Genomic DNA, 60,948 nt, shown 5'->3' with positions numbered 1-60,948 from the left:
GGCTCTTTATATAGAGCGGTGAAAGATCTCCTGCACATCCACCGAGGCGCCTACGTGTCTGCAGCCCATACCTCGGTATGTGTTTGTCAGAAAGCTTACTTGACGCCATACTGCTACAGTCCAAGCACGTCTTCGATGGGACAGCAGAACACCTTACCGCCAGATTTGGAGTATGGCCTAGTCATAGGACTTGACAGCTGTCATAAGATGTTCATTGTCCTTCTCTCTCTACTACATGCCAGGGCTTCCGGCCGGCCGGCCCTCATCTCCCGTCCGGCCGGCCTTCATCTCCCGTCCAGCCGGCCAGCCCTCATCTCCCGTCCGGCCGGCCCTCATCCCCCGTCCAGCCGGCCGGCCCTCATCTCCCGTCCGACCGGCCCTCATCTCCCGTCCAGCCGGCCGGCACTCACATCACGTCCGGCCCTCCATATGCATCGGTATGCTGGGGAGATCCTCGGTAAGGTGCTATGTGGGGACTGCTAGCAGTATGTTACTTTTATGTTTACGGTCGAGCATGACTTCCGCTCGGCCCTTCGTTACTGTTCAATCGAGCGCCGGAACTCCAACGTCGGTCGGGCCGCCTTTTCCCATTGGTTATTTACCGGTCGGTCGACCGGGAGGTCGGCCCCTCCTTTTCCGGTCGGCCACGTGGCGTTGACCCCTCAAAATGGGGGTCCCCTGTTCTAACCGCCGGATCAGTACATATGGCTAAGGGGAAGGTATGCTCGAACGCACATGTCTATGTCGGGATCCCCAGTTTACCTTGACTATATTTATATTTGTTTCAATCAAATAGAAAACTAAAATCCCAAAATGTAGGGCTAATAATTTTAAACCCTCTTATATTTTATAGCAGGTTGCATTTTGCCTCCCTCTATTTAAAAAACTACACTTACCCCCCCCCCCCCCCCCCTTGACATAAGTAAAAAAGAGGAAAAAATAAATAAATGACCAAAATAACCCTAACCTAAATCAAACTTTTAGAAGAAAATGAAAAATAAAAATAATTTTGTAAGATCGTTGAAAGTTTAACATTAACCCAACCTGATATATATATAGGTCCAAAATCTCACTTGTTCCTAGAAAAAATATCCTCACAAAATTCACACATACACCAGCATAAATAACAGAAAAATAGGAATTCTGAGAGGGGTAATCAGTCAAAAATTTATTCCACCAAACAAAAAAGAGCCAGAATTTTAAATTGATGAATCAAAATTAAATAATGATAGAATAAAGTTTATCATTAAAAATCAAAATAAAGATCTTTTGATTTTTTTTATAAATCATCAAAGAGTCTTCATTTTGATTTTTAATGATAAACTTTATTCTATCTTTATTTAATTTTGATTTATCAATTTAGAATTCTAGCTCTTTTTTGTTTGGTGGAATGAGTTTTTGACTGATTACCCTATCAGAGTTGTTATTTTTCTATTATTTATGCTAGTGCATGTGTAAATCTTGTGAGAATATTTTTTCTAGGAACAAGTAAGATTTTGGGCCTATATATAAATCAGGTTGGATTAAAGTTAAATTTTCAACGATCTTACGGGATTATTTTTTTTTCATTTTTCATTTTTTCTAAAAGTCTGATTTAGGTTAGGATTATTTTGATCATTTATTTTTTTTTCTCTTTTTTATTTATATCAAAGGAGGGTTAAGTATAATTTTTTAAATAGAGAAGGTAAAATGCAACCTAAAATGTAACCTGTTATAAAATACAAGGAGATTTAAAATTATTAACCCCGAAATGTATCTCCTTTCTAAAGAAGTGAGCACACATGGGATGCAGTTTTATGTCTCCTTTTTTTTAAAAAAAAAAAAAACTTAAAAGCTGATTTAACCTCCCTCCACCCCACTCCGACTCCACCCTACCGAGGACAATGCTCCCTACGTTCCCCGTCGCCGCAGTCTCCCTCGCCGAGGCAAATGTCATTGCGGCGGAGGGCGAAAGAGCAACACGAAGCAAAGCCCGATGGCTGCGTCGGAAGGCCAATGGCGTCCACAAATGAAATGGCTTCTCGCTCAGATCGGAACGCAATCCAAGGATCTAGACGTTGGCCGTCTCTTCTGTGTTATCACTAACACTTGGATTTAGTTTTAACTTACGTTTTAATTATCTTCATAATAAATCAGAAGAAAAGGCTTCTCTTTCCAATGGATCAAATTTTATCTTTTCAATTTATTCATTTAAAGTGAGTCCTTAAAGAGTTTAGACTTTAGAAGGAAGTTTTGAAAGTGGATTGATGGCAAGGCGCCGCTTAATGGAACTTTCCAACACTCTTTTAACAAAGAATCTACGAAGACATTAAACTATATATGACAATTTAACATCGGTTCTTCTACTATGTCCTTTTTCCCCCATTAACAATAAAGGTGCTATCGTGGCTTATCGTAAAGGATAAACTCAATACCATAGTTAGATAAAGGAGGAAGCAAGAGCAACTTCAATGTTACAATTATGTCTCTATTCAGAAGGAAGTGAAGATGATGTTGCTCATCTATTTCTAAAATGTTTGTTTCTACGGCTAGAGACCGGCAGTTCTTCATTTGAATAGAGGCGAGGAATCAGTATTGATCAACTAACTTCTCCAAGCAAGCTCACCACAAGACAGTAGAAGAGTGCTCATCACTCTCTTGCTATCGCCGTTTTTTATTGGATCAATCAATGATGTTCGAAGGTATTTTGATAGGCTGTATCTCAATATAAACCTTGTATACAAGACTTCAGATCAATGAATAGTGACAAATTTTGCCATTCAAATCTTTTTAAACCAAAATAGGAAAATAATTTGATCTATAAAATTTTCAAATAAGAAAAACTCATTACATTGAAATTGGGATAGAAAGTTTATCAAAAAGGAAAAGAATAGAAAAACAGCAACAAGAACACAAGCCACCTTTAAATATTTTACAAAGTTGATTCAATAATGATCTATATTTTACAACTTATCTAAATAGAAAACAAAGTAACAAACCCGTGATGTATTCCCAATAAATCAAACAAACCATAGACAAAAAAATGCAATTAAAACAAATCAATAAATCAAACCCAAATACTAAAATTATGGACTACCAACTGCCTTTTGGTTCTTTCGTGGCCAATTTGACAGAAATAGAATGACGCCATATTTACAAGGAATAGTTGACAAAATGAACTACTCCTTTCTTTGTAGCAGAAACGCAAAGCCCGAGTTCTGGCGAACCAGAGGTGGCGGATCAACATCTGCAATCTCTATCTCAGACATCGACTTTGAAATATCATCGACCGAGAAAGGTATACTGCATTGAGAAATTTTACAAGATAAACACTAGTCGAAATTTTATTTAAATGGGTTTTCCATTCATTTAGTTAAGAAAAGAACAAGAACCTGGAATCATCGTCCAACAAGAATGAACTGCTAGCAGCAGTATTTGAATCCTCTGTCATCATGATTCGCATACTTGAAATGACCTAAAAAAGAAGCGAACGGATGTCGCAACCAAATATCAGGTTCTAGTCTAGATCACAGGAGGCTAGACTTCCTAAATTAGAAAACCATACTTCGAAAGCTTAATTCCTAAATTGTCAAAACTTACATCTGATGATACGCTGTGCGTTCCATATTTGTCATCCCAGTACATTGTACTTATTCTATACAACTGTTGTATGCTGAGAACCTGGAAACAGAATCAAACAATAAATCAAAATGTGAATACTAATGAGCGCTGTTTTTGACATCATAACAGGTCAAGGTAGAGGGCCAAACTGGGCATAGATCATTGGTTATCTCCGCCAAGGTCTTCTTTGGCTTTTGATGTATAACCTAGATTATTAGGTGCACGGTATTAGATCTCGAAAAAAAAAGAAAATTTCATAAAAAGGCAAACTTTTGATAGCTCGTAGATGATGTGTTTAAAATATTACCAAGAAACCAACTGCCTGTCTAATGTGCTTCAACTCATCCCATGCAGAACCAGCATACTGCAAGTAACTGATTTTAGTTCAGGGTCATTGGAAAGTAAAATGAGAACAAAGGAACTCACCTCTTCAGTCGCATCATAGCACCAGTGCTCCAACTCCGTCAAACCTGCTTTGAGATATTCCCCATTGCTAAACGAACAGCATTCTCGCCTCAGTAGAAGACTGAGAGGAAGACTAGCAAATTAGACATTTTCATTGGAAGAACATAATTTAATACAACAATGGAAACTGATGTCCACAAGTGTATTTTATAAGTACCTATTAAAAAGTTGAACATTTACAAATGAAAAAATTTGTGTGAACACCTTGCGAACTAGGAAAGGAGGAACCTGAAATTTGGACAAGTGATTATGAGCTGAAGTTTGCTGACCATATAGAGAGAGATGCATATCACCAAACTTACAAAGTTGGCTTTCATTATTTTCAAGTAGTTAGTCAAACTTTTCACAATGCTGCGCCAATGAGCAATCAATGCCTGCTGGGCCATCGCATTTGCTTGGGATCGCGAGCCTTTCAATAAGCTTGCACGGGAAGTTCTTGGTGCCTTCATGATAGCAATGTCAATGAAGATCCCAGAAAATGTATTTGAAAATTAATTTCTAGTACCTGGATACACAAAGCAAGCAATGGAGATATTTCTTTCTTTAGATTGTCTCTTATCATTCCATAAATCTTTTCGAGGAAAGCAGTAAGCTGCTGCTTGAAAAGCAAAGCAGGATATTTTGCTTCAACTTGTCGCAAATCATTCAATCCACCCATGATGCGACTATTGAAAGAAAAGAGACCCGCACTTTGAGGAGAAGCTCTAATACCCTTAAATAGAGAAGCAGCACGGAATTAAATAAGTAAACTAGGGTAGAACTACATAACAAACAATTATTCTGTTAATTGGACATCAAAGATTTGGTTTTACTTGAGACATTCTCCCGAACAAAGCTGATGTTCTACGCCTCTGTGGAGTCAAACTAGATGCTCCAGTGGCCTTTAATGTTCGTTGAAGGAGCAACAACAAAGTAGAGGAATTGGACAACCAATATGATAATACGTCAGTATTGTCTTGGGCCTACATAGATGAAGATTGAAAATTAGTATGTTTGTAAATAATAGACTACAAATAAAAAAGTCAAGTTCCATCACACACAATATTGTAATATCATCCTAGATTGAATGACAATTTAAATGAAATATATCCCCAGCAAAAAAAAACCTCAATAGCTGAGCCTATTGATTGAATTATGCGGTCAAAGATGCTGGTTCTTTCAACTTCAAACGATCTCCAGTGGAGCAGACATCTGTATATGAGACAAGCAGCAATCGGCCTGCCACCTGAGAAGCCCAAGTCTTTAGAGATGCATTCGACGAGCAAGTCCTGATTTTCCTGGTTAACGGAATTTGGGAAAAGGAGTGCAACATCACTGATCATAAAAGAGGCCATAAAATGCATAGATATAGATACATGCTACAGTCAATTATCAAAAAAATTTTAGATGTAGTTGAACTATGAAGAAACTGATTAAATGCATACCTGCTGCTTCTCATTAAGTGACTTTTGTGGTGTATCGTCATTTGGAAGTTCCCTAGAGTTAGGCGTAGCAGGGTTTGATTCCTACATATTTCAATGTGTGAAACTCCATCCAAGGTCGTTTACTTGTATCTTTTGGGTAATGATCAGATATAAATTGAAGTATGTTAAATGCTCATTAGAAATAAATTCTCATGATTACCACAGATGTTTTTGATTCACCATTCATAACATTTCCATTTTCGGTATTCCTCTGCAACAAAAGCGGGCAACATAATATATCTTGCAAGAGCATTTAGTTTCTTGCTCACACAAAACACGAATGCAATGAAATGTAACAAGCACCTGAATGATGGTTGTTCTTGGGCGTGTAGTTAATGCTCTGGAAGTTGGCGAAATGGCAACAGCCTGTTGACGAAGTACATGGGTCTCTGACTCCAGGTTTGTTAGTTTTTCTTCAAGCCTGTACGTTGGGAGAAATTAGCAGCCCTTAGGCCCCTAACCTTGTGCTATTATTTTAAAAAAGAAAAACAGGAGGGTGTGAAATTGAGACAAATGTTTGAGTTTTCCTAAGAATTTTATTATGTTTTCCATTAACTTAAACTAATGTGCATTAACGTAATTGGCTATGATTATATCTGTATACTAGGGGCATGCAACAGAAATATAATCATGAAACCAACCTTTGAACATTATCCTGAAGCTGATCGGCTCGCATCTCGGCATCTTCCACTCTCTTGGCTAATCCATTATTTTGTTCCTGAGCCTCAGCCAAGGCTATATTAGCTGTTTCTGTCGCCTGATTTGCTGTCAACAGTGACACCTGACAAAGGAAAAAAGAAAAAGTTATTGAATATGTCAATAAAACCAAAAATATTTTGATACTGGTTAGATAGTTTGGCGAATCTTTTGCACTAGTATCAACATGCAATGAAGTAATGTGACAAACATCTAACCACAAGACAGGAACTTTCTCAATGTAAGCTTAGATACTTGTGAAATTTCAGAAGAAACCTAACATTGAGAAAGTTATCTCATCAGCAAATGGTTTGGATCCACAATATTCCATTAACCTTCACAATGATAATTATCTAAAAATAGTTATAGTCGGCTTTCTTTTCTACCTTCAGATTTTCAATTTCAGCAGTGAGTGAATTAATCTTTTCTGTATCTTGAACTATGATCGGAGTTTCCTTTATTACTGGAGGAGCTTCTTCAATTGCCTTGCGTGCAGCCTCACGTTCCTTGATAACCATGGCCTTAGCTTCATCAACCTGAAGATGTGCCTCATGCAACGAGTCTTGTAATTTAGCAATTTCATGTGCTTTCGCTTCTTCTAGATCAGTCTGCATATTTGAATAAAAAAGGTTAGATAGATCAATTACAGTCCTCAAAGCGAGAACATTGAATAAAACACTATAAAGATCAGTATTATATGCCTCTACAGAATTCTAACATAGAACTATTACTCTTAGTCGTCTTTCAAGCTGCAAACGCCATGTCAGTTCTTCCACACGCTTTTCCAATTTGTCTTTAGCTTCCTTCAGGGCTCCTGTTTCCCTGGCAGCCTGCGCTCATTACAATTATAAATCAAGTTAGTAACAAGGTTCAGTTTCTAAGAAAAGTACAGAGACAGATAAGAGGATACCATTCTTAGCTTCCTCAGCTCTTTCCTTGCAAGTCTTTGTCTCCAAGCACATTGATAAGAAAGTGTTGCCTTCTGCAATCTCATGTAATGAGAATAATCTCTGTGACATCGCCACTGAGCCTGCAATCACAGGACAATTTCATCTAAATCTCAGTAAATAAACAAGAAGTGATTATTTACAGAACTAACCATTAACAAATGTATATATATGCGCTAACTATAAACGAAACCTTGCACTAAAAGAATCTCCCAGCAGAACAATATAAAATCATGAAACAACTAAATACAGAATGCATTACCTGAATGTGAATCGAGGCTTTAGTTTGCTTCTTGAATCTAAAGTCATTGCGAGCAGTCATTGCCCTTAATCCTATCTGCAAAGCAATTGCTGATGACCGAAGTAACAAAAATGATTTTCTTGCAAAGTAGCGACGGAGATTCTTCTGGATTTTCACTGCCGCCGCTTCACGTCTCATGTGCTCATAAAGCTTACAAGCCAATCTTCCTATATTTAACAAAATTGAGACCACAGTTGAAGATTCTAGACAAATATAAAAGTGATTACTAAATATCCCAGCAATTTGATAAGGAGGTTCTAAATAAATGTCCAATCATGCATTAGAAGACCACATGCATATCTCAGTAGTAGAGTAACTTGTTCATTTTGAATGTTAGTCAACATGGATGGCCACCTATAACTCTTAGTCTAAAAGAATCATACCTCTCCATCGAGACTGAAGATGAATGGTCGTTTTCCGCAGCATAAGAAATTCTTTACGAGCAATATATGTGCGGATTTGTCTTTGGATTGTCCTGGCTGCTCTTCCAAGTACTTCTGCTCTTCTAGCGTCCAATTCAGCCATCTGGCCAGCTCTCAGAAACACTTTGCTCTTGCCTAGCTGCCCATGGAAAATGCCACAATACATAAATATATATACTCTACTCATCCTATTGTTCACAAACATAAAAAATAATTTACTATTTATGATTCTACCTGATAACCCTTCAATCCCATTTTGTCTAAAATTTTTTGGCATGCAATCTTGTCATCAGAACTGCCAGAATCAGAAAAGACAGAGAGGATGTATTAAATTATCTATCACAACTATACGCCACTTAATGTGTGTGAGAACTTTTCTCTAGTTGATTAACTTAATATTGCAAATGATAAGGTACTTACTTTCCTTCCAGAACTTCTGGGGCAAGAAGACCAAACCGAAGGAGAAATTCGTAAAATGTTCTTCGAGTTGGATATCCAGCACAGCTGATCCTAATTGCTTCAAGAACACCCTACATGAAGCAAATCTTTGAAGAATTACATGAAGCTCAAAAGATATCAAGAGAGATGAGTACATTGTAAACCCACCCCACAGCGCAACTGTTGGATGACATTGGAATTTTCAAAAATAGCAGGTTTGAGAACATTATTTGGCTTCACACATCTGATGTAGAATGGTTCAGTTGAGCTCAAGGTTTCCATCAGCGATTGAAGTTGTAGCTGCGTCAAAAAGAAGGAATTTGGTTAGTTTCAAATAACTAATTATATATCATAAAGATTTATAAAACACATCTTCCTTTGCAAATAATGAAGCCCAAAACATCAATATTGAACTTTTAAGTCGTGTCTTATACCATATAGATGCTTTCTTGTGATAAAGGAAAACATAAGGTTGATAGTACTATTCTCTTGTTGAAGCAAATGTTGCTCAACTAACTCATTGGTGTAGCTTTAATCTAAAAAACTAACAAGAACTGTAATTCCAATAATCATGAACAAAAGGTTAAATCACCAACATCGGCTAATGCTACATGCTATTCAAATAATTAACATCCTAAAATAACATTCTAAGCCTAAATTCATTTTTAATCTGAAATGACATTAGACAAGTACATCATGAGCGCAAGTATTAATTGCAAAGAAGCACAAGGAGTAAGATGCTTGTATACTTGTATACTAAGCTAAAATCAACATCATATATGGAGAAAAAAGACATTACTTTAAAGCGAGATCCGATGGAAGAAAACTTTGAAGATTTAGATGACTCTTCGGGAAGTGGCGGGAATAAACCAGAAACAAATGGGCACTTAGAAGCATTCAGTAAATCCTGGTGCTCTGCTACTACATAATCTTTGTTTTTGTCCAAGAAGTAGTCAGCTTGATACGTTACCTAGATAACAACAATTTGTAAATTTGGATTAAGAGAAGATCAACACATATTTGTGCTTAAACATATAATGAAAAATATACTAACTTCTCCAGCATAGTGGGAAATGGTAAAGTTTGTGCGGGAAAGTTTAGGTTTTATAAACCGCTTATTGTTTTTGAATGTCTGATACAGCTTTTGGGCAAATGTCTCATGAGTTGACCTGGGAAACATACTGAACCCAAGAAGAGTGTGATTAGTCACAAATTCATCTGTAATTACTTATTAGCATATGGTGTTGTTTCAAGTAGGAAAAAAAGAAATGGGTAAAAGAGCACAAGGAAACATACTGAACCCAAGAAGAGTGAGATTAGTCACAAGTTCATTTCAATACTTAAGAGCACAAGCTGTTGTTTCAAGTAGGAAAAGGAGAAGTAAAAGAGCACAAGGAAAGAATCAACACATACCAAGCTTCATCAAGGAGTGCAATAATTCCTCCAGGTTTCTGAAACAACATATAAACTTGTTATCACTTACAACACAAGATGGCATTTACCAGCAATTTTAGAGCTTAATTTGCATGAAACTCTATGTAAAATAAATATATGGAACATATGTTGAAAATTTAAGATAACACCACATGTCAAGGTTTGGGCCCTCGGCCAAAATGAAACAATTTCATTACCCTCAATAATTCATATAGTCCAAGAAGATGAACTTAAATGAGTTTTACTCCTTTAATCTTCTTCCACTTACTTCCAAAGTTAAACTATAGCAATAATTACTCAATTTAATTAAAATTTTATTGTACCATATTTATCTAGTTGACATCTTTCAACATGTGCTTAAACATTCAAAGACAATTTCAAATGATCTTTACTCATTTAACACTCTTCAGCTTAGATTTGATTAGTTCTAAAAAAAATTGAATGAAAAATGGGATTTATTCATTTTCACTTCAATGCATTTCAATGTTGGTGTAATCGTGTCTTAAGTGATAAGCCTCGAACATACATTTTTCGTTGTTTGGGCGAGGCACTTAAGTTAGGATTTGCATATGGATTAAATATGTGTGTTAAGTTGTGCAAAAATTTAACAAGATGCACATGCAGCTTGCAGAACTTGTGACTCAATGAGGTCGAGTGTGGATGATGACTTGGCGTGGCCAAAGTGGCTTGGAAGTATGATGGAGTTCAGAAAAGGATGCATGAGGTATCCGAGGGTCCGTAAAACAAAAAATATTTAGTGATAGCGGAGTAACTTGTGGAGCTTGACTTGGCATGACCAAGTTGATTGCGTTGGTGGCTGATGATGTGCTGGAGAATGGAGAAGGAAGAAATGAGACCTTCAAGGGACCATAGTACAAGAAGCATCAAGGTGCAACATTAACTGTATTTGAAAGAAGGTAAACTCCATAGTTAGAAATGAAAGATGACATATGGAGTGAGCCATGGGCTCGGTGCATCTGATCTGAAGGACATGAGACCTGACAAGAGATAACTTTGATGGCGAAGTAGCTATAGAAGATAAACTCTTGAGTTAGTAGTGAAAGTCAAGCAACCTCTATTTTGGGTTAAGGGTAGTGTTTGACTTAGGGGAAGACTTGATAATCTTAGGATGGTGGAGGCTTTAGTCAACTAGAAGGTGTCACAAGTATTGGTTAGCTGAGTTGACTAGGTAGTAGATTTAGGTTTGGTAGCTTGCAAGTAGAATATTTCTGCTTGGAGCCGATTCAATATGACAGTCAACTGAATGTTAGTCGATTGGTGTGTGAGTCCAGTGACTCATACCTTGACAAAGTTACAGAGAAGATCTTGATTAGGTAGTTCAATGGCGCAAGGAATCCAGGTAGTCAATTAAAATTGACATCAATCAACTCAAGTAGTCGTTGCTAAGGAGGATAATCAATTGTTGCAGAACTAAGTTAACTAAACAATCTATTGGCAGACTGGAGGCTGGAAGCTAGAGGCTGGAGTGACTGATCAACGATAGAATAAAATAGAGAAAACTCGAAGACTGCATAAGGAAGTCCAAGGGGAGCCTTTGAGGGTTGACATAAATTAAGCAACATTCAGATATCCTTAAGCTTCCTTGTTGCATTTCTTAACTTAGTTTATTAGTTGTCATACTTGTCTTTTTGTATGTTCTTATTGTAATAGACTTAATAAGAGATTTTTTCACAAGAGTGACTCACTGAAGAGTCAAGCTGTGGTGTGTAGGAGCGAGAGTTCTGAATCACATCATATGGTTTGTTAGCATTGTCTTGCATTTGTTTTTGTTTCCAGTGTATGATCTTGACTTTGTTAAGGCATTGGCTAGAGTAAGTGCTATTATTTGCAGGTCAAGTGCTATTCACCCCCCTTCCCCTAGCCATTGAATCACTTTTTCTCATAGTCCTAACAATTGAGATAGAATAGAATATTTTTACACTTATAATCTCTTTCGACTTAATTTGTGTACTTTTGAAAATAACATTATAGCAAACAAGTCACAAAAACATAATAAATATTAGAGATATCATTAGTTGAATTTATTTAAGTTTATCCAGACACGCCAATATAAGATTTTGATAATTTGGCGGAATGACAAATTTTAGTCATATTAAGCAACACAACATGAGATTAAAAAGCATGTATATGTCTATTAAGATTTAAAAAATAGGCAGAATATTACATAGTTGAATTTGATACATCTATCTATTATAATGTAGTGCATTGCTTGCACACTTACTCTATATATATTGTTTTAGTAAAACTAATAACAATATCAGATGACCGTTGTTGCATAACTGCTACACACAAACTAGACGGCCTGCTTCTCTTTAAGGAATTGGATGGAATTATAAATACTTAAGAGGAGAGTCATACCCCAATATATTGATCCTACAACTTCATCAATCAACTAGGAGAGCAATGTCTTGAATCTATTCATTTGATTTTCCCTAAGATTCTAAGTAGCATCACAATGACAATATAGAAATTGTTGTTGGGTTAGACCTGTTATATTATATGTAGCTAAATGTTGGGCTATGACTCAAGAACATGAGCCAAAAATGAGAGTTGTAAAGATGAGAATGTTAAGGCGGACGTGCAAACATACAATGATGGACAGAATAAGAAATAACAATATTAAAGAGAAAATCAAGGTTGCACATACTGAGGGAAAACTCCGAGATCCATAATACTTCAGTTAGGCAATGTGAAAGTATGACAAATATGTATATCAAATGAGAAAAAGGAAGACCAAAAAAGACTTGGTTAACAAAGCTAAAATTTATTTAAATATAAATAATGATATAATAGGGGATAGAGCCTAATGGCGTAGAAGCATCCATATAACCAACCCCACCTAGTGGGATAAGACTTGGATGTTGTTGTTGTCGTTATTGGTGGTAATAGAAACTGCACTAGATGGATAAATTATTGCATTAGTGTAAATAATGAATAAATTTTGGCGGCATGGTATCAAAATTGGATTCCATGTTGATTGGTGTATGCCCATCTGTGAGTAGAGAAATTCATCAGGTTACTACTATCCCGTGGCTTTTATATATACCGTAGAGAATTCTTCCAGCAGAATATTGGGAATCTCTTAATATCATACTCTGGCATATTCTTGATGGTATAAATATATATTTGTGAGGCAGCTCTCAGAAGTTCTTGGAAGAAAAAAAGAAGCCATTTGAATGCCAGTAATTCAATAAACATTTTGATATTCAAGAAAAAAAACAAGTGCATCAGCACGTGAGAGAATAATAAATGCAATAATAGTTGCCATACTTGCTTGAGAAAATACACGCACTGTAAAAAGCATGAAAAAAAAATCCTTCAAAGAGAATAAATGAGTAAGCTAATTTACATAAAAACACTGCTATGGAGTTCTTCACCATGTCAATTATTCTCCCAACTCCTCACAGTTTATTGGGTTAACAATAGCACAATAGTTTAATGGATTCATTCATTGAACAATTTATTAGGTTAACAATAACAAAAAAAAAATGGAACAGAACACACTGCTGAAAATTAATAGAATCTTCTGGTACAAGTCAGTATTGGACATTAATGACTGCTACACCACCCAGATTCAGTATCATAATACCATTCTGATACTGAACCCTGGAGTTCCATTGTACTGGAAAAATATTGTGTGCTAGGCCGTACCAACTATACAGACCAATATTGGTCCTTCTTTCTTTAGAAACCAAAGGTGACCTCATGCATACTGAGGATATACTGACCAATATATCCTCAGTATGCAGACCACTAAAATTGGGTGGTCCATCTACTATTCCCTGACAGACCCTGAGTGAACCAGTAAAAATCCAACCGTATCATGCTCCACATTTTTTCAAACCATGACAAATGTCTAGTGGGTGTTTTCTTAATGCATAATATAATATCTCCAGAGAAATGAAAAAGTATAACAGGTACCTTCTCAATCAAATCCAGAACATCCTGATTATCGACGAATTCTATGTAGCTCCAGTTAATCTCCTCCTTGGTGTACTCCTCTTGCTCCATCTTGAAGACATGCTGTACATCAAATCCTGTGTTAAACTTGAACTACTGAAATCTTCCAAATTAAAATTCAAAAATTTGGCTAAACCTGGTTAAAATGCTGTTGGAGCTTTTCATTTGTATAATTGATACAAAGCTGCTCAAAACTTTTTTCACATACAATACATGATTAGACTTAGAAAGTATGGAGTTTAACAATCAATAATTCTTGCAGAAAATGTTCCAGTGTGTTACTGGAGTCATGGATTACCTATTTGATTTGAAACTTTCAAAACCATATATATCAAGAACTCCAATTAGGGATTTTGAATTTGGGTCCTGACCAATTGACACATTAATTTTGTCCACAAGCCTGTATATAATACAATAAACCCAAATTATTAGTTGAACTTATAAGCTCAAAACCAGTATTTCCACAATAGAACATTAGCATCTATACCAATCAAACAGACGGGAATACACAGTCTTTGCAAAACCATCCCTGCTGACAATTGCAGAAGCAGGATCAAGTGTTCTTGTGATAACCTCTTCAGGGGTTACCATGACACGTTTTATAAATGCATCTTCCAAACCCTTGGCATCACACCTGTCATAAGCAGTATTAATGTCATCTTGGTGATCAAAGAACTCCAGTAGCATAAATTAGGAACCTGCTCTCTTTTTTTCTGAAGCAATAAAAAAATCAACTTAGGCATACATCAGAAGCTCAGCTGCTGTGTTAAGATGGAATCTTGACTTCTCATCCTTGATAACAGATGAATCTATCTCTGGCCCTTTAGCAAAATCAATGTTACCAATATGAAGTATAGCAGCTACGACCCTGAATATTGACTCCTGAAATTAAACATTATAATCAAACAACACAGTTCAGGACCCAACATTTGAATTTTAGTATATTGAAACTAGTAAGGTTGGTTTCAGTTGCATACCTGTTCTTGCTCATTCATTCCAACTATATCCATGGCCCTTCTAGTAGCTAGATATTCTTGAGCTTCATCAACCCCATCTAACTTAAAGCATTTGGATTGGTTCAAGTAATGAAATGATTGTGGATTCCCAAGCTTATATTTTGCAACATCCTGTCACAACTCATAAGCATTATAGTTTGTCCACTGTATTCTGGAAATAAGTTACAATGTAGGTTGTGTACATACTTCTTGTGGCGCAGCACAGAGAAGGTAAAAGCAATGGTAATTTCTCTCAGGATCATTAATTTGACAAACACGTGATCTTTCAAGCAAGTATGTTCTAACAGCAGCACCAGATATCCTTCCACTTTTGTCAAATTGAATCTCAACAAACTTGCCAAATCGACTAAGACAAAGATCAGGAAAGAAATTAGATGGCTGAACACAACATAATAAAAAACATCTTTCACAAGTAACAAGAATACACTAACAATTTTGAACAGAAACATCAAATTCATTCACACTGTTAATGCCTAAAATGGATGGAAAATGCTAAAGGGCAGGAATAAGTTAAAGTTACCTTGAGTTATTGTTTCGAACAGTTTTAGCATTTCCAAAAGCTTCAAGAACTGGATTGGACTGAAGAAAAACATGAGGTATTAATCCAAATTACATATATTAACATTCTTTGTAACAATTATAAGGACTAAATATTATTAAATAGTATCAACCGAACATGTTTATCACATGATACCTCTAAAACTTGCTGCTCAACAGTTCGTCCTTCTATACCAGATCGTCCGCCTAAGTATGCAAGATATCTCATAAGCATCTTGGTTGTTTCAGTTTTACCAGCACCACTTTCTCCACTGACCAAGATAGAGTTGTTTTTCCCTTCATTAACCATGGCCCTGTTTCCTTATCCGAGAACAAAACCATTTAAAATTCAGGTATGTCATTATTATATGTTGTGAATATAAAAATTAGGCGATTGAAATGAAGAGGAGATTTTACTATCTTGTGTGATAAGTGTGTACCCCTTAGTCTCTGCACACACATATAGATTTATATATAAATTTTAGTATCTTGTGTGACCAGTGTGTGCCCCTTAATCTAACACATGTGAAAGGTTAATACAGAAAAAATAAAAATATATTAAAATGGATTGGCAGTGTTACTGAAAAGATAAAATCAAAAAGATACTACTGTTGGAACCCCAAGGTTGTTTTGGTGTGATCAACAAGTGAAGTTAGGTCATGTGTTGTTTTGACCTTATGTCTAAGTGTGCAGGAGCTTAGGAGCACAGGTACTCGAGCGGAAGACGCAGCTAGCGAGAAGGACGGCACGCAGTGCGTCCGAGGGACAAGGTGCTGTGGAAGAGTACCCCGGTGGACGAGAAGGAAGCGTGCGGTGGTTCCGAGGGACGAAAGCTGGAGCGGAAGATTGCTCGGGAAGCAAGAGACGCAGCTAGCGAGAAGGTCAGCACAGGGTGCGACCGAGGGACGAAGACTGCGGATGAGTACGCTGGTGGACGAGAAGGAAACACACGGCGATTCCGAGGGACGAGAAGTCGGAGCGGAAGGCTGCTTGAGAAGACCGGAAGTTGGGTTCGGATGAGCCCTTTTCCGGATGACAGAGATCACCCAAGCGAGAGGATCCGGAGTTGAAGACCCGGACCGAGGTGAACCGAACCAGAGCAGTGGTCCCGGATGAAAAAGTCAACACAGGTTTACTTTACTGGTCCGGGGCGCCCGAAACAGTCCGGGGCGCCCGGACCAGCCTAGGGCGCTCGGAACCCCTCCGGGCGCCCGGACCAGCATGTTTGACCAGAACGCGTCTAATGTGTTCTGAACGTTGGAGGATAAAGTTTTATCCCCCCAGGGCGCCCGGAACCCTTCGGGGCGCCCCGACCAAGGCTATAAATATAGCCTTGGTCCAGAAGCTTTTCAACGAACTCCAGTAATTCATTTCCAACGCTTGTGTGCTTTAGAGTTGTATTTAATCTTCTGTTTTCTTTTTGTGCTTCAACATTGTAAAAGGCTTCTCCTCCTGAAGGAGTATTCTAGTGTGCTTAACCTTCTTTGGATTAACAACCACATCTGTTGTAACTAAGTAAATCTTGTGCCTCGTCTTTTTAATGTTTTATTTATCTGCTTTGTTTATTTTACAAGTGTTAGCTTAAAGAGTTCGAGGAAAGGTTGTTCGTTTTTTATTTTGCAGGATATCCAACAACCCCCCTTCCAGCCGGCCGCAACGGTCCTACAAGTGGTATCAGAGCCGAGACACCTCAGAAGGATTAACCGCCGTCTGAAGCAACAAAACGATGGCTGGAGCTAGCGACTACCCACCAGCATTCGAGGGGGAGTTTGCCGTTTGGAAACAAAAAATGGAGGTATATCTAAACTCAGATATTGGTATTTTTCTAATAATGAAATCTGGTTATGAAGCACCAAAGACAACGAATGGAGAAGAACTCGACCTACGCCTCTGGAACAAGAAGCAACGTGACGAGTCAATGGCAAACGGACGGGCAGAATTTCACATTCTAACCGTAATACCAAATGAAGATATCAATAGAGTCGGAGAGTACAAAAGCGCAAAAGAACTTTGGAAAAAGTTCTTGAAGATTCATGAAGAATCAGAAGAAGCCGAATCCGAGACTAAAGAAATTGCCGAAACAGCAATCATAGCAGAAGACCCACCGAAAGATGAAGAAAGCTCAACCGAGACAAGCATCGAGAAAGGGAGAGAGTCTTTAGAAGAAAGCAATTCAACAGGGGGAGAATTAACAGCTGACAAGGTAAGTCAGGTATGGTCTCCACCTTCTAAACACTTAGTTAAATCAATCAAAATGTCGCCGAAAGAATTTTGTAAATTAAAAATTGAATCATCGAAAGAGCTTTTCGGATTAGAAAATCAACTGTCGAACTCTTCTTGCAAATTAGAAATATTATCGAAAGAGTTTCTCGAATTGCAAAAAGTTTTGACGAAAGATTCTTGCGAGTTACAAATTATTTTGTCGAATGAATCTTGCAAAGTAGAGAAATTGTCAAACGAATTTTTATCAAGTATTTTGTCAATACAATTTCTTGCATGTTTAATATTTGTTGCTTTAAAGCTGAAAGAAATAGCCTGTCGATTAAAGTATCTCGACAAACTATTAACAGAAATTAACATGATACAATTCTTCGCATGTTCAAATTTTCTTACTTCAAATTTGAGAAATTGTAATAAGTTAAAATGGAAATTTAAAACTTTCTGATAAAAGCGTAAAAAAAATTAAATTAAATTAAAAATAAATACATAGAATTTTTTTTAATTAATTATTTCTACATGTTCCAAAAAAAAAATTTTATGCATAAAGTTTTCTACTGAGAAAACTCTTAATTTTCATGACGAAAACTTAGAAATTTTCCAAAAGTTATTTTTAAACTTAGAAAGTTTCTCTGATATTTTGAGATTGCTTTTGTGAAAATTTTCTCAAAATTTTCCAAAAGTTCTTAATAACTTAGAAATTATTCTTAACTTAGAAATATTTTCCAGAAAATCAGTGAAATAGATTTGTAATAAATTTTCTAAGTGTCATCCCTTAGATTTTTCTTGCAACCCCAATTTTATATGTGATCAAAGGGGGAGAAGAAAAAGTATAAGTCTAGGGGGAGGTAGAAATTGAAAATTGGAATTTTTGAAATTTTATTTTTTCTATCATGTTGCATGTTATTGCAATTATTTCATTTTCATGTCTATTTTTGACCCTAGCTTAACTTGGGTTGATCGCATCAAAAAGGGGGAGATTGTTGGAACCCCAAGGTTGTTTTGGTGTGATCAACAAGTGAAGTTAGGTCCTGTGTTGTTTTAACCTTGTGTCTAAGTGTGCAAGAGCTTAGGAGCACATATACTCGAGCGGAAGACGCAGCTAACAAGAAGGACGGCACGCGGTGCGTCCAAGGGACGAGGTGCTGCGGAAGAGTACCCCAGTGGACGAGAAGGAAGCGTGCGGTGGTTCCGAGGGACGAAAGCTGGAGCGGAAGATTGCTCGGGGAGCAAGAGACGCAGCTAGCGAGAAGGTCGGCACGGGGTGCGACCGAGGGACAAAGACTGCGGATGAATACGCTGGTGGACGAGAAGGAAACACACGGCGATTCCGAGGGACGAGAAACCGGAGCAGAAGGCTGCTCAAGAAGACCGGAAGTTGGGTTCGGGTGTGCCCTTTTCCGGATGGCAGAGATCACCCAAGCGAGCGGATCCAGAGTTGAAGACCCGGACCGAGGTGAACCGAACCAAAGCAGTGGTCCCGGATGAAAAAGTCAACACAGGTTAACTTTAATGGTCCGGGGCGCCCGGAACAGTCCAGGGCGCCCGGACCAGCATGTTTGACCAGAACGCGTCTCATGCGTTCTGAACGTTGGGGGATAAAGTTTTATCCCCCCGGGCGCCCGGAACCCTTCGGGGCCCCGATCAAGGCTATAAATATAGCCTTGGTCCAGAAGCTTTTCAACGAATTCTAGTAATTCATTTCCAACGCTTGTGTGCTTTAGAGTTGTATTTAAGCTTCTGTTTTCTTTTTGTGTGCTTCAACGTTGTAAGAGGTTTCTCCGCCTGAAGGAGTATTCTAGTACGCTTAACCTTCCTTGAATTAACAACCACATCGGTTGTAACCAAGTAAATCTTGTGCCTCGTCTTTTTAATGTTTTATTTATCTGCTTTATTTATTTTACAAGTGTTAGCTTAAAGAGTTCGAGGAAGGGTTGTTCGTTTTTTATTTTGCAGGATATCCAACAATCCCCCTTCCAGTCGGCCGCAACGATCCTACAACTACTAGTATGGAGCAATCAAGTGTAGCTTCTTACATGGTACAATGAGAGAAAATATGTTAAAATGAGATGCAAGTGTTCAAAGCCAACTATTAAATTTGAGAGTCCAACTTGTTGAACCAATTGAGTTAAAGGTATGAAAGAGCAGAGAGGAAAGCAAATTTTAGCTAACATAATTAAAAGTGATTTAAGTGATGAGATCTCAATATTACTACTGAAGTTAGCTGATCCTAGATAGGAGACTAACATAGCTTGATGATGATGATGTTATGGTGATGATAATGATGTGAATATGAGTAAAATCACCTGTAGGCAACATCAGCAACGGCAAAGACATGAGGGCTTAGTTCCCCAAATGCAGCCCCTTTGTATTGCTCCATCATGTGGGTATCATAAAGATGAGGTAACCTTTGAAATGGGTTGACAGCGATCAGAATATTACCAGTGTATGTCTAGCCAAAAAATCAAAAACTATTTCAGTCACTTATTCTACATAGAAACCTTTTCAAGACTAAATAACCAATAAGAAAATGAAAAATATAAAAAGACTCACATATATTTCATTAAGTTCATAACGTGCAGCAAGGTTTTGCAACACTCCAGGCTCATGCAAGTATGACAATTTTGTCATATCATCCACACCACCAGGTAGCGCTTCTGTATCCTTGGGAAACACTTTTGATATGTTTGCCACAACCTACATTTGGAACAAGTAGCCCAAACTCAGTATTTTCAGTAGAAAATATCAGGTAACAAGACAACTAGATTAGATAAGATGCATAGCAAAGGCAACCAAACATAGAATTTACAAGATTATATAGCCAAGATTTTCCTTAAGCTGTGGGTATCTATTATATCTGTCTCAGGCCATCCAAGCATCCAAATATTCTTGAAAATTGTAAACTGATACTGGTAAAGAGTCTATTCTAGCATCTCTAATTTTTACTCAACCTAGTTGGCCTAATTGTGATTCAATATTATGTTGAATCTTAATCTTAAAATTGAATCAACTTAATATATATCATCTGTTTTCCTGTAAAACTCAAGACCGACCTATTCCAATCCATATTCATAGTCAACCCGAGTAACAAATTTTGCCTTTTGAGATCCAAGAAACTGTCAAGTAACCTTGGCCAACATAGAAACTCATAACCCATTGTTAATGATTTAAACCCCAAATTTGAATGGAGAGAAGGCAATGTTAAATTCAGCATTAAAGAAGACCAATAACCTCCTAAGAAATTATGTAAATGTATATAGTGGCCCTAGAAATAAAGTGACATGGAAAAAAAACATATAGAATGCGAAAATATACATCTTTACTTTGGATAAGAGAGGATCACAGACAAAAAATGAATAGAATAAATAAATAATACAGAAACAGAAAAATGAAAATGCATGCTGAAAAGTTGATTGTAGGGTATGACATAAGGGACAACAACAACAACACCAAGCCTTATCCCACTAGATGAGGTTGGCATGAAATAAGGTAGCACAACTGATAAAAAAAGAGAGAATATCACATAAATATGACATCCTATTCACTAGATAATAGAATTGCAAGAGGAAGTAACATGGATAATAAGCAGACATTCAGCAAGTACTCAAATCTAGTTGAAGTGCGCATCTCAATCGGCACAATAAATTTCTCAGAAGTTTGATATGATGATAAAATAAAAAAAGGTAGTACTTTGCATACTTACTGTTTTCCCATTGGTTGTATGCACATGGATCTCATTGCCATCAACCTTAAAAACCTCCCCATCAATCCAAGCAAGAACAGCATCTTCAACCCAGACATGAGAGCCCACAATAATGTTATCTAGACTTGCCTGGTAAGAGAATGGAGGAAAACGTACAAAAGTAAATCAATAATTGCACAAAGAATGGAAGCAGCCTGCAGCCTAATATCGAAACAGGCAGAATCAATAGTTCAAGTTTATATATATTTCAGACCATACCAAATTTTTCCGACTTTAATCTGTAGACCATTTTAGTCAATCAATACTTAAGATGGTCTAGGAATCACTTCAGAGCTAGTGACTGCTTATCCAGCAGGACTGTGTGCACATGTGCAGGATTTGCAGTTTTGAATCTCACAATAAGCAAATTATACATGCAGCATAAGGATTTTTCTTTATCCAGGAAATTATACATGCAGCATCACTAACAACTTTAGTAGCTTATACTAGAAGATGGCCCCTGGCAAAAGCCAATGTGACAAGAACTTAATGTATTAATTTTGGAGGAAACAAAACAATATCTTTGGAAATGAGTAGGAGCAAACTAGACCGCATAAGCATAAATTGACTGCAAAGAGAGCAAAGATGGACGTTGGAAAATATCCAAGTTAGCAGATATTGAATCCAGAATAGGGTGGCTAGGTGAAAAAAATAAAAGTGTTAAGTCAATAGCTAATTTGAATTAAAAACTTGGATGACTTACGAGAAAAAGGCAAAGGCAAAGCTACTGATGGAATCAGAGACTGCAGGAAGGGCAAAGTTGGAGATATAAAAGCAAAAGAAAGAAAATATATTTGTTTCCTATTCTATTCTAAGTTCTATTATCTTGCCATTTTACTTGGCATTACATATATCTTGTGCAGCATATATGATGATTGCTCCAGTTAAAGTAACATAGGAGCTTCAATTAACATGCTACAATGCCTAGGCCAAGTATGGCATGATTTTGCTTCAACCTGCCTTGGCTCCTCCTTTGCCCCACCTAGCATCACTCTGAATGGACCATCGTGTAAGGCACTACCCACAACAATTGAACCTCAAGGGGTCATGAAATTGGCCTGTGCATTGTCAGGCATGGGTCATGTTTAGGTCGGCATACTAAGGCATTTGATTTAATAATAAAAATTGAAAATTGAAAGACAAAAAAAAAAAAAATATTAAAGGACAATCTGGTGCACGAAGCTCTCGCCAATGCGGGGGCTTGGGAGGGGTCAAACTACATTGGGTCTACTATACACAGTCTTTGCATTGCAAGAGACTATTTTTACGACTCGAACTCATGATAACAAGGTCGCACAACAATAATTTTACCGTTACACTAAAGCTCCCTTTAAAAAAACTAATATTTTAAAAAATGGAGGCATTGGATCATCAAGTCAAAATTAATTAAAAAATATATGATTTATTAAAGGGAATTCACATGAGTTTTAAAAGGAAATAAATTACATGATTTATATAAGGGACGGGTTGGAGGGTGTTTGTAATAACATGTTATGGTTTAACTTGTTGAGTTATAAGGATAGATTATGTTATGGCCAAATTGAACATTTTAATATTATCCCTGATTTTAATATTTTCTTTGTTTTAGTAGTAGAGGTATAATTTTACTAGAGTTATTTTTACCCTTCTTCTCTTAATGCCCCACCTATGGCCCATGTCACATGGCCCAGCAAGGGCCCACCTACCATGGTATTATCCTTACTAATATGCTATGCCAAGGGTGGCATGACACAATTGACATGTCTACTAGGCAATAACCATATACAAAATAGTATCATATGATAGGAATTCATCATAAAATTACATGCAAAAATGCCAAATAGCATTGCTCCTGAATTCATTGTTTTCACATTTTAGAGACATTTACTTGAGACTAATTAACTAAGGCCAGTTAGTGTAAAATGGATTTTACGGTTAAAAGATACAGATATACAACAACAACCAAATCTTGTCCCACTAGATGGAGTTGCTATATGGATCCTTCTATATCATTCAGCTCTATCTCCTACTATATTATCATTTATATTTAAATAAATTTTATTTTGTTTTATGGTTGCTAACCAAGTCTTTGTTCTTCCTCTTCCTCATTTAATATGTGTATTTATCAAAGTGTCACATCGTCTAACCAAAGCATTTATTGATCGTCTAAGTACATATTCATATTATCTTAAATGTGTCTCCTGAAATTTCCCTCAATAGGTACAACTTTCTTTTTAATGTTCTCATTTCTTATCATGTCTATCCTTAAATGATCGCACGTCCACATCTTATCTTCTACTAGTGTGCTCAAATCATAGCCCAATATTTAGTTCCATATAACATAGCAGTACTAATTTTCGTTTTGTAAAACTTCTCTTTAAGTTTTAAAGGTATTTTATGAGCAATTATTTTACATAGCAGTAACAAAATGCTTTCTAATTTATCCAACAACAACAACTAAGCCTTATCCCACTAGGTGGGGTCGGTCTTTCTAAATTATCCAACTTTGATAAATGCATTTACCATCCTGATACAATAAACCAAATTGGATTTATTAATATCATCAAACCTACAAACTCCCTTGGATGCATTCATTCCACGATAGACAGCAAGACATTCTTGGTCATGTAACATACAATCAGAAGAAGATACGGCTTCATTCATAAATGATTTCATAATTAAACTTGGTGAACTTGACAATTTATGGGTTGCACTGTTGGGTCAACTTTAAACCTTCCTATACGTACTCCCATCCGCACAGATTTGACCACAAAAAATTGGGACTTGCATGCGAGGATATCTATGCACAGCTACGATATGGACATGGAAGCTTGGAGATTTAGAAATGGTGCAATCTTTAGCAGAAAGAAGTTTAGTGGATCTTATTCAAAAATGTCTATTTCTATGATCTATATAGGTTGGTTTAGACTAGCATGCCTGAGCTATGAAGTCATGGTAGCAATTTAATAACCTTATGGGATGGACAAAAGTGGGTTTGTCCTTTTTCCCACATTGCTGAAAACACAATCCAATCTGTGTAGGTGTTTCAGCAGTATTCTTTCGTTGCCCCTGCATGGTAGGTGACTTACTAGCATTTCGGCAAGGACCAGGAGCTTACTGGGTCAGTTACCAACGCCTATGGTTGGTAATAAGATGATTCAAGATGTCCAAAAAAAAGTGGACGGTGCAATATTAAATTGCAGATGATGCCACATTAAAGTTCATTGGTACTTGGGATTCCAAAAAAATTTTAAGAAATAGAAGAAAGAAAAACTAGCACTAATCTTGTTAATTAAAAGCCTCCAGGCCTCCATTATCATAACCAATATAAAGAGAATTTCACGTGTGTTTTTTCTAGAGATACAAGTTTCAATATTCTTTAAAAAAAAATCAAGTTGAGAATAATCATAAGACAAATAGAAAATTCTTACCAGCCCACCTTTCATTTTACAGTTAAGGCAATAAAGGAGCTAAAAAAAAATTATCAAAGGTGGATAATCAATCTCAGTGTTCACATATCTATTTGTCCCTAGACTCCCTGCATACATACATTTATAAATTATTCTCATTTTTTTGAGGATATTAAACAAACCAATAAGAAAACTAAAAAATCACATTTGAGGACAATAAAAAGGCCAAGTCTTTGAATCTCTCATCTTATAAAACCCTTCGGTGTTTTTTTTTCCCTTCATTTTTGTACAACAAAGGCAAATAGAAAAGACCAACGCGTTTTTAGTTCATGAGACCCCCATAGAGTTATTTTGTAAGCTTCAATTCACTAAGTAATTAATTGCATAGGATACAACAACAACAACAACAACCACGCATTATCCCACTAGGTGGGATCGGCTAATTGCATAGAATACATGGAGAACAAAAAAATAGCGCCCCAACATATGAATGATAGACATAGCTATTCTTTTTACACTATCACGAACCTTCTTGTTCTAAACAAAAAGTGAATGCTCCACATCAAAGTAGTCCAATCCATGCATTAGTAGAGTCTCTCATCTAAACTGACATTAAATAAGGCCTAGAATCCCGGAGGCCATGTATATTAGTCATGTTTCTTCCAAAACAAAAGCAAAATTGAATTTGAGGATCGTGAACATGATCCAGAAAGATTGACCAAGTCTCAGAATCTCCTATATGGCGAACCCACCCCCTCATATAGCTTTCTCCTATCGTGTTTCTCCAAATGAGTATTTACTAGAAAAGATCATGACTGTTTCAATCCACAACCCGTCCCTGACAGTTACAAATTGACTCCATTAGCGCAAAAAACTGAGAAGAGACAGCTCCCCACAATAGAAAATCGTAGATTTAGGCATTCTTAATGGATGTCTTAAACGACACTACTCTAGACCACGACCAAAAGATATACTACTTCTAATTTGATAAGAAAAAGAGTCCAATCCGCTTATAGGCAGATGAATCTCTGATAAACTCGATACGGGCAGATATTCTGATATCTCGGAGGCCCTAAATTTGCGGAAAAGGAGTACACAGGAAACTGCAGCCTAAAAGGTCTTGCATCCGCCGAACTCTCGTCCAAAATTAGGTAAAGAAAACGAAGACGTCGAAGAGAAGCAGGACAGTTACGATTGATGATCTAATAACGTAAGTAGAATCGAGGGTGGTTTACTACCATGGATCATCCGCCAGGGATCCGGCGATTCAGATCGGAATCTCCTCCTCCTCCTCTTCCTCCTCGTCGTTGAGGAGACGATCTGTGAGATCCCTCGCGATCGATGGCTGGGAAGAGGAGATTCGGCGATCACTTTCCCTTTCCCGCAGTCCCTCCTCTTCCAATTTCCTCTTCCTCGTGGCTTTCTCGCTCACTGTCGGTGTCTTCTTCGTCCTCGTCGGGAGAAACCGAGGTGTGCACACCACCAACAACAACTAAGCAAGTCGAAGCCGCAGCAGAGCCACAACAAAAAAAACAAGCTCCAGCGCAGTCAACTTGGACGACGGCAGGGAGACTGCCACCGCACGGTGAATAATTCTACGCCATTTTCGTATTCCCCACGAGAAAAAACATCCCACTCGATTATTTGTAAATTTTCTCATTTGCACCCTTAAAGTTCGTTATTATCAATATACTTACCAAATATCTTTTATGGGAAAAAAATTCTTTAAAAAACGTTTTTAATTATCAAAATCGAACCCCCTGCATTATTTCAGCTGTCGTGGAGTAAGACTAAAATAAAGAGAAGCTACATCATGATTGTTATGTGTATAAATAAATTATTTTTAAAATTTAATTATTAAAAATATTATTCATAAAATATTTTTATATAAAAATTATTTATCAACTTCATTAATATTATTTAAATTTAACTAGAATCATTCTAGAAAAAAATAAAATTATTGTAGAAATCATTAATTAGATAGTAACCAGTAAATACTGTTATAATTGTAACAACCAATTGCTATGACATTTGTTTAATGATGGCTGTCCTCAAAGCGTAGTGTATGAATGTATATGAGTATAATGGTCCGGATCCATCTTAAAAATTGATGATCTAAGATTTGAGTTTAACACTTGTATATTAAAAAAATATTATAAATATAGTATTTTTTTAGTAAGTTAAACTAATTTATTTTACCATGATGTTGTAGTTACTTGTTAAAATAAAAGAACTTTTAGAAAGAAAAATACATTGAGTGTTACTTTAACATTTTGAAAAACAAAGGGTATTATTTTGATGATTTGATATTTAAAGGTGCTTTGTGATTTTTTTTATTTATCTATCTTTTAGTTTTTTCCCCTAATGATTATTTAAAAAAAAATTGAGAATGAAATTATTTTAACTATGAATAAATGTTTGATTAGGCCGAAACAAATTAGATGAGGAGGGTTGGATAAAGAAATATTTTAAAAAATAAATTTTGCTTTTTGTTATGTCTCTTTGCATATTCAATAAATTTAAATGGGTCGGTCCGTTCATAACTTACGGTCAATTTTATTCCTGAATAATATTGTGATCATGAGAGTTTGTCCCGGGCTACCATGTATTCAGGGTTTAAAATTTAAAGAGGGTTTGTACTGTTATTTGCATTTCTAAATTTATCATCGAGGTAAAGTTAAGATAAATTGGATCGTAAAATTTAAATATTTAAAAATAATCTCTCGTGCTCAACTCATCAATTTAGCTTGCAGTGTTTGAGCTGCAATAGCTCCCTTTATCCCTTCTTCATGTTCTTCTCTAGTGAAATTATTTATATGTTGTTGTAAATTTGAAGTTTTTTAGATGTTTCGGACCAATAGGATTAATATTTATTGCTAATTTTTCCATCCAATAAGTCAAGTTAAAGGGAGAATGTGTATTGATAAAATGCCTTCGTGTCCAGTTTATCCTCCGACTAAACTGCATGGTTCTTGAGCCCTTTGCTATTTCTCATCCTCTCTCATTACTAGCCATCCAAGGAGAACTTTTGTATGTAGTTCATACTCATTGGTAGATCCATCATTTAGTGGGACCATAAGATGTGGATTTGAGTGTAGATTTATCATCTTTTCATTTAAATCATTCATCTTTTGATTATTATTTGTGACACTCTCATTTAGGTCATGTTTCAGTGTCTCATTTATAATTTTCAGCTTCTACAAGAATATTAGGACCTTTAAAAGATTTTGATATTTTTGATTGTAGTAGTTACCTTACCATTTTCTAAAAGTTTCTTTTTCTTCTGATCCATCTGATCTTATCAATTCAAATGTGTGAGGACCCTCTCATATTCCTACAAAACAGGGTCAAGGTATTATGTTTCGTTTATTGATGATTGCACTCATTACTCTTGGGTCTATGTTATGAAACACATAATTATCTTACCATTTTCAACAACTTCAGAGCTCTTGTGAAAACTCAACATTTAGTGTCATAAAGTGTTTTTCTTGTGATTTGGGGGATGGATACACTTCGAATTATTTTTCACATTTATTTGCTTCTAATGACATTATTCATCAAACCACGTGTACAGATACTTTTGAACAAAATGGTATGGTTGAATGAAAATATAGGCATCTTGTTGAAACATCCCGTTCATTTTTATTGTTTGTCAGTGTTCCTAATATCTTTGGGGGGAAGCAATCCTTATCGATGTTCGCATGATTAATAAAATTCCAACCTTACACAGTTCAAGCTTGTCACCTTTTGAAAAATTATATGGTCATGATCCTCTCAATTCCTCTTTGTGTGTTTTTTTTGTACTTGTTTTGTTCTTCGTCTACATGTCGAGCATAAGTAATTAGTTTCTCGGTCTACTCTTTGTGTCTTTTTGAGTTATGGTATTAGTTAAAAAGATATTATTGCTTTTATCCCGTTAGTTAAAATTTATATGTATCTCGTCATGTTATGTTTCTTAAGCATATTCCATTTATTTTTCTATTCCAACTACTTCGCATAATATGACAAAGTCAAATCTGCTTTGCATTGATCCTTGCAATACTGACACTGAGGAAACTTCACTCATAGCTCCTACTGGTAGCTCAACTATATCTGGTACTTTGATTCCTAAGATATCTACTCCACATGCTCCTCCTCATCTCCTGAGATTGTGGATGATCTTCTCTCCACCGTCGTCAATTTACTCGTGTTCGTAAGTCTACTAAATTACCAGATTTTGCTTATTCTTATTATTCTCATTCTTTTGCTTTATTTGTTGTATCTATTCAATATCTTTCTGAGCTCGTATCCTATAGATAATATGTTTGTAATATACTTTGATATAGTGTTATAGCTAAAGAACTAATTGTTTTTGCATCAGACTCATACGTGAGATTTGGCTCCGTTACCATTAGGAAAACACACTATTAGTTCTCATTGGGTATATAAGATCAAACCTAAATATGATAGATCTATCAAATGATACAAAGCTCGTCTTGTCACTAAAGGTTATTCTTAGGAATATGACATGGATTATAAGAAAATATTTACTCTTATTACAAAAATAATGATTGTTCGTACTCTGATTGTTGTTGTTTCTTTTTGTCGATGGAGAATATCTTAAATGGATGTCAAGAATATATTTCTAAATGTTGATCTTCATGAAGAAGTTTATATGACACCTCCTCCTGGTATTTAACGCCAACATGGTGAAGTTTGTAGGCTTCATAAAGCGCTTTATGGTCTCAAACAAGCACCTCATGCTTGGTTTGAGAAGTTCTTTACAATGATTACTTCGCTTGATTTTCATCATAGTAATCATGATTCAGCATTGCTTGTCAGATGTACCAGTGTAGGTCGTATTCTTTTATCATTATATGTTGATGGCGTGATTATTACTAGTGATAATTATGAATAGGGGTGAGCATTCGGTTAATTCGGTTAATTTGATATTAATTTTATATAAATTTTTTATTGTTATTTTAAACAAATTTAGTTAATTCGGTGTTAACTAAAATAACTAATTCAATTTTAGTAAACATTTGATTTGATTCGGTTAGCCAATACTAAATCGATTTTTGGTTAATTCGGTTAATTTATGGACCGAATTAATCGAATGCTCACCCCTAATTATGATGGAATTGCTTCCTTGAAGTTTGAGTTGACTCTTTATTTTGCTATGAAATACTTGGGTATACTATGCTACTTTCTGGGCATTGAGGTTGCTTATTCCTTGAAATGTTATATTTTATCTCAGTTAAAGTATATATCTGACCTGTTTGAGTGTGCTTATCTTACTAATAATAGATTCATTGATACTCCTATTGAGACTAATATTTGATATTCTCCATCTGATGACTCACCTTTGTTGGATCCTAGTTTGTAAATAACTATCGTTGGAAGTTTGATTTATCTCACCGTGACTCGTCTAGATATTGGTTATTTTGTTCACGTGGTTAGTCAATTTATTGTTGCACCAACTACAATTCATTAGGCTATTATTCTTCATATTCTTAGGTATCTTCGAGGCACTAAATTTCAAAGTCTTTAATTTCCTTATACTTCATCTCTTGAGTTGTGTGCATACTCTGATGCGGATTGGGTTAGTGATCTTATGGATTGCAAATCTACCACGGGCTTCTGCCTTTTTCTTGGTGATTCCCTCATTTCTTGGAAAATAAGAAGCAGGATATTAATTTTAGGTCTTCCACAAAAGTTCAGTATCATGCCATGACCTCAACTATTTGTGAGATAGTTTGGTTGTGTTGGTTGCTTGCGGATATGAGTATCTCTCTTCATCAACCTACTCCGTTATATTGTGATAATCATATTGCATTCAAATTACATGCAATTTAGTTTTTTATGAGCGGACAAAACATATTGAAATTGATTGTCATATTACTTGTCACCATTTTGAGATTGACATCATCACATTGTCTTTTGTTCCTTCAAAACTACAAATTGCTGATATGTTTACCAAGGCACATTCTGTTTCATGCTTTTGTTCATTCAAAACTACAAATTGCTGATATGTTTACCAAGGCACATTCTGTTTCATGCTTTCATTTATTTATTAGATTATATATATTTATTTATTTATAAATTCTAAGATAGCTTGGTCTTTTTTTTATATATAAAATTTAGGATTTTATTTATTAGATTGACATCATCACATTGTCTTTTGTTCATTCAAAACTACAAATTGCTGATATGTTTACAAGGCACATTCTGTTTCATGCTTTCATTTATTTATTAGATTATATATATTTATTTATTTATAAATTCTAAGATAATTTGGTCTTTTTTTATATATATAAAATTTAGGATTTTTTAACTTAACTATATACGATTTTATACTTTATAATTTTAAATATCAATTTTAAATTTAATAATCGACTAATTTTTCTTTTTCTTAATTTCTACACTTTTATCTTAATTTTTGATTTGCTTTTATCATTAACACATATATAATTTAAACAACATGAAAATCTCCTATTGCCCAGGGACGAATTTACATTAGGGCCCGAGGGGGTCAGGACCCCTCCAAAATTTTTAAATAATATTATTTTTATATAGAATTTTTATTTTATTAATATATATATTATTTGACCCCACTAGATTTAATTGTGTATGTTGTTCTAATGGTAAGATTATGTTTTCTTAAAACATGCTTCTCAAGTTTGAATCATTGTTGGATTGAATTTTATTTTATTTGTTTTCCTTTATATTCCACATTTTAACTAAATATATATTTCACATTCTAACCAAATATATAGTAAGTTTAGAAAAAACATTATAATATAATATATTTAACTAAATATATAATATTCGTGGAAATTTGAAGAGATCATTATAAAATAATATGTTTAATAATTATTTTTGTTATTTAATATTCGACCTTGCCATTTAATATATGGCCTCCCTAGATCTAAAATCCTGGATCCAACCTTGGAAATATCATTATAATATAATATATTTAACTAAATATATAATATTCATGAAAATTTGAAGAGATCGTTATAAAATAATATGTTTACTAATTATTTTCGTTATTTAATATTCAACCTCGTAATTTAATATACGACTTCCCTAGATCTAAAATCTTTGATCCGCCCTATCACTATCACTTTTATTTTGTATACTTCGAATCAAACTAAGGCAGATGAGAATATAAAAAATATATACTTTGCACAAGTTGTACAAGGTCCTAAGTAACATTGTTAGTGTTCAAGCTAAATAAATTTAAAATAAAAAAAATTAGATGCACACATACGATAGATTTAAAAATTTTATAAAAGACAGGTAAAAAATTAGATATCACAAATACATATATAAAAAATCTGTTGGATATTGGGGTCTAAATGGACCAATACGATTTTGAGGAGGAAAAATCGGAAGCCATCAATTGTTGAAAGTCGTAATTGACTTCAAAATTGAAATCTACGTTTCGCGTAGATAGATTTAGACTATTAATTTGCTCAAAACCGATTAAGGGTGAATGAGAAATTAATGTTCAAAGTCGGCCCAAAATAACGTTGGTTATTCATTAAGGAAATGCAAGGGAGAATAGTCCCACATCGGAAATTTCCGATGTGCATTCCTTACTTATTAATGATGTTGAGTTATTGGAGTTAACTCAGAAAAGTACCAGGTACTCTCTGCTCAGGGGCGAGCAGGTGCGAGCACCTGTGAGCCTGCCACCCGCCACGTGCGCAATGGGCGCTTTGGGCGCTTTGTAGGCGCACTTTGCACTTCGCATCGTCGCGAGGAGCATTGAGGAGCTTAAATTTATGCTCCAGGTGACATTGCAGTGCCTACATGGCACTCGGGTGACGTGTCAGGCTAGTACCTGACATGGCAGTGCCTATGTGGCATCCTCGTGGGCAAAGGGAGATGACTGGACAGTTGGTTGGGCGAACGGATGGCAGCCGTTGATCAACGTTGATCAAAGAAGTATGGTGGATCGCTTGTGATGCGATCTAGAGCGTTGGATCACAATGAGTCACGATCTGACGGCTTGGGATGAGACATGATCTGAAGCATCGGATCAATGGATCCAGATCCGATGGCTGATAGATCTGAGGGTCACAACTCTTAGATCTGATGGATGAGATTAAAGGGGCTATGTGAAGGGTTATAACTCTTCAGTCCGGACGGCCCAGATTAATCCACCCAAAGGTCACACCCCTCCCTAAAGCCTCTTCCTTCTGTATAAATAGAACCCTCCAGATTGGAATCAAATCACTCAACTTAATCTTCTCTTCCTCAAGTATTCACTCACTCATCTTGTGCATTCAAGAGTCCAAGAAGCCTACGAGAAGGTTCGCTGGTCTCGGAAGTCGGAGTGCTACGATTCCGAGACGATTGTCGTCGTTGTATCTTGGGAACGAATTGCAACAATCCGTTAAGCACCGTAGCGGAGCAATATCGTTTACGGAGATAGTGTCGAACACTAGCCTCGACGATCAGTTTGCATACTCGAATTTCCAACAATCGTAAACGATATTCCGTACAAACTGATATGGCTACCAACGACGTTCCAACCGCCATTCCGACCGCTGTTCCGACCGCCGTTCCGACATCCATTCCGCACGGAGAAAAGCCGGAGAAATTCACCGGAGCCGACTTCAAAAGATGGCAGCAGAAGATGCTGTTCTACTTAACAACGCTAAACCTTGTACGATTTTTGCGTGAAGACCCGCCAGTCGCTACGGACGGTAGCAAGGCTGCTTGCGATACGTGGACGCACGGAGATTTTCTGTGTCGCAACTACATTCTCAACGCCTTGGACAACACGTTGTATAACGTGTATTGTTCATTGGAGACAGCGAAATCTTTGTGGGAATCGCTTGAGAAGAAATACAAGACCGAAAATGCCGGACTGAAGAAATTCATCGTCGGCCGGTTTCTGGATTTCAAGATGGTGGACTCAAAGAGCGTCTCATCTCAAGTCCAAGATATGCAATTAATACTGCATGATCTGGACGCCGAAGGAATGAAGCTGAACGAGTCATTCGCAGTTGCTGCGGTAATTGAGAAGCTCCCTCCGTCATGGAAGGATTTCAAGAATTACCTAAAGCACAAGCAAAAGGAGATAGGGCTGCAAGACCTGATCCCGAGGCTACGAATAGAGGAGGATAATCGAAAGTTATCCGATGCAGAGGAACCAAGCGGACTATAGACGATATGTCCAACCTGGTCGAGCCGAACGCTAAAAAGCCAAAGCAGTACAAGCGAAGAAGTTCAAGGGATCCTGCTACAACTGTGGAAAGGCAGGACACCTGTCCAAGGACTGCAGACGCCCGAAGAAGCCAACCAAGGGGCCAAAGGATGCTGCGAACCACGTCGCAACCTCTCTTGAGGACTTGGATCTCACTGCGGTTGTATTTGAAGCCAACTTGGTGGATACCAACCCGAAGCAGTGGTTCATTGATACTGGAGCAACTCGTCATATCTGTTCCGATAAGGCGATGTTCTCCAAGTATACTCCGATAAATGGCAGGAAGCTCTATATGGGTAATTCCACGACGTCGCCAATTGTCGGACTCGGAAAGTTGTTACGAAGATGACGTCCGGAAAGGAGCTAACACTCATTGATGTACTCCATGTTCCCGACATCGGTAAGAACCTAGTTTCCGGAGCGACACTAGTTAAGGCCGGATTTAGGCTAGTGTTCCAGTCAGACAACTTTGTACTTACGAAGAATAATATCTTCGTAGGAAAGGGGTACCTAGAAAAGGGTCTATTCAAAATGGTTGTAATGCCTGTACTCCGAAATATTGATGGTAATAAAATAAATGCTTCCAGCTATGTTGTTGAGTGTTTTAATTTGTGGCATGATCGACTCGGACATGTGCATAATAATACTCTTAAACGCGTCTCGTCAAATTAAATTTATTACCAAACGTCAATGTTGATGGAACACACAAATGTGAAGTGTGCGTGGAAGCAAAATGACGAAACTACCTTTTCATTCGGTGGAAAGGTCAACGACTCCTCTAGAGTTAATACATAGTGATCTATGCGACTTGAAATTTGTGCAAACCAGAGGAGGTAAAAAGTATTTTATTACTTTTATCGATGACTGCACAAAATTCTGTTATGTCTTTCTTTTAAGAAGTAAAGACGAAGCCCTAGAGGCATTTAGAACTTATAAAACAGAAGTTGAAAATCAACTTGACAAACGAATTAAAATAATTCGTAGCGATAGAGGTGGAGAATATGGTGCACCGTTTAATGAATTTTGTTCAGAATCTGGCATTATTCATCAAACAACGGCACCTTACTCACCTCAATCGAACGGTGTTGCCCAACGTAAAAATCGGACACTAAAAGAGATGATGAATGCCTTGTTGATAAATTCATGCTTACCTCAAAACTTGTGGGGGGAAGCAATATTATCGGCAAATCACATTCTCAACAAAATCCCTCATAAGAAAAGTGATAAAACTCCTTATGAACTATGGAAAGGCCGCGAGCCATCGTACAAATACCTGAAAGTGTGGGGGTGCTTGGCAAAGGTCGAAGTACCTAAACCAAAGCAAGTAAAGATCGGACCTAAAACGTTCGATGCGGTATTTGTCGGATATGCCCATAATAGTAGTGTATATCGTTTCCTAGTTCACAAATCAGACATTCCTGATATTCATGTGGGAACAACCATAGAATCTCGGAATGCAATATTCTTTGAAAACGTATTCCCAAATAAGAAGGGAAATGTTGAAAATGATAACAACGAAAGTTCAAACGAGAATGTCGTTACCGAACTTAGCTGTTATAAAAGAACTATTGACGATACTTTCATGTCAGAAATGGAACCAAGAACATTAAGTGAGGCTCTCTCTAGTCCCGATGCTCCAATGTGGAAAGAAGCTGTAAATAGTGAGATTGAGTCTATCATGAATAATCATACTTGGGAATTAGTAGACCTTCCTTCTGGTAATAAACCATTAGGTTGTAAGTGGATACTAAAACGCAAGTATAAAGCTGATGGATCAATTGACAAGTATAAGGCCAGACTTGTAGCCAAAGGGTACAAGCAAGAGGAAGGCCTTAATTACTTCGACACCTACTCACCGGTGACAAGGATTACGTCCATACGAGTGCTAATAGCCATTGCAGCACTGTATGACCTTGAAATACATCAAATGGATGTTAAGACTGCATTCTTAAATGGTGAGTTGGAAGAAGAAATTTATATGGAGCAACCCGAAGGGTTCGTAGCTCCAAGAAATGAGAAAAAGGTGTGTCGACTTGTTAAGTCGTTATACGGACTTAAGCAAGCGCCTAAACAATGGCACGAAAAATTTGACAAAGTAATGCTGTCAAACGAATTCAGAATAAATGAATGTGACAAATGCATTTATGTCAAAGACACACCCAAAGGCTATATAATCGTCTATCTGTACGTAGACGACATGCTAATAATGGGCAGTAATCATGATGTAATCATGACTACAAAGAAAATGTTGACCAAAAATTTCGATATGAAAGATATGGGTCAAACAGATGTTATATTGGGAATTAAAATTCTCAGGACATCGAAAGGGATAGTTCTAACACAATCCCATTATGTAGAATCGGTATTGAAAAGATTCAATGCGTACGATCTTTCTACGTAAAAACACCTATGGATCTAAGTCAACACTTAGCGAAAAACCATGGTGAGACCATATCGCAGTTGGAATATTCTCGGATAATATGCAGTTTGATGTATCTCATAAACTGCACACGTCCGAATATTGCCTGTGCGGTCAACAAGCTGAGTCGTTTCACCAGTAATCCAAACGACGCCCATTGGAAAGCATTGATGCGAGTTCTTAGATATTTGAAATATACTATGAACTATGGATTACATTATGGAAAATATCCCGCTGTTGGAGGGATATTGTGATGCTAATTGGATATCGGATACAAAAGACTCCAAATCCACTAGTGGATATGTATTCACGATCGGTGGGGGAGCAGTATCTTGGAAATCCACTAAGCAGACGTGCATTGCTCGATCAACTATGGAATCCGAGTTATAGCACTAGAGGCAAGGAAAAGAATGGTCAAACTTCTTGGAAGATATGGGAAAGGAATCAAAACCATAACCATCTGATAGTCAACGTGGATAAAACAGAGTAGTATGTATAATGGGAAGTCAAGACATATCGTCGTAGACATAATACCATTAGGCAGTTGATCTCGAATGGAGTGATTGCAATCGACTATGTTAAGTCCAAAGATAATTTGGCAGATCCTCTTACGAAAGGGTTGAGTCGAGATCAAGTATACTGCTCATCGAAAAGAATGGGATTAAAAATCTACAACTGAAAACGACTGTAGTGGAAAACCCAACCTTGTTGACTGGAGATCCCAAGATCTTGGTTCAATGGGACAACGAAGTTACAGAAATTGTGTTACAGCACACGAGATATATTATCATTATCTCTATCCCAATCCTAGGATGAACTTGTGTTGTCCTAGCACATGTAGTGAGGATAAGCTTATGCTTTTAATGACTTCTATACCTTTATAAGGTGGAGTATGGTAGGATACTCTTGATAGAAGTGTCACCTATGTGAGTGTGAAAACTGGCCGTTTTAATGAAACACTCATGAATCCAAGATGGTATCCATGGCCAAAATGGAACCAACCATGAGAACCCAAAGTATGTGAGATAAATCTTTGTGCGGGTATTATTGTCCTAGTATACATAAACAGCTGAGTAGTTCAAGACATCACGTTCACTACGTAGCCTAGTATGCTCGATAACATTCCATTATGGAAGATTCAAAACCACAAGCTACCTCTCCCGATGCATTGACTTATCGATTGAATTCTCCTTAGGTGATAACATTCATTATTTTTCATTTATGTAGGGGATTGTTAGATATTGGGGCCTAAATGGACCAATACGATTTTGAGGAGGAAAAATCGGAAGCCATCAATTGTTGAAAGTCGTAATTGACTTCAAAATTGAAATCTACGTTTCGCGTAGATAGATTTAGACTATTAATTTGCTCAAAACCGATTAAGGGTGAATGAGAAATTAATGTTCAAAGTCGGCCCAAAATAACGTTGGTTATTCATTAAGGAAATGCAAGGGAGAATAGTCCCACATCGGAAATTTCCGATGTGCATTCCTTACTTATTAATAATGTTGAGTTATTGGAGTTAACTCAGAAAAGTACCAGGTACTCTCTGCTCAGGGGCGAGCAGGTGCTCGCACCTGTGAGCCCGCCACCCGCCACGTGCGCAATGGGCGCTTTGTAGGCGCACTTTGCACGAGGAGCATTGAGGAGCTTAAATTTATGCTCCAGGTGACATTGCAGTGCCTACATGGCACTCGGGTGACGTGTCAGGCTAGTACCTGACATGACAGTGCCTATGTGGCATCCTCGTGGGCAAAGGGAGATGACTGGACAGTTGGTTGGGCGAACGGATGGCAGCCGTTGATCAACGTTGATCAAAGAAGTATGGTGGATCGCTTGTGATGCGATCTAGAGCGTTGGATCACAATGAGTCACGATCTGACGGCTTGGGATGAGACATGATCTGAAGCATCGGATCAATGGATCCAGATCCGATGGCTGATAGATCTGAGGGTCACAACTCTTAGATCTAATGGATGAGATTAAAGGGGCTATGTGAAGGGTTATAACTCTTCAGTCCGGACGGCCCAGATTAATCCACCCAAAGGTCACACCCCTCCCTAAAGCCTCTTCCTTCTGTATAAATAGAACCCTCCAGATTGGAATCAAATCACTCAACTTAATCTTCTCTTCCTCAAGTATTCACTCACTCATCTTGTGCATTCAAGAGTCCAAGAAGCCTACGAGAAGGTTCGCTGGTCTCGGAAGTCGGAGTGATACGATTCTGAGACGATTGTCGTCGTTGTATCTTGGGAACGAATTGCAACAATCCGTTAAGCACCGTAGCGGAGCAATATCGTTTACGGAGATAGTGTCGAACACTAGCCTCGACGATCAGTTTGCATACTCCGGAATTTACCGGAAACAACAGAATCATCATGTAACAAAAATTAAAATATAATAATAAAATTTAAATAATAATTTTTAATTTCAAATTAACTTACAATTAACCCTACCTCTTTTGACATATTCTTAAAATAATTAATAATAACTTCATTCCATAGGTTATGATATTATTTTTTTGAAATCATATCTATTGATTTTACTATTGGACTTTCTTTTGAGCATGCATCTTCTTCCCCTTCTATTTTAAAATATTTAAATATATCTTTCAAAATAATTTAAAAAATTCAATCAGTTGAAGAGATAAACAATAAAACTGAATAACTACAGTCAACAAATATGTAACAAAATCCTAAAACAATCAAAAAATTTCCATATTAAAATTCCAATCGATCAGCTCTCAAGGAAATATAACAGCAAGTCCCAAGTCGTGCGTTAGAATTTGGAAGAAAAAAAATTGTTATTGATATAAAGACAACCGATAAAGAATATTTTTGAAAAAAAATCATTTTAATTTAGCCACTTTGAAAGGTAATTTATTAATTATAATTTGTATAAAATTTTTAAAATGTAAGGGTAGTATAGTAATTTTATATCAAAATATTTAAGGGATAGTTGCCCCTTAGTGGAGTCGTTGATGATGGTATATACAATATTTAAGGTATAAAATTTAGGATTTATAATTTAAAGATTTTTTTATAAAAAAAATTAACGTACCTGAATATTGAGACGCCCGGATCATTTTTATGAGCATCTCAAGCACTCACGGTACACAGAGATGCAAAGATGATATATATATATATATATATATATATATATATATATATATATATATATATATATATATATATATATATATATATATATATATATATATATATATATATATATACCTCGTAAGTCCAGCCTTTGTTAAAAATGTTATTGATTCTGTCCGAAAATTGAGTCGGATGAAGACGAGCCTCGATATACTGTTGGTTGACGGGAAAGTCTCCGCGGAGTCCAATATACCTGGCACCCTCCGGAAGGGCTCACACGGGCGGATGACGAAGGATGATGATCGGGATGATGACGCTACGGCTCTGCGCACACTTAGACGAGCCCACGAGTCGTTAGAGACCAGAAACTAGGAAAAAAGTCCCCGGGTCAGGCCCTCCGACGCTCAAGTCAAGTACTTTTTCCCCATAAGCACAGAGAAAAGACGAAAAGTAAAGACGAGTAAGAAATGACGAGTGAGCGTACCTGCGTAAGGGATAAAACATCCATTTTTATACTGCAACGGATGTTTCTGGGGCCTGGCGGGTGTCAGTGAATGTCGACTGTCAGGTTTTGTCGGGCAGTGAATGACACGCGGCGCCTCCTCATAGGCCGGCGACAGAACCAAAGGGGTAAAGAGTCTCGACTGCTAGCATATTCCCTGACACACTGATTATTCTCTGACATTCTTTAACAGACAGTTACGATTTACTGGCTTGTTTGTCATGTAGTGCCTGGACGCTAGGTCTGTACTCCGAGGTCTGTATTCCGACATGTTTCTGTCTGTTGTTATCCATGGTTCGTATGTCCCGACCTGTACACCAGGTCTGTATTCCGACCTGCTTCTATCTGCTGTTATCCATGGTTCATATGTTCCGACCTGTACGTCAGGTCTGTATCCTGACCTACTTCTATCCGTTGTTATCCATGACATGTACGTTCTAACGTAACCTGAACACCAGGTCTATGTCCCGACATGCTGTTATCCATGGTTCGTATGTTCCGACCTGTATGCCAGATCTGTATCCTGACCTGCTTCTGTTCGCTGTTATCCATGGCTCGTATGTTCTAACTTATACACCAGGTATGTATCCTGACATGCTTCTATTCGCTGTTATCCATGACCTGTATGTTCCGACCTGAACACCAGGTCTATTTTCTGACCTGCTGTTATCCATGGTTCGTATGTCCTGACCTGTACCCCAGGTCTATATCCTGACCTGCCTCCGTCCGTTGTTATCCATGGTTCATATGTCCCGACCTGTACGCTAGATCTGTATCCTGACCTGCTTCTGTCCGCTGTTATCCATGGTCTGTACGTTCCGACCTGTACACCAGGTCTATGTCCCGACCTGTTGTTATCCATGGTCGTATGTCCTGACCTGTACGTCAGGTCTGTATCCTGACCTGCTTCTGTCCACTGTTATCTATGACCTGTACTTTCCGACCTGTATGCCAGGTCTGTGTCCCGACCTGCTTCTGAACCTGTACGCCAGGTCTGTATCCTGACCTGCTTCTATCTGTTGTTATCCCTGATCTATACTTCCCGACCTGTAAGCCAGGTCTATATCCTGGCCTTCTGTGCTTTGCTTGAGGCCTTTCCTTCTGCGCATTTACCTGGCATGTGGGCCCTCTCCTTAGTTGTACTTGGCCTGTGGATCCCCGTTCTTGATTGCTATCGAGGCTGGATCTGGTCAAACTTGGAATCCTATCCTTTGACTGCCCTGTCAGCTGGGACTCCGACCACAGCCACGCAAGCTTGACTTCTGACCTCCATGGAGGCTAAACTTCTAACCTCTACGTAAGCTTGACTTCTGACCTCCACGTAAGCTTGACTTTTGACCTCCACGTAAGCTTGACTTCTGACCTTCACGTAAGTTTGACTCCTAATCACATCATCTTACTGACCCTATATATATAGAGGATTGATATCCTGCACGTCCGCACAGTGTGCGACTGTGCGCGCAGGATATCAATCGATTTTTTTTTTGATTTTTTTAATATTTTAAATTAAAAAAATCAATTAAAAAAATAAATATTTCCTTATATAAATTTCTAATACATTAATATATTCCCTCAACATATTACAATACTCAATAAATATTTAAATTTATTTTATTTTATTTTTTTAAACCAAACACTATAATATAATTAGAATGCCTGAACCTATAGATAAAATCTAAAAAAAAAAAAACTTAAAAATTATAATAAAACTTGAATTCTAAAAATAAAATTTTAAAAAAATATTTTATTTATTTTTTTAATTAAAAATTAAAAAAATAAATCGAATGATATCCTACCCACAGTCGTGTACTGTGCTAACACGCATGGTATTAAAATTATATATATATATATATATATATATATATATATATATATATATATATATATAAACCAAGTTCTTTTGCATATTTCTCGAAATCTCTTATAATGGAACAGCGAATTATTTATTGGTTTTCTTTGCTTCAGGTGTGTCGTCTATGGATAGCAACAACCGAGGCGGAAGGCCGGAGCGAGGCGATTGGAGCATTTTTTAATGGCCGAATGCCGAAGAATATCCCGCGCTGTTCCTGTCATTTGCTTCCCAGTTGACGAATTCCATCCAAATGTCCATGGCGATGTCTTTTCGCTTTCCACCGCAAATCCAAAGCAGCAGAAGGTAAAGAAAGAGGCAGCTCTGCGAAACCGGGAAGCTGAGGTTCGTTGCTTTTTATCCCCTTTTGCCCTTGCAAGCTCGCTCTTTTGTTCACAAGTTCGGACAAAAAGCGGCCTTTTGCTCCCGAAAAGCCAGTGTGTCTGTTGATTGGGATGCGCGAACTGAGCTAATCGATTGCGATGGAGAGTGACGAAGCGTGAGGGAAAGAGGGAGCTTGCGATTTGGTGGCCGTGAGATCGGGATCGATGCTGGCCGGAGCTGCTTCGTCGCAGACTGGCCCAAGGGAGATGGAGGACGAGGAGAAGGCGTACGTGGCGGTGGTGAAGCAGGTCAAGGAGGGGAAGGCCAACTTGGCGTGGGTGCTGCAGAACACCAGCAAGTACTGCAAGATAGTTCTCCTGCACGTCCACCAACCGGCGCAGAGGATTCCTACCGGTATGTGTGCCTGCGCAAAACTGTTTGTTAATATGTCTCTTAGAACGATCAAGTTCCAAATTTTGCGACAAGAACTACAAAAAATAAGGTTCCTTTTTGGAGTTCCGGATCCGATTACATGAATTTGAGTTGCAGCATTGGGTTGGTTTCCGGCCAGCAAGCTTGAGAATCAAGAGGTTGCAGCATATAGACGCATGGAAGAAGAAAACATGCATGGAAATTTAGATGAATACGTCAATATGTGTTCCCAAGTAAAGGTGATTTTATTATTATTATTATCCTAAATAGTTTTTTCAGTTTTTCCTTCTTTAGCTGAAGACTAAACTTGATGACTTTGTAAATGTTTTCCACCCTTTTTTTTCTCAATTTTATAGGTGCATAAAGCTGAGAAAGTTGTAATTGAGAGGGATGATATTGCCGAAGGATTAACTGAGTCCATAGTTTCTCACGGAATTACCAAGCTTGTAATGGGAGCAGCTGCAAGCAAAAATTACTCAAGGAATGATTTGCACCCAAAATTTATTGCATTGTATTTTAAAACTCTTACATAGATGATTTTGTGAGTAATGATAGTTTCAAGCTTCTAATAAGAAAACCTTGCTGAGAAAAAAGAAATTAGATCCTTCAATGACTTCATTTAAGGGAGACTTGGAACGTTAAGTTACTGTAAGATATTGGAAAAACCCTAAGATTTAATGGATTGTCGGAGTAAAGGTTCCTTTGTAAAAATTAAGATACTAGATTGACCAGGATACTTCCAAACTTGCTTGCAGAAGGAAGTCAACCCCTCATGATTTAATCGGACTGTTTGGGCCATTCTATTAGAAGATTTAGGATCATAAAGATGGCAAACCATGGGCACTTTCACAATTTAAAATAAGGATACCATTCTCAATGAAGGCTGCAGGGCACTAAGCTATTTCTTTATTGATATTCATTTTAAGAATAGGCTCCAGCAATGGTCAACTTATTGATTAACCAAAGGCTTTAAAATACAGGAAAATGAAGGCTCCACGGTCGAAAACGGCTCTTGCCGTGAAACAGAAGGCTCATCCTTCATGCAAGATTTGGTTTATATGCAAAGGGAATTTGATATGCACCAGGTAAATCATAAGTTTTGAGGTCAAGTTTGATGTGTGTTTTCTTTTTTCTTGAACAACTTTGATGGAATTATCAATTTGGTTGGACTAGATTATGTTTTCTTGACCCCTTAAAAATAACCTTTCAATCTGACAATGTACCATTCGGATTCTAGGCATAAATTAGCAAAGTTTGAGAAGTATAAGCTCAGCTGACTAAAATTAATGGTTTCAATCCTGTTAACTGATCACTTAGATAGTGTCAAGTTATTCAATATTGAATACTTACTTTGCATTTTGCGATATAATCAGGTTATTAAGCCTCATTTGCATAATGGAAAAGAAAATCATGTGCAATGCATTTCCTTGCTATTGAAAAGTTCTTTATCAAGTTCTTAAAACTCCCAACAGAAGCAAGAAAGTGAGTATCTATTGAAAATTGTTTGATTTTTAATAGTATCAAATCTTGCTGAAATCTAATTAGTAGCTATTGATAGCACCAATTTTCCATTATGTCACTTTGATAGATAAGGGGATTATAATCTCGAAGAAGATGAGGGACTTCTGTAATCTTTCAATTTAATATAACCAAAGAGATGAATCCTATAATTTAATTTTGCAAAATGGATATTTTCTCATTTTCTAGGGAGGCTTTGCTTGATGGGTCCATTGTATCTCAGTCATTCACAGCAAGCCCAATTTCAAAAACAAGCCAATCTGAAATCCATAGACCAATATCTGCATCTCTTTCACGAGGAGGGCCAACAAACTGTTCAAGTATTGCACCAGGAAAACAGGACATAGTTACTCAAAGATCTTTGTCTGACGACTTGTCTCCATACCGAGATTTGACGATGAGAACTTCACCTACACCTAGCAAAAAACTAGTCAGATCATCCACAACAGAGAGCAGAGAAAGTAAAGAGCCATCAAGATCAACATCAGAGAGCAAAGGAAGTAGTGTTGTGGATCCCTTGGATGCTGCTTCAAGTATTTCAGACTATTCTGTGTTTGATGAAGAGAAGAGTGATATGGCTTCTTTGTCAACAATGCAAGATGATGCCGATAGAGAAGGTGCATCACTCATTTTACAAGTGAAGCATGAACCTGAAGAGTATAATAAGCTACTATCTCCACATCAAGATCAGGTATTTCCTGTTTGTCTCCCTTTTAACCTTTTCCAAATAATGAATTTGACCATTGGTGATTATGTTGGCTATGCCTTTCCCCTATTGATCCTGAAGAGACTCTAGTTCTCCTTTAAGGATGTTGTGCCTGAAAACCCCACTTATTGTCATTCAAGGCCTACAAAATTCTTCTGGTCATACTTAGCCTTAGATATATTTTGTTTGAGTTCACTCAGAAGTCATACTAAGAATTCAATAGGCATACAGGTCAAGTACAACTACTACATCCCACTGATGACCAATAAAATAGCCAATCAGTTAAGAGGCTAAGACAAGACATTATGGCTAGTTTAAATGATTTCTGTTTTATAAGAAGGAAACTTTAATTCAGGTTTTTCCAGGTAAATCTAGGTGTTGATGATGTCCTGTGTGAAAAGCTGCAAACTGCTCTAGATGAAGCAGAAAGCTTCACACGTGAAGCATATGAAGAGTTTTACAAGCGTCAGAAAGCTGAAAAAGATCTAAACGAGGCCATACAGAAGGTAAATCACAGTGAAGAATCATCAATCAAAGTTTTTTTTTTGATGATTTGTTCAGATACAATTTTTTTTTTGAACTCACATAAATAAATTCTTCAAGCTGCATGCAAATATTAGTATATTACTTTCCCTAGAAGCTAGTGAATACCATGTTCCTATTAGTTCATGTTTTCTAAAGATGTAAGAATCTAGATTAAAAAAAGAACTATCCGAAGGAGAATAAGAAACAAGGTTTATTATCTTAGAAGAAAAGACCAATTTCGCAGGTCAAAATAGTTCAAAATTTGTACAACCAAGAGTTCAAACAGAGGATAGGTATTGAAGAAGCATTAGCAAAAGAAAAGTCAGCACTGTTAGCATTAAAGAAACATCAAGATGAGGTCTACGAAGAACTCAAAAAGGCATACCAAAAGATGGAAGCTCTGCAACTTCAGAATTCTGATTCAGACCATATTCTCAAAGATATTAAAAAGAAATTGTCTGAGGCATATAGTCATCTTGATTCAATCCGACAAGAGCATGATGTGTTGCAGCAGGAGCGAGACAAAGCAATGAGAGAAAATCAAGAGCTGAAACGAATGAAAGAGGAAGCGACATCCAGCATTCATGAAGCTGATAACTTCTCAATATTCTCCCTTTCAGAATTGGAGCAAGCAACTGAAAACTTTAAGGAAGAATCAAAGATTGGTGAAGGTGGATATGGATGTGTATACAAAGGTTTTCTTCGCCATACAACAGTAGCTATAAAGAGATTGAATCCACAAGGCATGCAAGGAAAAGCAGAATTTCAGAGAGAGGTAATTACTAAGACGAATGCCTCTTATATTGTTCACATAGATTTGACAAGACGAAGTATATTCCTTAATCAACACATCTATTTATGCAGATGAATGTTTTGAGTAAAGTAAGGCATCCCAACCTTGTCACTCTAATAGGAGCATGTCCAGAAGCTTGGGCTCTTGTTTATGAGTTTCTTCCCAATGGAAGCTTGGAAGACCACCTTAATTGTAAGAAAAATGCACCTCCACTTATGTGGCAGACACGCACTTGTATTGCTGCTGAGATATGTTCAGCTCTTATCTTCCTCCATTCCTGTAAACCCTTCAGTGTGGTCCATGGTGATCTTAAGCCTGGAAACATTCTTCTAGATTCAAACCTTGTGAGCAAACTAGGAGACTTTGGTATCTGTCGTCTTCTAGTCCAATCTATGAACAGCACTGCCCTCTATCACTGCACACGCCAGCCAAAAGGCACATTTGCATATATGGATCCTGAATTGCTCACATCTGGGGAAATTACTATAAAATCTGATATGTACTCCTTTGGAGTTATCCTGCTACGTCTTCTTACCGGACGGCCAGCATTTGGAGTTAGCAAAGTAGTTCAAGAGGCATTGGATAAAAATTGTCTGCATAAGATACTTGATGGTTCCGCAGGGGACTGGCCTTATTTGCATGCTGAGAAGTTGGCAAAAGTGGGTTTGAAATGTTGTCAGATGAAAAGGAGGAACCGTCCAGATGCCACAGAAGCATGGAGAATTCTCGATCCCTTGACAAAGTCCTCATTTTCAGGGCCACTATTATCATATAGATTAACGGCAAAAGACAGCCCCTACATCCCGTCCTACTTCATCTGCCCAATATTGAAGGTAAAGATATATGCCAACTTCTATGTGTATCTTATGGCATAGGAAGTTTGATCATATCAAATTGAAACCATTAAAACATTTCTGCACTTTTATACAGAATAGGCCTTGAGCAGAGTAGACTTTGACATAAAAACTTGACCAATTCAAGTAGGTTCAGTTATATATGTATACTTCTATGGGGCCTTAATATCTACTGCCTTTTTCTTGAACACCTTACCAATCAAACGCATTTGATGTAATTTTTTTGTTTTTAATTCTTAGGAATGAAATGATCAACACCTTATCAATTGAATCAATTTTTGTGTCAACAATAGATGCATGATAGCTGCTTCAACTCATACTTTGGTTTTTCATAGATATTGTTTGAAATGCTTGAAGTGCACATTTCGTTCCTTATTTTAGAATTACATGCTAGATTCTAAACTCATATGCTACTCAACTTTTAATGCCTTAACGCAATGATCAGAACACACTTCGGTAGAATAAATTGAATCAATTTTTGTGTCAACAGTAGATGCTGTTGGGTTGTAAAGTTGCAAACAAAGCCCCACATTGAAAATATATGGGAAAGATCATAGATTTATAAGGAAAATATATCAACATTGATATGAGACTTTTTGGGTAGAGTCCAAGAGCAAAACCATGAGGGCTTAGACCCAAAGTTGACAATATCATGCCATTGTGAAGATATCTAAATTTCTTTTGGTCCCAACAAATGGTATCAGAGCAGGTTCTGCTCTGAATTGGTGCAACCACCAATCAAGTCACGGGGAATTGACTTTCGGATTTTAGTGTTTCGCATTCTATTTGAATCGATAAGAGTTTACCTCTTCAAATAATTTTTTTTCGTTCGGATTTCACTCGAAATTGGTGCAACACTACTCGAGTTTCTCGATATATTTTATTTTTTTAAAATTCTGCTAATCCAAGACTAAGTCTTAGTACTTTCTTCATGTTTTTTTTATTTCAATGCTCAATGGCCTAACTTGAGGGATACAACAGTGCTCGTCCTCCTCTTTTCAATGGAGACGATTTCCCCCACTGCAAGAGGCTGATGGAGGTGTACTTGAAGACTGACTTCGACTAATGGTTCAACGTCACCAAAGGATACAAGGCGCCAGTCGACCACAACACCGGAATTCCAATGGATCCGGAAAATTAGAATCCGGAAATGAAGAAGAAGGCCCAGATTGACTTCAAGGCCCTCAACACAATCCAGTGTGGACTAACGAAGGAAGAGCTAAACTGCGTCGGTCCGCATGAAAACGTAAAGGAGTTATGTGACAAGCTTATAGAACTACACGAAGGAACCAATGACGCAAAGGTAACAAAAAGAGACTTATTTTTTTAAAAAATATTTAACATTAAAATGCAGGAAGGAGAATTCACTAGTTAATTGCACGTGAGGATAAAAGACATCTTCAACGAGTTCCACACAATTGACCATCAGATGGAGAACCGAGATTTGATAAGGTATGTCTTGAATGTCTTTCCTCGAAATGCATTGTGGGTATCCATCGTTGATGCCTATAAAATTTCGAGGAATTTATTTAAATTAAAGTTAGATGAACTTTTCTGTGAATTAGAACTGCACGAACAGACTAATGCCAAACCTGAGAAAGATATTGCTCTTGTTGCAGGAACGCCAAAAGAAGGAACTAAACTAGAACTTGAAGCTTACTCAGATGATGAAGAATACCTGGTGAACTTGGTAAGAAAAATGTTCACTAGGAGAAATAAAAATTTCACCGAAAAGGAATCGCAGAAGATCAACTCTACTTCTAACTCCAACAACAAAACGAATGTCACGTGTTTTGGATACAACAAGAAATGGCACTACAAGAACGATTGCCTGAATATCAAGAAAAAGAGAGTTCTCAAAGTTATGTGGGATGAATCGTCCGCGGAGGAGACGACGATGAACCAAGGCACACCAACTACCTCGCGCTGATGACATTTGGACTAGAGTTGGAGAGTGAATAAGAAGACGGGTCCGAACCTGAATTGAGCCACGAGTCCGTACTTGTTTCCGAAGGTTCCGATGAGGTACAATCTACTTTTAGCAAGAAATTTTTTTAAAATCATTGCATGTCTAGATAAAAAATTAACAGTCTGAAAATAAAATAAACGAATTAAATATGGAAAATAAAATACTTAACGATCAACTAAAATCTATCTTAACGATAGAGCTGATTCAATCTGAAATTTCAACTCAAGTTGCAAAACTTGAGGAGGACAATTCCAGATTGAAAGGCGAAATACTTGAACTAAAGGAACTACTAAAAAATTTACAACTAGGCCCAAATATCTTGATATGATACTTGGATCACTGAAAGCTGTGTACAATAAGTCTGGACTCGGATACAAGTCCAGCTCGACTAACAAAATGTTTATATCACTTATAAACCAAAATAAGAAACTAACCAAAGCTTGAGTTCCGAAAGCGTGCTTAACTACGCAAGTAGGACTCAATCAATTTTATGTACCAAAAAATGAAATTCATTATTTAAAACAAAATCCAACTAAACCTATTAATTTAAAACCAAACCAAAATAAATCTCCAAAACTAAATTCTAACCTAAAGAATAAAATAAAATTAAACAATGCAAACTCAAATAAATTTAAATAAAATAATTACAAGGTTAATTTAAATTGCCATTAAGTTTATTATAACTACAAAAATAATCGACATGAACCTAAAACCTAAATTTAAAAGGTTAATAATTCAAGGGGAGATTCCAAACTAGCTGTCACCTCCAAAATCAATAACTTGGGTGGATAATTAGGACTAGTTTAAATAGGGACAACAATTTAACTTGATAAACGGTATTGGTGAAATTTTAGATGATAGTAGGTTAGAGAAACTCTGTCTATGCATGTCTAGGAAGATATGATTTCGACCTACTGCATTTGGGTTAATGGAACTAACTGAAGTTACCCTTTACGAATCCTAACTGGTTACACCAGAGTTTTGTATTAAGTTCAGTGGATAGAACTATCTGGAAAATTTCAAAGGCGTGGTTATTCTAATGATGTCCAGGTGACTAACCATAACTTAAAAGTTTATCCGAAGAATGTCTATTTGTTGAACTCAAGGCTAAACTTGAATCTAACACAAAGTTAAACTCAATCCTAAAATTCAACTTAATTCATCTTACAATATTATAGGATTTCCTAATTGAAAATGTAGATCAAGTGAGATGATTAAGGATTTAAAATTAAATTAAAACTTAAAAATTAAAATTAAATTAAATTAAATTAAAAACTAAAACTAAAACTAAAATTAAATTAAATTAAAATTTAAATTAAATTAATTCTAAAACTTAAATAAAAAAGGCGCCTTCGAGTCAATCAGAGGCGTCCTCGCAAGGGCGGGAAATTTCCCGCCCCAACCGATTGAAGGCGCCTTCGATCGGTTGGAGGCGCCCTTCATAACACCTTGAAGGCGCCCTTCATAACACCTTGAAGGCACCTTCGATGAGGCTGCAGGCGTCTTCAACTCAAATTTTTCCAGCGAACAGAGCGACGCTCTGTTCACAATTGTGGCAGTAAGAAGGCGCTTTCCACAACCAATCTTCTCTACTTCTTCGTCTTTTCCTCTCCAAAATCTCAACAATGCCTTTCGGAAACGACGACATGTTAACCCTAGCCCTAGCAATGCCTCATCTACTGATGCTAGGTTTCCCTATGAGCGGCTTAGGTTAGACTTTTTACGGCATACATATGTTGCACTAAAATCTAGGTTTTTAAGTAGGTCATTCTTCATCAGATACTATACACCTATCGTAGAGATTATTGATTACTATCAGTTGGATAAATTAGTTTACTGGAGCCATTCAGTGAATTTAGATTTGTGTGTCTAGTTTTATAACAATCTGGTTAAAATTGATGATCTCACCTATTCCACTAGAGTTGGTAGAAAAGACTTTAGTTTTCCCCCTACTTTATTATATGATAGCTTAGGACTTAGGAGATTTGCCTATCCATTTTTGTGCTACCCTCATAGGGATTTACCATTTGGCGAATCCTACTTCCATATTACATTAGATACTATCTACATGTATTTTTTTGGGAGGAGAGATTACCTACAATGACTGACTTTAGGTCACTCTTTCTCAGGGTCCAGGATTATATCCTATATCGAGTCCTGACCACCTGCATTCTGCCGATCACATCTCGCGATGTTGATGGGGCCATCTTATTTATTTTTTCTGTATGTACTATGCGAGCGTTTTGACATCGACATTGCATTACACATATTCCATAATGTCATTCATGCATCCAGTCTTGTCACTAGGCTACCGGTTTATATGTCATATTGTCATATTTTGACATACATATTCTCGGTCATAGGGATAGATATGACGCAGGGTACGACCACTCCCCTTAGCGCATATGACGAGATTAGTCAGCGTCAGTTTGCATCAGTGTTTTAAATCGCGTAGCGTTGGTTCATAACGTTTTTGTCTTGTCATCGCATAGCGTAAATAGCGAAGCGTATAACGTAAGCTTTTCGTGAACGTCAATGTTTAATTTTTTTAAAAAAATATACTTATATAAGTAAAATAAAAATAACATAACCTAAAATTAATCATAATAATTCATTACATGTCAAAATATCCCGTAACAACAATTTAAAAAATCTTATAATTAAAACAACATAACTTAAAAATAATCAGTATCATCCAATTCTATATCACTATCATCATCAATAGTGTCTATGGTTGGAAAATTTCCACTATCAAAAGTTGTTGGAATTACTCCTCCATAATTTTCAACATCAAGATGATTATCTTCCACGTCAACAAGACTCAACCTTGTTTGTTTGTCTTTGCTTCCACCTATTATATAAGAGATACGATATTTAAGAATCAATTATAAGTGAAGTAGATATAAATAAATAATTTGCATATGCTTAGTGCTTATTTGATTTTTTAACAACTATTTTTTTTTTGAATTCGTAGGAGGAACTTTAACTATATCTTTAACATCTTTGATTCGCTTATCTGAGTCGAAAAAACTTTCAAAGGTAGCCGACGACACACTCACAATAGGATCACTTTCAAATAATTCATCATCTTTAAGCCATTTAGTAGTTACGAGGAGAACTGGACCTTCTTTCTCAGTTATCCATTCATCATCCGAATTAATTTCATCAACTACAATGGGATCAGTCTTGTCTCTCCTCCTAATGCTTCTCTCCCTAAGCTTGAAGTTATATTTCACAAACTCCAACGCATTCAACTTTGCATGTTCAAGTCTATTTCTCTTTTTTGTATGAATCTAATATTACCGTTTGTATACTTTCTCATCAAAGAAAGTATAGTCCCATGACCATAAAGGAACTTCACAACCATCTTAGCTTGCTCAATTTTGTCAGAAAAAATCTCCAACTTTGCAATATCCTCCAACATTAGATCAATGCAATGCGTCGCACAAGGTGTCCACCAAATTCTATGTCTAGTCTCCATAATTTTTTTTCCCACCTTAATGCAATTCGAAGCATTATCCGTGACAATTTGAATTACATTTTCCTCTCCCCTCATCAACAACATTATCAAGATATTTAAAGATCAATTCCCCATTTTTAATAGAAGCTGATGCATCAATAGATTTCAAAAAGAAAGTGCCTGCGGGACTATTTACCAAAAAATTAATCAAACTTCTATTCTTTTCATTCGTCCAACCATCGGACATAATAGTGCATCCATATTTTTTCCATGCTTTTTTATGCTCCTCATATATTAGGTTGATGCCATTAACCTCAGCTTTAAGTATCCAAGTTCTTAACTCATGCATTGAAGGAGGCTTGAACCCTCTTCTATATTCCGCAATGCCCTCAACCATAGGCAACCAATAAGGATCATTCACAATATTAAATGGAAGTGCGGCAGAGTAAATCAAACGACCAACTCTATGCTTCACATCAACCAGTAAATCTTTTTTGTATGTCGAATTTAGAGTTGTTTGCCGAGGTTCAGAACTAACAAATCCATGAAGGGTACCTTTACCTTTTGATTCACCACTCCCAGAACATCTAATTGAATTTCCTCCTACATTTCCAACTTTTGATGATTGCGTACTCATACTCTGGGGACCTTCACCAATCTCTCGTAACAATTCGGTTTGTTTGCTTTTAGATGCTCTAATTTTGTCAAGTGATTCTCTAATTTCTTTCTTAATATCATCCGGAACACTAACACAAGGTGCAACCCTTTTATGAGTTTGAGGTAAATGTTCCTTCAAGTGAGTAATCCCTCCATTCGATATATGATGATAAAATTTGCACTGAACAGATTTTTTCCCTTCATTTTGATAACAATATTTCCAACCAATATCTTTTTTATCTTTTTTTGACAAATTCGTAGACATTGCAAATTCTAACCAGACAATCAAAATCCTAGAAAAATAAAAGAAAAAAATCAGAACAAATAATTAATTAATTAGAAAAAAAAATGGGAATCAATTAAGGCATCTAGAAGATCGATCACTCGATCGATCCAGATACCCGACTCGCAAAATCTTTGCTCCTTTGAGAAAAAAAAGAAGGAAAAAACGAAGAAAACGAAAGGAAGGAGAAAAGCTTACCTCCAATCGCTGTCCCTTGCCGCCGCTCACAGGTCACTGCTCGCCGCTTGCCTTGTCGCCCGCCCATCACAAGTCACTGCTCGCTGCCGCTCACAGGTCTCTGCTCGCCTCTCGCAAGTTGTCACTCGCTGATCGCCGCCTGTCGCCTTTGCCCTACCTCGACGGTCACGATTCGACGCCTTTGCCCCACCTATTTTGTAAGCAATTTACAATTATAGCGCCTGCTATGGGCCGCTAAGTCATGATAGCACACGCTATGTGCGCTATCTACGCTTTTGTCCCAAATAGCGTGGGCTATTCGGGACAATCGCTAATCAGCGAACGCTGCAGAGCGTTCGCTGATCGTAGCGCGCTATTCGCCGCTATTGAAAACCCTGGTTTGCATTAGTGCATATAGACATCATTGCTCAAGAGGACTAACTTGGAGAGTGGGACCACAGGCGAGGTCGAGGATAATTTCCCACCTATTATTTCGACCGAGGGGGAGGAGTTGTCGACATTCACGGAGCAGGAGCTCTTTGGACAACCTCTGACTCTGACCCAGCCCTCGACCTCACTACTCGTCGAGGACCGACTAGTACGGCTTGAGGAGTCTTCCGCACAGCTCCGACAGTCAGTCTCGGATGGATTCATCGCTCTTCGAGGAGAGATGACCATCGGATTTTCCTTGCTCCTGGAGGAGATGCCCACCGGACTTCAATAGGTTCTTCAAGCCGTGCGAGTGTCTGAGGAGTCCCCACCCTCTTCAACTGCTGTGGACCAGACTTGATCATCTTAGTACATTATCATACGTTGTACACTTGGTTGACTGGATCTATATAATTGTCCACTCTTTGCCATCTTATTTGGATAATCTAGGATTATGTCTCATAGACTAGGCCTGCTACTTTCAAAATATTTGCAAATTCTATGAAAAATTTCTTACCTTTTTTTTCAAAAGTTTTCCAATTCCTTGGATTTTCAAAAGTTGATTTTAGCCTTAGTCTAGATCAAATCCATAGAAAACATGATCCTATGGATTTAAGACTTGATCATCTCACAAACACACTAGAACTCCCTTGATTGTGTATTTAAAAATTTAGAGTGATGTGAGATGTGTAGGCAAATTGTCTGGACTTATGATACTTATATCAGTGCATCTACACAAGTCTGGACGAGAAATAATAAATTAATCAGGTTAAGTAGTCCATCTTAGTCAAACACTAACTAGAAACATTTACTTAACTTGACTAACCAAGTGAACACTACTATTTTCTGATAGTTAATTAGTAACTAATGGTTAGACATGTAAGATTGATTTTTAGATGAATATTTTTAAATATATAGCAAGTTCAGGGGAGGTAATTTGGAACCTACTTTAAAATCTTCTTTTTAGTTTTTTTTACCGTGAAAAATATTTTAAAGTATCTTATTAATTTGCTCTAGCAAATTAATAGTTGAAAAGTTTTAAAAATTAATAGTTAAAGTATTTTGTAAATTGCGTTTTAAAAAAAATTCTAAGTTCTTAAGCATTTTAAAAATATTTCTAAAAATTCTTGGCATTTCGAAAATATTCTTAACATTTCAAAACTATTCCTAACATTTCAAAAATATATATATTTTTAAAAATATTCTTGACATTTCGAAAATATTCTTAACATTTCGAAAATATTTCTAAATTAAAATCCCGAGCATTGTTGATAATAGTTTTCAAGTTTTTGTTACGATAATTAAAGCTCCTTATTTTAAATTGCTTACCTAAACAAATGTTAAATGTTATTGTTGAGAAATTATACTTACATCTTGAAAATTTAGTTTTGCAAAATCCAGTTTTGTAAAATTTAACTTTGAAAATATCTTGAAAGCTATTTTAAAAATTATTTTACAAATAAAATTGGTTCCACTAACTACTCCCTCCAATGCACCTAGAAGTTTTATTTTTAACTTAATTAATTTCTCCGTGCATTTTTGATGAATGTCAAAGGGGGAGGGTAAGAGTTTGAACTAGAGTCAAGTTAGAGAATCAAAGAAAATCAGAAGAACTTAACCCTAAAAATGATCAAGAGAACAACCAACTTAGACTTCTCTTAAATCATTTCTTCCATATATGTTTTATTTTGTCATATATGTTTTACATCTTTTCCTAACTTTAACTCAGGTTGTCATTGCATCAAAAAGGGGGAGATTGTTGATGCATTTTGCACTAACGATCTAATTCAGGTTTTGATGAATGATAAGTGAGTTAAGTGTTTTTATGAATTGATTACTCTACCAAGTATGTAGAAATTGATGGGTCTGAAGGACCTGACACCAGACTGAAATCCAGTTAGGTCCGCGGGATCGGATAGTTGGTGTGAAGTCCAGATAAGTCAACGGGTCGATCTAAGATCTGACAGAAAGTCCAGTTGGGTCCATGGGACCTGACAACCGGTAAAAGTCCAATTGGGTCTGCGGACCTAACAACTATGTGAAGACCTGGTGGGTCAAGAGGCTAGTCAACCGACTGCAAGTTGGTAAGTAAAGGTAAGCCACTGGAGGAGAGTGACTCAGTGAGAACGCGTCCCGGTTGAGGGATAGTAGACGTCGGTCCAGTTTAGGTCCATTTTGGATCCCTAAACTGAGACCTCGACTAGATCATGGTCTCAGGAGAGATGGTCTAATTACTACTCAGTAATATTGTGCTAACACTTCTCTTGCAGGTTATTATTTAATTTATTGGACTAACATGTTTTGCAGGGCAAGATAAGCAAAGAAAAACCTCGGGTGAACAGTACTCAAGGCGCTTTTAAGCTGTAGAAGGCGCCTTAGCACCCTTCATAGAAGGCACCTTCAGTACATGGAAGGTGCCTTCCCAGGATAAGAATCAGACTTCGTCACGGATAAGGGTCAAGTTGTTCGGGATTGAATTTATCCGATTGGAGGTGCCTTCAAGGCCTTTGAAGGCGCCTTCCATAACCCTTATAAGGGCTTCTCGACCTAACCTTTAACAACAACTTCCGTACAAGCTTCTACGCGTCCATTTGAGGTTCTAACTGCTCCGGCTTCTTACGGTGACTCTGCTACGACGCTGTTGCGCTCAACTACTGCCGAGGAGCCGACCGACATCGAGCCTAAGCTGACAATCTTCGAAGGTGTTGGGTAACGAACTTGTAATTTGTACTTAATTAAGTGCAGGGTGTTGCACTTGTTCCATCTTTTCTGTGTTCGATTCCCTTTTCCGGAGGTACTGGAAAAGGTATTTTAGTGAATTACCCATCGATAGGTCAGCGGGACCTAGGTCTTGGAGTAGGAGTCGCCGAAGGCTCCGAACCAAATAAACCGATCGTGTCTGGTTCTGGTTTCTTACTTGCTTTTGATTTTTATGTCTTTCCGTTGCATTTACTTTGATCTGAAAACGAAAGTAAAGTTTTTCAAAACCACGTGATTTTCCTCTTCTCTCACGTGCGACTCGATTTAATAATTGATATCAAAGCTTGGGCTGCTAGAAGGTCTAACCGCCGACTGTGTACAAGAGCTATGGTCTAATTGAGACATGTGAGTATAATATTGACTTCGAACAAAGGAAGTGAGAGCTCTTGTGTCACGCCCCGGAGGAGTCCCTGTCCGAAGAAATTTCGACAGCACCTCCCTTGTACGGCGGACATTCTGAAACTTTCTACATCGCCCTCTGGGCCACATATACCTCGGCCAACACGACCGGAACAATAACAATAATATAAACAAACAATAACACAGACATCCACACAGTTTATATCAATTTCAGCCTCTGGCTGACACAACCACGCAGTTAAATAGTAAACAAACTGAACAGTGATAAGCAGACTCAAAACCAACCCTACTCCACTACACTCATAAAACTCAAATCCGACGATAAAATCAACTCACCTCTTCTGCCATCCAGGCAGACATGTAGTAAAACAAATCTGAATGAAAATCATCGTCAGTGCAATATCTATAACACAAAAACCATAATCCAAGTGCATCAAACAGAACTAGTCTGATAAAGAAAACCAAAAGATAAACCACACGTCCTCGCGGTCTGTAGGGGACTAGCGACTGGAACTCCTCTGGACAGCATCAACCTGAAAAATAGCAACGGAGGAGGGTGTGAGTCCAACACTCAGCGGGTATCAACTGATATACATAGTAAGGAAATAACATCTAGCACTAATCATGCGTACAGTCTCCTGACGTAATAAAGGTAAATGCAAACTGAAATAAATAGGAAAATACTGTACTAACCGGGACCTGGTATAAGGATAAACAGTCCGAGAGGTATAGAAATCCTGTATGCATGTCAAGCATGGGCATCCAACCAATATGCAGCAAATAAATGCAGCAAACACAATCACAAGAAATAAATGCATCAATGCGTATGATGCCAATGCAGTCATGGTCACCCCTGACGTCAGTCAGCCATCTCACACACAATGGTGGAACCGAGTGGGTAGGGCTGTGACAACCGTACACTCTGCATCACTACTCCTGATGAGTGACCGAGTGGACGGGATGCTGTCGGAGTACACACATACTCCTACCCCAAATCATAAATGGGGGAGCGCAATGCTCTCATATCCCGGTACACCATGACAGGGAGGGATCCCTGACGTGCTACCACGCTGCGTCACACTACCCATGAGCGGACCAACGGAGCACCGAACAGAGCAAAACTGACGTGCTACCACGCTGCGTCACGCTACCCATGAGCGTCACAACGGAGCACCGAACAGTGATGAAACTGGCGATGTGCTCGACAATAATGGAGCAATCTATCACACAGCATGCAATCATGCGAATGGTGCATGACACTAAGCATGGTAATATACTGAACCAAATCTATATACATATATGATATGCACCATAGTCAATAAATCAAATCAAGGGTACACAGATCAGATAAGGTATCACACCTAGGTCCTGAACATGGTGAAGCATGGTTATATCACTACCCCTAAGCATGTATAATCAGGTAAGTAATAACATGAGATGCAAAATAAGCAATCAACCAAACATGTAACAGGTATCGGGTAGTGACTAACCGAAACAATTAAGAAACATAATTGTTGCTATTTGTTAAATTCACTACTATGCATATCAAAGACATAAAATCAAAAGTACATACCTCCAATAAGAAATGGTCCAATCCGATAATCGAGATACTCGTCTCGCGTCAAGGTCCTGTATATCAAACATAAGGTCTAGTTTAGCTAATTCTATCATACCACAATTAGCCAAACTAAATTCTAATCCAATTAAAGAAGTTCTAAATTTGATCCAACTAATCCATCCAACACAATTAATGAACCCTAATCAACACATAACAATCTATTTCTTAATTCCAAGTCAATTTACAACACGAATACAACTCTCTACTTCTTACCTCCCTGCTCTCAAGCTTCTGTCAACAGCAGAACTGGAGATCGTTTTGTTGCTGCTAGCAACAAGATAAATTGCTAATTTTCCTCTCCTTCGATGATGACAGCAGATCCGATCAAACGCTGGGTGGTGACACTAGGTCAGATTGTTGCCCAACAGATCAACATTCCAAAATCAGCACCTAGCATAGTTTAAATGCCTAAATTCATAGTGAACTCCTCAACCAAGTAAGACCAAATCAATGTTTACCCAAAACTTGTGCTGGTAGTTTTCTTTCTGCCGACGTCTGGTGGTGAAGGAGGAGAGGGCCGACGTGATGTGGCTAGGGCACAGTGGCGGCGGGGTAGAGGAGAGGCCGGCAACACTTCCGGACGGCGATGGCGCTGTGAAGAGGCGCTCGGCGTCGCTGGCGGCAGTGGCGTCGGCAGTGCGGCTCGGCGCTAGGGCACAGGAGCAAGGAAAGAGGATCGGCTCGGACGGAGGAGGGAAGGCCATCTGCCGGCGCTAGGGCTGAGCACCTGGGGTGTCGGCGCCGTCGGGTGTGATTCCGCAGTGGACGGCAGCGACACAGCCTCGGCAGAGAGGAAGAAATCGCCGTTGCTCGGCGAGGAGGAAGAGAAGGGGGTCTCGGCGCTGCTCCGTGCGGCGACAAATCTAGGGCAGAAGCTTCGCAAATGAATGAAAGGGAAGGAGATGAAATGGCCGAGGGGTTGTATACTCGGGGAGGAGGAACCGCCGAGAGGCGCCGGTTAGGGTATGGAGGAGAAGGGGCGGCGCGCGCGGAGGGGGGGGGGGGAAGGGGAAAATAGAGAAAGGATTTAGGAAAAGGAAATAAACAAATAAAATTTTTCCTCGTTTAATTGGATAGCCTAAACAAGCCTTTTCGGAACTCACTTTTATCCCCGTAAACTCGTCCATACGAGTTCCGAAAAATTCCCGAAAAATTTCCAAAAATTCCGGAAAATTCCCTTATCATTATTCCCCATTTTCCGGTATTTTACATCTTGTGTCCAAATCAAGAGAACCATACACCAGGCATGAAGTCCTAGTTGCAGCTAGGCAAGGAAGTCCTAGTAGATCGGGTAGATCAAGAGGTAGGAAGACTTGATGGGTCGATGATCGGACGTAGGAAGCTTGTGGTCCTTCGTTTGAGGGGGGATTGTTGGATTGCAAGGTTGCAAAGTCCTACATTGAAATGAAAATACATGGGAAAGATCATAGATTTATAAGGAAAAGATATCTCCATTAGTATGAGGCCTTTTGGGTAAAGTTCAAGAGTAAAACTATGGGGATTTAGGTTTAAAGTGGGCATTATCATATCATTGTGGAAATATCTAAATTCTTTGCATGATAGTCGCTTCAACTCATACTTTGCTTTTTGATAGATTTTGTTTGAAATGCTTGAAGCGCACATTTCCTTCCTTATTTTAGAATTGCATGCTAGATCCTAAATTCATCTGCTACTCAACTATTACTACCTTAAAACAATGATCATAACACACTTCGGTAGAATAAATTGCAAAAAAACTCTTCTTGTTTAGTTGCCATTTTGATTTTTATTCCCTGTTTACAAACTGGATTTCAGGAGCCCATGAAGGATCCACAAATAGCCGCAGATGGCTTCACCTACGAAGCTGAAGCTATTGAGGGATGGTTTGCTAGTGGCCACGGCACATCGCCGATGACTAATCTTAAGCTTGACCATCACGAGCTAATCCCCAACCACACCCTTCGACATGCAATTCAAGGATGGCTTCAACAGATGACTCAGAATAGTGCCTGGGGCAAGGAGAATGCCAGCACTAATTTGTCCAGTACTGATGTTTGAAGAAAAAGTGTAAGATTGTTTTTGCATTGGTATTTTTTAATATATTATTTGAGAAATGATTCATTTTTAAATACAATTTAACATTATTTGAAAATTTAATATTGAAAATTTGACATTTTTTAGGTGATTCAAATTAATTTTGATTGAAGAGCATCCCTTGGCATTTGCTCAGCCTTAATACATTTCCCAGATCGAATAGTTTTGTTTGTTTTCCACAATGATTTCTTTCCTAGAAGCTGTATATCAATCTCATACTCCAGATATGCAAAGAGATGAACTATACATAACAAATACAAATTATTATGCAAAATGGACTAAGCACAGCGAA

General features: G+C 37.4%; 2 protein-coding genes across 12 annotated transcripts; one reads left to right on the top strand and one right to left on the bottom strand.

Annotated features, from left to right (window-relative positions):
* Window positions 1–2,901: 2,901 nt before the first annotated feature.
* LOC121982303 (myosin-17-like) lies at window positions 2,902–26,258 on the bottom strand. 4 transcript variants are annotated; one of them, XM_042535302.1, is made up of 39 exons: window positions 25,887–26,258; window positions 21,221–21,349; window positions 20,071–20,214; window positions 19,824–19,969; window positions 15,458–15,614; window positions 15,284–15,342; window positions 14,950–15,109; window positions 14,725–14,874; window positions 14,493–14,629; window positions 14,235–14,381; window positions 14,046–14,147; window positions 13,884–13,941; window positions 13,709–13,810; window positions 9,746–9,783; window positions 9,387–9,513; window positions 9,132–9,302; window positions 8,501–8,632; window positions 8,315–8,424; window positions 8,129–8,189; window positions 7,856–8,033; window positions 7,434–7,639; window positions 7,135–7,254; window positions 6,956–7,054; window positions 6,611–6,832; window positions 6,170–6,309; window positions 5,832–5,949; window positions 5,689–5,739; window positions 5,490–5,570; window positions 5,172–5,342; window positions 4,878–5,027; window positions 4,571–4,777; window positions 4,368–4,508; window positions 4,223–4,293; window positions 4,027–4,126; window positions 3,908–3,964; window positions 3,750–3,806; window positions 3,580–3,660; window positions 3,372–3,454; window positions 2,902–3,282 (listed from the first exon to the last, which is right to left on the bottom strand). In XM_042535302.1, exons 1-39 carry the CDS (start codon window positions 25,887–25,889, stop codon window positions 3,159–3,161), a joined length of 4,590 nt encoding a protein of 1,529 aa, XP_042391236.1. In that variant the 5' UTR covers window positions 25,890–26,258; the 3' UTR covers window positions 2,902–3,158. The 4 variants fall into 4 exon arrangements, with proteins under 4 accessions (XP_042391236.1, XP_042391239.1, XP_042391240.1 ...); XM_042535305.1 differs by lacking the exons at window positions 21,221–21,349; window positions 25,887–26,258 and having other exon boundaries at window positions 15,458–15,621; window positions 20,071–20,212; XM_042535306.1 differs by lacking the exons at window positions 21,221–21,349; window positions 25,887–26,258 and having other exon boundaries at window positions 15,458–15,621; window positions 19,824–19,925; window positions 20,071–20,202.
* Window positions 26,259–41,800: 15,542 nt separating this feature from the next.
* LOC121982302 (U-box domain-containing protein 33-like) lies at window positions 41,801–60,719 on the top strand. Of its 8 annotated transcripts, XR_006112070.1 has the most exons (12): window positions 41,801–42,456; window positions 42,592–42,713; window positions 42,831–42,955; window positions 43,455–43,559; window positions 44,182–44,683; window positions 45,064–45,204; window positions 45,468–45,998; window positions 46,088–46,849; window positions 47,852–48,173; window positions 48,265–48,322; window positions 48,490–48,895; window positions 60,378–60,613. XR_006112070.1 is itself a non-coding variant. In XM_042535301.1 (10 exons), exons 2-10 carry the CDS (start codon window positions 42,267–42,269, stop codon window positions 60,618–60,620), a joined length of 2,721 nt encoding a protein of 906 aa, XP_042391235.1. In that variant the 5' UTR covers window positions 41,801–42,063; window positions 42,157–42,266; the 3' UTR covers window positions 60,621–60,719. The 8 variants fall into 8 exon arrangements, 3 of the variants coding, with proteins under 3 accessions (XP_042391235.1, XP_042391234.1, XP_042391233.1); XR_006112068.1 differs by having other exon boundaries at window positions 47,852–48,322; XR_006112072.1 differs by lacking the exon at window positions 48,490–48,895 and having other exon boundaries at window positions 60,378–60,515.
* Window positions 60,720–60,948: the final 229 nt, after the last annotated feature.

This window comes from Zingiber officinale, chromosome 5A (assembly GCF_018446385.1).
Source record: "Zingiber officinale cultivar Zhangliang chromosome 5A, Zo_v1.1, whole genome shotgun sequence".
In the NCBI taxonomy this organism is placed as follows: domain Eukaryota; kingdom Viridiplantae; phylum Streptophyta; class Magnoliopsida; order Zingiberales; family Zingiberaceae; genus Zingiber; species Zingiber officinale.
Note: the sequence above shows the minus strand (reverse complement) of the source record. Positions and strands in the feature narration are given on the sequence as shown.

What these genes read in the sequence shown, in the direction of transcription:
- LOC121982303 (XM_042535302.1), bottom strand. An exon ending in TTGAGCAGCAAGTTTTAGAG is followed by an intron (nt 15,343 to 15,457) that starts GTATCATGTGAT and finishes GTTTTTCTTCAG; the next exon opens with TCCAATCCAGTTCTTGAAGC. An exon ending in TTGTTGGACGATGATTCCAG is followed by an intron (nt 3,283 to 3,371) that starts GTTCTTGTTCTT and finishes TTCTCAATGCAG; the next exon opens with TATACCTTTCTCGGTCGATG.
- LOC121982302 (XM_042535301.1), top strand. Translation starts at nt 42,267, where the DNA reads ATGCTGGCCGGAGCTGCTTCGTCGCAGACTGGCCCAAGGGAGATGGAG. An exon ending in GGCGCAGAGGATTCCTACCG is followed by an intron (nt 42,457 to 42,591) that starts GTATGTGTGCCT and finishes TTTGAGTTGCAG; the next exon opens with CATTGGGTTGGTTTCCGGCC. An exon ending in ATATGTGTTCCCAAGTAAAG is followed by an intron (nt 42,714 to 42,830) that starts GTGATTTTATTA and finishes TCAATTTTATAG; the next exon opens with GTGCATAAAGCTGAGAAAGT.